The sequence below is a fragment of the Lactuca virosa genome, chromosome 6 (genome assembly GCF_052849685.1).
Source record: "Lactuca virosa cultivar CGN04683 chromosome 6, Lactuca_virosa_CGN04683_v6, whole genome shotgun sequence".
NCBI classification, from domain to species: Eukaryota; Viridiplantae; Streptophyta; class Magnoliopsida; order Asterales; family Asteraceae; genus Lactuca; species Lactuca virosa.
In genome coordinates, this window is record NC_136431.1 from 127,980,044 (window position 1) to 128,052,132 (window position 72,089).

Below are 72,089 nucleotides of genomic sequence, written 5' to 3' on the forward strand. Positions count from 1 at the left end.
TTAGACAAGTAACTTATTTCCAGGCTAAATTAGCATGTAAATGGGCCACTAAGGCCCAATGACATGTAAAAGCTAAATTAGGCCTATTTAGCATGTAATTGGGTCACTGAGGCCCAATAGACATGTGATGAATACATTGGGCCAAATAAACATGTAATTGGATCATGAAGGCCCAATAAACATGTATAACAAATACTAGGCTCAATAATCGCACCATTGTTGTATTTCGTTTGATCGAATTATTTATCTGTAGCGTTATAAAAGTCCAATGTTTTGTTATAATGATATTTTTAGTTTGATACGTCAAAATTCTATAATTTGAACCCGTATTTATTAAAAATTACACTTTAGGTCCCTTAAGAACTAATTTGAACATTTAAAGGCTTATTTTACATAAAATGTCATTTTGGTCTATTTTAAATTAAAAATAACATTTTAGTCCATAAATTTATAAAAATTTATATTTTCGCCCCAAATGTTTAGTGATTGACGGGTTTGGCCCAAAAATACATGTAATGACATTTTCAGTCCGTTTTTGCAGAAAATTACAATTTCGGCCCTTATTTGCATAAAATAACATATTCGGCCCAATTTTTATAAAATTAACATTTTTGGCCCAAATCTTGAGATAGTGTCATTTTCAACCCCTATTCTCGTTTATTCTCAATTTTGGCTCAAGTTTTGATTAAATAGCATTTTTATCCCCAAAAATTGATATTTTTGCAATTTGGGCCCAATAGGCTGTGAGGCCCACCTTAAGGCCCAAAATGCCAAATTTTACACTTTTGACCCTTAGAAAAATATGGTTGTTATAAAAACTCATTTTTAAGCTAATAATGCCCTTTCAGCCCCTATAAAACTGTAGGTGTCACTCTTGACCCAAAACTTTTGTTTATTTGCCAAAAATGATCCTTATACAAGATTTTGTTTAGTTTTTTCACAAGTTAGGCATCTATAACACTTTTAATTTTGTAGTAGGGTGTCTAGAGTGTTTTTGGTTTATGAATCTCACATATTTTTGTTGAAGTTTCATGGATCCATCGAGTTTATCGCACAATCACAATATAACCCAAGAAAATCACACATAACATGCATATATATACATAGATCTACACATGAACACTTGTATTATCCCCCAAAAACAAGTAAAAACCGAAAACAATGGGGTATGAACTCACCTTTGCTTTGATGTTTCGGTTTTGAAGAAGAAATGGAAGAAGATGATGTGATTTTTTGGCTCTAGCAAGCTCCTTGTGTGGTTTTCGAGCTTAGATGGTTTCTAGGATGTTAGATCACGAAATGAAACTTTATAAGGGATTGTACTTAGCTTAAGGATGAAAATCAAAGACTTAAGTATGACAGAAACTTACCAAAGATGATGATCTAGATGAAAACCTCTTTGAAGATACACATAAAATCTCGAAATTTGAAGGAAGATGTAGGGGTTCTTGAGAGCTTTCCTTAAGAGATTTTGTAAGTGAAATGAGTGTGGTGGTGATTTTTGGCACTATGGCCGAGATTAAGAAGGAGAGAGGGGAGGAAAGTTTTGCATGGAAGGTAATACACTTCTGATGGGTTTTGAGCATTCTAACACTTCCTAAGTGTACATGCAACCCTAATAACCTTGGATTTATGTTTGTCTAATAATCATGGAAAGTTGAATTCCAAGGTTATATTCCTATCTAGCATACATGGGGAACATTTTTAACTTGAATGAAAGATAGAATAACTTACCTTATTGTTGATTATGATCCTTGAAACCTTGTGAGCCTAGCACCCCAAGTGTGATGCCTCAAATGCTTCACACAACACCAAATGCAAAGGAGTAAACTTTGAGAGAATCTTACACTTGCAAAATCGGCTCTAGCCCTCTTGTTTCTTAGTGTCGCCTACTTTGGTGGAGAATGGGTTTCTTATATAGTGTTGACACATCTAGGGTTACACCATGTAAACCCTAATGTGTCATGACTCTTCATTTCCATGACCCATGGGTTTGTAACTCCTATGGAGCATCCATGGAGCATCCTATGGGTGGAACCCAACTTGATAATCCATGGAGCCTCTTAGCCCACTATATAAGATATGGAAGATTTACATAATCTACCCATATATTTAATTAGTTATCTTTTGATCACTTAATTAATTCTAAATTAATTCTTGATCAAACTAATTAAATAATATTATTAATATATTAGAACTTATAATATATTAATAAACCATAAGTGTTATTTCTCTCATTTTAGTTTATCCAATTGCATGGTGCCATGCAACCCAAATGGACCATGTCGGGTCGGGTCAAGTACATACCAGAAATAGTTATGGACTTAGACACCTTATCCAACAGTCTCCCACTTGGATAAGTCTAATAACTATAACTGCAATACTTCAGGAACCGATCGGCAATCGTAGCTCTTTCAAGGTCTCTCGGAACTGAGAAGATGATGATACGCCATTTAAGATAAGTGATCATATAATCCTCTGTTCTAGATATCAGCCGGACAAATACATGGAACAATGTCTTACTTATTGTCCAGCAGTTTGTTTCCCGATTTCCAATTTGTTTGACATAGAACTCAATTGAACACATCAACTTAGTTCTGACCGGGCCCGGTACATAGGTCAAAACAAAATCATCGAGGGGCCTAGATATCAGCTTCTAATCCAAGAAGTAACAGATAAACTTCGACTCATATGTTTGGTCTACTACTCATTGAATTATACACAAGAGCACGTTTTATAACATCGAGTTACCAATGCGTTTTTGTACAATCAATGCATAACAAACTTATAAGTAACAAATCATATCTCTAGGTTTGAAGACTTATATGATATTACCATCTCACGATCACTCGAGATAAATTCCATGAAGTGATTCCAGTGAGCGTGGGTTGAGTCCAATGCTCAGAACTTATGAGCACTCATGAGTGTTGTAGCCATGTCCAACAACTTAGACCTCTGCAACCAATCATGACAGTCTTGATTCATACCTACTTCCGACATATGACCGACTGTGGAGGTTCGAATAATATGATATACCAAACATAATTATTCTGGAAGTCAAAACATGCAAAAGAAATATAGTAAACGATCGACAAGAGATAGCAACACTTTACTCATAAATAAAACACCTTTTATTCATCATCTAATGTCAATTACACTTTACAAATTTCAAGGTTATTTAACTACTAAATCTAATATCATCCTTCAGCCCTATGCTCCGAGCATGCTGGAGATGCTTAACCCGAGTCAGTCCCTTCGTGAAGGGATCTGCTGGATTCTCATCCGATGATACCCTCTTTGCCACGAGGAGTCCTTCTTCTATTCGATGTCTGATGAAATGGTATTTTCTGTCGATGTGTCTGGATCTCTCGTGATCCCTTGGTTCCTTGGCTAAGGCAACTGCACTTTCACTATCACAGAAAATTTCCATTGGCTCTTTAATAGCTGGTACAACTCCAAGGTCTCCAATGAAGTTCTTCAGCCATATCGCCTCCTTTGCTGCCTCGCTAGCTGCTATATACTCTGATTCGCAAGTTGAATCAGCCACTGTCTCTTTCTTGGAACTCTTCCAAGAAATTGCTCCTCCACTTAAGGTAAAGACCCAGCCTGACTGAGAGCGGAAATTATCCCTATCAGTCTGAAAGCTAGCATCACTATACCCTACAACTCTCAAGTCTTCACTCCCACCAAGGGTAAGGACCCAGTCCTTAGTCCTCCGTAGGTACTTGAGGATATTCTTTACCGCAGTCCAGTGTGCCTTGCCAGGGTTCCCCTGATACCTGCTAACCATGCTCAAAGCAAAGGCTACATCAGGTCGAGTACACGTCATAGCATACATGATCGATCCTACAGCCGAAGCATAAGGTATTCGACTCATTTCTGCTATCTCAGCCTCAGTACTAGGTCTTTGTGTCTTACTCAATCTGGCATTACTCTGGATGGGTAACTCTCCTTTCTTGGAGTCCTGCATGCCGAATCTCTTCAACACCTTATCCAAGTAGGTACTCTGACTAAGTCCAATTAGTTTTTTACTCCGGTCTCTCAAGATCCTTATCCCTAGAATATAGGCAGCTTCTCCTAGGTCCTTCATAGAGAAACACTTCCCAAGCCAGGACTTAACATCCTGCAGAGTTGGGATGTCATTTCCTATGAGTAGTATGTCATCCACATACAATACCAAAAAGCTAACTATACTCCCACTAGCCTTGACATATACACAAGATTCATCTTCACTCCTAGAAAAGCCAAATTCCTTGACTTTCTCATCAAAGCAAAGATTCCATCTGCGAGGTGCTTGCTTTAACCCATAAATGGATTTCTCAAGCTTACACACTCTATTAGGGTACTCTGTATTGACAAAACCCTCTGGCTGACTCATGTAAACATCCTCAGCCAACTTTCCATTAAGGAAAGCGGTTTTGACATCCATTTTCCATATTTCATAGTCATGAAATGCGGCTATGGCTAACAGAACCCTAATAGACTTAATCTTGGCCACTGGAGAAAAGGTCTCATCATAATCAACTCCCGGAGTTTGTGAGAAACCCTTTGCAACCAGTCGTGCCTTATAAGTGTGTACATTACCATCCATGTCGGTCTTCTTCTTGAAGATCCATTTGCACCCTACAGTCTTACGACCTGGTACATTCTCAACCAAGTTCCAAACTTGATTGTCATACATGGACTGTATCTCGCTGTCCATTGCCTCTTTCCACTTGGCTGACTCAGGGCCTGCCATGGCTTCCGCGTAACTGTTAGGTTCATCCAGACCTATCAGTGTCTCATCATTGATAAGTGTATCACCTTCCGCAGTAATATGGAATCCATAGTAATGCTCAGGTGCATTCCTAACCCTTGTGGAACGCCTCAGAGGTACAGACTTGTCAATTGGCTCAACAGAAGTTTCCTCCTCAAGTTAAGTGCTAGGGTTTGAAGTTCCTTCACCACTTGACTCTTGAATTTCTTCAAGGTCAACTTGCCTCCCACTATCTCCTTGGCTTATGAACTCTCTCTCTCGAAAGAAAGCCCTCCTAGCTACAAAGACCACATTCTCACTAGGTCTGTAGAAGAGGTAACCAAAGGATTTCTGTGGGTAGCCGATGAAAATACACCTCTCACTTCGAGGTTCGAGCTTATCATGAGTCTCGCGTCTCACGAAAGCCTCGCAACCCCAAATCTTAATGTGGTCTAGTTTGGGTACTTTACCAGTCCACATCTCATGAGGAGTTTTGGCAACTTTCTTTGTGGGAACTAGATTAAGGATATGGGCGGCAGTCTCTAAGGCATACCCCCAAAATGAGATTGGTAGCAAAGCTCGACTCATCATGGAACGAACCATATCCAACAAGGTTCGATTACGCCTCTCAGCTACACCATTCAATTGCGGTGTCCTGGGAGGTGTCAATTATGAGACAATCCCACATTCCCTAAGATAGTCGAGGAACTCTGAACTAAGATACTCACCACCTCGATCGGATCGAAGCATCTTAATGTTCCTGCCCAATTGATTCTCGACTTCTTGTTTAAACTCTTTAAACCTCTCAAAAGTCTCTGACTTATGCTTGATTAAGTAGACATATCCATATCTACTGTAATCATCAGTAAAAGTCAAATAATAACGATTAGCATCCCTTGTGGCATGTTTGAAGGGCCCACACACATCCGTGTGTATAAGATCCAACAAACCTTCACCCCTCTCACAAGAACCTGTGAAGGGTGACTTTGTCATTTTTCCAAGTAAGCATGATTCGCAACTATCATCTGACTTTAGGTCAAATGACTCCAATACTCCATCCTTTTGGAGTTGGCCTATGCGTTTCTTGCTTATATGTCCAAGACGACAATGCCATAATGATGCTTTATCCAAGTTATTATTATTAACAGAATCAATACACAATACATTATTTCCTAAGTTATCAACCACAGATACAATTTCATACACGCCATCACAAGGTAATGCTTTAAAATAAAGAACATTATTAAAGAAAGCATTAATCGAACCAACTTCATTATCAAATGAAAAGGTGAAACCTTGTTTATACAATGCATGAAAGGAAATAATGTTTCTTGCCATTTCTGGCGAATAACAATACTTATTCAAATCTAAACTAAACCCACTACTTAGAAATAAAGTATAAACTCCAATCTTGGTGACAGGTAAAGCTTTCCTATTCCCCATGATTAATTTTATTCTTCCATGCTCCACATTCTCACTTCTTCTTAGTCCCTACAAATCAGAACAGATATGAATACCACAACCGGTATCAAGGACCCAAGAGTTAGAATGGGGTGAGTTATTAGATAAGATAGTGTAAATACCTGCATGGTTGGGTTTAATTTTCCCATCCTTCACATCTTGCTGGTATTTTGGGCAGTTCCGCTTCCAATGTGACTTTTCATGGCAATAGAAGCATTCAGCCTCTTTTGGGTCAGAAGAAGGAGTGACGAAACCTTTCTTGGTTCCACTTGAAGAAGAGCCATCAAGGGTCCTAGCCTTGGTACCCTTCGAAGAGCTCTTCCTCTTCTTCCCTCTACCTTTCCCGATTGCCAAAACCGGGACGGAGTTTGGAGTAGGAGTGTTAACAACCGACTTACCCTTAAGACCTGTTTCTGCGGTCTTGAGGAGTCCCTGAAGTTTGCTGAGTGTGACCTCTTCCTTATTCATGTGATATGTCATGCGGAATTGATCATAGCACGATGGTAAGGAGTGCAAAATGATATCTATTGCAAGCTCCTCAGGGAAGTTCACATTAAGCTTCAGCAACCGATCCACATACCTTTGCATTTTCTGCATGTGGCTCATGACGGATTCCCCGTCCTTCATCATGGTTGTTATGATAGAGCATATGATTTCATACCTCTCTTGTCGTGCACTTTGATGGTATCTTTCCATCAGATCTTGGTGCATTTCAAAAGGGTAGAAGTCCTCATAGGACTTTTGGAGTTCCGCTGTCATGGTGGCCAACATGATGCATGCCACTTTTGTAGCATCCCTTTCATGTGCCCGGAAGTCAGTGATCTCCTGGGGAGTTGCAGTGGTCTCATCAATCTCCTTAAGCTCCTTGTCAAGGACATATTCTTTGTCCTCGTAGCGGGTAATCATCCTGATGTTTCTGATCCATTCATTAAAGTTGGATCCATCAAAAGTGACTTTCCCACACAAGTTCATAAGGGTAAAGGAGCCATTAGGATTAGAGCCAGAAGCAGCATTGTTTGAAGACATCTGAAAGAAGAGAACAAGATTAGTTTAGATATTAAGAGAGTCCTTAATAAAACACCCAAATGTAATATTAAGGCTAGAATCCAATCACAATATATTATAACTTAGAAGAGGTATGCCGTAATCCAAGCTATAACATATTTGAAAGGTAGGTGAATGACGATTCACCAATTTCCACCATGAAAAACGAAATATAAATATTAGGTTTTTAATTGGTTCTTAGAAATTCCTAGATTCTTTTGAGATTCAATGAACTTTTTAAAGGCATGTTTCAATCTCGAGTGTGCCCTCCAAGTTTTATGACTGGGATACCGAGGATCACAAAACGAGGTGTGAAGTAACCATGCAAATCACTTGGTACCCTCAAGGTTTATCACTCAATCGATGTGCCGGTAAACCACACACGCTCCACCGATGCTATGGTAAACCTTAAGTCACCCTTTACCTACCTTGTTAAGTCCAAGTTAGTGTGCCGATTAACCACACACGCTCCACCAACGACTTAAACAAAGTGTAAAGTGTAATTTCATGGATTAGCACCTTATTCACATTTTCCTAAAGTAACTAAGATTGGGAATTTAATAAAAGCATTTAGTTACTTTATAATATTCATCATACTTTTAATGAGAATTTATAAGTCCTTGTCTTACCCGTTCGGCTAACGACCCTCCACCGATCAAGAAAGCGGTGGGTGAGAGTGGACACCCATTAAGTTGCCATTTTATAGGCAACAACCTTATACCCCCCTTATAGACCGGCTTCGTGAATGAGGCGTACTAGCGGTAAGACGACTTGACGTTATACATATATATATTAGTAACTTATAATATTATAAAGTATAAGGGTTGAATTTTAACTTTTAAAATTCTAAGGGTTGGAACTAAAGTTTGAATCAAGACTTTACATGTTCCAAAACTTGAGGGCAAGTTTTGTAAACTTCCAAAACTTTTCATTTCTTATAACTTATGAATTAATTGAGTAATAAAAATGAAGACTCTTCATTTTTATAACTCTTGTGTTCTTTTAATGGCTTTAATAAAAGTGAGACTTTTGCTTTCCCATAACTTGAGGACAAGTTATGGACTCCATTAAAACATATTATGATCATGAATTAAACTACCATGAAGGTTACAAACAATTCCTATGATCATCTAATCTTCATAAGTTCAAGAACATGAATATGAACACTTTCAAGAATAAAAAATTACACTTAAAAAAAACTTGTAATTTTAATAATTGCCATTGTAAATGGATTAGCATAAACATTACACCATCTAAAACAAGCTTTAAAACATCAAAACAGTTTAGGGTAATGTTTCTAGTCCATTTCCAGCAACAAATGTGCAAACTTTCATACGAGCAGAAAACAAAAAAACGATTTTTTTTCAAGCTGTTTGCACAAAAAAAAAACAACAAACAAACCTAGTCTCTGATACCACTGATGGGTTTTGAGCATTCTAACACTTCCTAAGTGTACATGCAACCCTAATAACCTTGGATCTATGTTTGTCTAATAATCATGGAAAGTTGAATTCCAAGGTTATATTCCTATCTAGCATACATGGGGAACATTTTTAACTTGAATGAAAGATAGAATAACTTACCTTGATGTTGATTATGATCCTTGAAACCTTGTGAGCCTAGCACCCCAAGTGTGATGCCTCAAATACTTCACACAACACCAAATGCAAAGGAGTAAACTTTGAGAGAATCTTACACTTGCAAAATCGGCTCTAGCCCTCTTGTTTCTTAGTGTCGCCTATTTTGGTGGAGAATGGGTTTCTTATATAGTGTTGACACATCTAGGGTTACACCATGTAAACCCTAATGTGTCATGACTCTTCATTTCCATGACCCATGGGTTTGTAACTCCTATGGAGCATCCATGGAGCATCCTATGGGTGGAACCCAACTTGATAATCCATGGAGCCTCTTAGCCCACTATATAAGATATGGAAGATTTACATAATCTACCCATATATTTAATTAGTTATCTTTTGATCACTTAATTAATTCTAAATTAATTCTTGATCAAACTAATTAAATAATATTATTAATATATTAGAACTTATAATATATTAATAAACCATAAGTGTTATTTCTCTCATTTTAGTTTATCCAATTGCATGGTGCCATGCAACCCAAATGGACCATGCCGGGTCGGGTCAAGTACATACCAGAAATAGTTATGGACTTAGACACCTTATCCAACAACTTCTTGATACATGTGCTCATCTAGATATATGCTATGTAATTATGTGTTGTCATCCTTCTAATTTATCTCCTTATTTCATCATCCATTCATTTTTTTTACATATGGGTTGAAGATTTGGGATAGAAGAAAGAAGTTGAATAGTTTTGGGCCTTTACTTGTCTTTACTCGAAATTATGGGGTCCAATAATTATCTTTTCGGCCCATTGGGCCCTCATAGATGTTCACGGCCCAATGTAGTTTAATTAAAGAGGTTTAGGGTCCATTTAGAATCCAATTAGGGTATTTAGGCCCAAAAGAGTCAAATTGAAGGCTTATTGGCCCATTAGGCCCAATAAGAAAACCCTAGTCCATAATAAACTTGAACCGGGATTTTTGGGTTTTTAACTCATTATTGACTATTTGGATACTTTGTATAGAGTTTTGAACTTCACTTGTGAATCTTGATTAAGTTTGTTGTCATAGAATGAACACAGTGCATGGCATCAAGTTAGGGTTACAAGTATTATCATAGATGATGTTTACATGATTACAGAATTTCTTGGCTAAAAAATGCCAGTTGTGACACTTTTATTTCTAACCTTCATGATTTAGTTTGTCTTTCAGCTACCGCAGACGCATTAAATGCTACCGCAGATGCATTAAACGAACCCACAGTCATCACTCCATAAAAGCCTTATATGATATTGTGTGCTACTTAATGTATTAAAAACATTCTTCAAACGTTCATTTTTTCGCACATGATACTTCAGTCTCTTTTCAAATGACTTTCCTCAGTCAGACCTATTTTTGGATAAAAAGAAAGAAAATCGATTTGCCTTCTGTAAAATCTTTTTGCAAATGCTTTCCAATCACATCACGCAACCGTTAGGGTCTAATCCTGTCCGGATCCCCATTTTTCACAACAGATAAACCATTTTTCACCCCACATTTAACCGGCGTGTCATCATGGGCCTGTCAAACATTTAATGCTCCTCATTTCCCAGAAACTATTCATTTTTGATTTATTTTAATTCGATCTGATAATGGTAAAAACCCAAAGGTTTTTAACTTTAACAGCTGTGATTAAATTAATACCAATACTTTTTGAAATCCGGAGGTATAAAACCCCCATTTTCCTCCCAAGAGAGCTTTTACGCTTTCTGAACTCACAGACGATCTTCATCTCTTTCATCTTCTTGCAAAAATACTCTCGAGCAAGTTCTTCAAAATCTTTTTCTGCAACAATGGTGAAGTCAGGCATTTCAAAGAAACAGTCCAAAGCTTCAGGATCAGCACGACCAACTGGGTCAGAATCCACGATCAAAGACCTAACTCCTTCGATCTCAGCCAGAAATTATAGAGGAATCTTTGAAGATCATTCATCCTACAATGAAGCAATCAAACTGATGATCAAGTTTCTTCCATCTCACCTTCTGTTTGGAGCTTTCGATTCCTTCACAAAAGCTATACCACAAGAAGTCCTGTTCAAGTGCGCGTTTTCTGCCTTCAGACCTCATGAAAAACTACAAGAGATTCATCTTAATCTCATTGATGATTCTTTGGTGGTGTTAACCAAAGAAAAGTTTCTTGATGCAATCAACCTAAGGGTTCTTCCTTCGACAAAGTTATACTCTCCAATCAAAACTGATGTGTTTTATACCCTTTACCAAATGGGGTATCAAGCAAAACTCAAAGGCGTAGGAGAATTCAAGAAAAGCAAATTGCCTGCTGTTTGGCAATTTGTTTGTCATTTTGTGATTAGATGTCTCTCAGGAAGAACAGGAGGGACAAATAACATGGGAAAACAACTTTTAGACATCGTATCGAGTATCTACACTGGAAACAAGTCAACTATGGGCGTTGTGAATAAGGGAGTTGTTCCCTCAAAGAAAAGAAAGGCTAAGACTGCAGAGTCTAATCCTAAATCTCAACCTTCCATTTCTAAGGCTCATGATTCCCCTGTTAATGTTATCGATGACACCCAAGATGAGCTTTCAGAATCCGCAGGCATCTTTAGAAGGAAGAAATTGAAGCTCACCCCAAGTCACAACCATATGCAAACCAAGGCCAATGTTGGAGTCTCTCAAAAGACTCCCGCGTCCATTCGAATCACCACAGACTCACCCGCAAGAAGCCCAACTCACCACTCGGATAAAAACAGTGTATCTGTTTCATCTCATATTGGAGACAGACCCCCATTTGGAGCCCAAGCTGATCCAGTTGTGATTACTTGCCCTTAGGTCTCCAGGGCTTCACGATTGCACGTTTTTATTCTGGAGGAGTTGCACTCCATTCTCTTTCATGTCACACAAATAGAACAAACACCTGTTGCACCGCAGGGCACTTATTTCACAGCCCTTGCCGGAACAGAGCCGAGGCTAAACTTGATTTTAGATCAAGGAGACCAAGGAAGCTCTGAAAATCTTGTACCGCCTTCATTACTTTCAAGCAGTTTAGGCATGGTGAGCACAAATGTGCAGGGATCCATGAACCTGAGGGACACCTCGACGAACAAAGGATTTGATGGCTATGCATCTGACGACTCATGGTCTCGATACCGACCAGCAATTGAGTATGGGATCAGTAAATTTGAAGCCTTTAAAAGGTCCCAACAGGCGAGGAAATTTCAACAGGTTCAACAACAACAAAATGAGGAATCCCTTCTCCTGGTAACAAAATATTGGGCCACCACGATCAACAGCGCCAATACAGTGCATGACATTCTCACCAATCAACAATGGATTTCAGAAATGGATCACACTGTCCAGAGTAGGCTTGTCAATCGTGTCGTGTTCGGGTTGGCGGGTCAAAATATACCAACCTGAACACGACCCATTTAACTATACAGGTCACGTGTTGGCGGGTCATGGGTTAGCGATTTTGGAACATAAACCCATATATGACATGTCAACCCACTTATTTATATAGGTTCACAAGTTGGTGGGTTTGTGGGTCATATTTGGGTTTGTGTGTTCGTAGGCTAGATCGCAGCAAATCGATTGCCTACTGTGTTGTGTGTTCGTTGTTCACGTTCAGGCGTCGACATCGTTAAATAATGATTCAATCATTCATGTCACCATTCTTCGTGAGTTCGTTCTGTAGTTCATCACAGAGGGCGGAGCGAGAGAGGGCTTATTCGATTTTGTTTGTGATGTACTGAGATTATCTAGGGCAAACTTCAAATGTCAAATGGTCAATGGTATCAGTTATCCTATCCTACTATAAAGTATAAACTATATAATATATAAAACTTAATACATTTAAAAAATATATATTTTTTTTTATTAAAATTCTAAATGGGTTGGCCGGTCAACCCATATATTTTTTGAGAAACCCATATATGGCCTGTTTAATAAACGGGTTGATGGGTTGGCAGCTTAGTGGGTTGACGGGTTGAAAAAATCAACTCAAACCTGTTTATTTCGTGTCGTGTCGCGGGTCGTGTCGAGAATTTTGTTGAGTTTTGAGCATTCTAACACTCCTATGGTGGACATGCAACCCTATAAACCTTGGATCTATGTTTTCTCTATTATACATGCAAATATTAACTATTCCAAGGTTTCATCCTAACTAGCATATTATGAAGCACCTATACTACAAAGTTCTAGTTAGATGACATACCTTTTGATGTAGCTTGATGTCTTCAAGCTTTAAGAGCTTAGCCCCAATAGTGTGGAAGCCTCAAATGGAATCACAAATCACCAAAACACCTTGGAAGAACTTGAGAGAATATGTATGCACACTAAAATCGGCCCACTCTTATTTTCACACACTTGTGCCAATTTTGTGAGCCAATGACCCCTTTATATATTATGGAGGATTAGGGTTACATCCATGTAAACCCTAATACCCATGACCTTTCATTTACATAGGATCCATTGGTTAAAAGCTCCATGGACCATCCATGAAAGCTTAGCCCAACCTAAATAAACTTGGCCCATTCCATATATATAAGAGTCCATATTTAATTAGTTCTTTTTGATCACTTAATTAATTCTAAATTAATTCTTGATCAATACTAATTAAATAATATGATTCCATATTAATATATTAGAACTTATAACATATTAATATAAATCATAAATATACTATTCTCAAAAGACTATCCATATAAATTGTGCCGGTGAAGTGCAACCCAAATGGACCATGCCGGGTCGGGTCAAGTACATACCAAATATAGTTATGGACTTAGACATTAATCCAACAAATTTCCAGGCCAAGTCCAGAAGAATCAATACATGGAGAATGTAGTTGGTACCTCCAAGCCTCCACCAAATGATGAAGCTCATGATTCAAACGATGATGGAACCGCAATCGAGATCAACTTAGCCCCAATGTTTGGTCATGATGATGACAACCTTGATGATATTCAACAACCTCCTCCTTCCGACGACTTCATTATGGTTGTTGATGATGAAGAATCAAGTAGATCTCAACATTCCACTTCAAAGCCAAAGCAATAAGATAGCAGTTTCAAGAAAAGAATTTCTCAACCTACAAGTTAAAGTAGATCAAATCTTGGCTGCAGTCTCCTCCAAGACACCGCAGAGCAATGAAACTTCAACACAATCACTCGTTGATCGTGTATAGATTTTGGAGACAAGAGAACGAATGCTTGCAGAGAGGATTGTTCTACGGGTTGAAATGGGTATCAGGGATCTTGACAATCGAAGAACCACAAATCACAAGGAATTCATGTCCAAGGCTAAAGACTTCATCAAGGAAGTAAAAGAATTGAAAAATAATCTCCAACAAACCCTGCAAACCCAAGCGAGCAACTCCAAGAAACTTGTGGATGAAACTTATACCGCATACGAAACTGGGTTTGCTGTACTCCAAGACACAATCAAAGGATTGAGAAGATCACTCACTGCCAAACAAACTGTTGATGAAATTCTCCGCCTCACAAAGGAGCTTCATCAACATCTTTTCAGTCCTGCAATCCCCAACAACCAACAAGTGTGTGCTCAAATGAAAACTCATTTTGATGCCACATTCCGAAAATTGATGAATTAAGACACTGGTTTGAGGAGAAGATGGGGCCTGCTTCCTCAAAAGGGGGAAGTGATCTGGGCAATCAAAATCAAATCAGAATTGAAACGGTTTCTGAATCTTCCAAGTCAACAACTCAATCAGATAACCACTCTGTCATTCCTCCTCTGGATCCACCCTCTCCAATGCACCGCAAAGGACAAACTCCTCCTTAAAACCAACCTCCAACGTCAGAGGTCAACAAAGAACCAACTCGACGGTCATCTCCTCAAATTCCAACTCCCCAGGGTTTATCTCAACAAGAAGAAATGTCATCTGACCATACTGATGACTCCCCTGCCACAGCCCAAAGAAAACGAGACTAGAGAGTTGCCAAGCTTGCGGATGAAATTTGGAAGGAACAAGGGTTTGACACTACGTTTGATGAAACCCTGATCATTTCATGGGTAAACCCAACCTGTAGACTTATTGATGCTGATTACACTCCTCATCTCACATACGCAGAACCACCATCCGATGGCTATTAAGACATTCCAATTTCTCCTAATTCCAAATTTTTCCCAGTCTTTCAATCTCTTGATCTCAGCCTTCCGGATGATAGAAGACTCCCCATGGAGTTCGAACGCTTGAACCTATTTCACAGTAAGCATGGTTCTAAGTTTGAGAATATCTGGTCCAATGATAGACCAGACGGGGTGAAGAATTACAAAGTTAGAAAATTCATGAAAAATGAATTTTCCAATACACGCTGACCAGAAGAGGATATGAATATATCCGAACCAAAGCTGATTTCGCGTGCATGAGCCCCGAAGAAATATTTTTGATAGCTCGATTGTTTCAGCTTAAGGCTGAAAAATATCCCAAGATGAAGGTTGCCTTTGAAAGGGCTTGTGAATTCTTAAAGGCATTGGTATGTGACTTTGGAAAGATTGATGCTAAAATACACCAAGTCCTTGCCAACAAGTTCGATTTTCCTCCCTTCGATCTTGTACTAAACTTCACTGAAGGATTCCAAGATATGTCCCTTGGAGCAACAAGCTACCGTGAGCTAGGGGTCGTGTACAAGAAAGCTGAAGATGGTCCCCAAGTACTTCATTCCTGTAACCGCAATCCATTGACTAAAAAAAAGGCAACTGGATATTACTCTGGCTTCAGTGCAAAGATCAAATCACACAACTGATGAAGTCAAGTTCGATATTTCAAGAAGAATCCAATGGCTGTTTGAAGTTACAAAGTTTTGGTGGATTATTATCAAGTTCCTGAAAAAGAACATGTGAAGAAAGTAAGTTGAGAGGTCACTTTGGGGGAAATTGTTGAAACAAAAAGTGACCCTCTTCAGCTATAAGGAACCGCAGACTTTTGCAGTTGGTGATACCACCGAGAAGCTACTACCGAAGACTGTGTTTGTACGTTGAAGAACCGTAGAGTTGAAGATGAACCACAGAGTGATGTTCTGCATGAAGATAGTTTAAGTTACTTTAACTGACATTGTTTGTATTCCATGTATTATCCGGTGAACCATTTATAGTCACCGTGTGAACCATTTATGGTCACCGTAGTCAGTTACTTTTATATTATTTTACTATTTCGATATAACTTTTGGGACTCTATAAATAGAACTTCCCACTTCATGTAATCCTTACCAATTTACCAACTATCAATTTATCGATCAAGGAATGTTTACCAATATCAGATTGTTGATCTCTTTCTCTTAAGTTATCTTAATTGATACTTAACCGAGTCCATCTTCATTTGTGTTGTTCATCTTATACTAAATTGTGTTTGCATGCAAACCTTGTTACGATTCAACCTCGTCTTTACATGTTTACTGGTTATTGATATAAACTTGCTGCTATTTATTTTCCTTACATTTCCACAATCTAACTATTATTATTGTTGAGCTAACAAGATCCATTGAGATTAACTTTAATTCCACAACTTATTATCTTGTACTAACGTGTGTTCAAGTTTTTCTCTCAACAATGCATCATGGTTATACATAACTAGGATCTTACAGCCTGAGAATGTTTGGTTTGGCCTTATTTCCTGTTCATGTTTGATGAAGGGCTTAGGGTAGGATCAGATATTCGAATGTCTATAGGGTCCAATGTTATGTATGGCTAGCATACACGAGTGCTGCAGGGTTGGTGGAAGTTTCATGGATGAGTCATGTGGGGTCAGCCAACCAGTTTTGAGATATATATATATATATATATATATATATATATATATATATATATATATATATATATATATATATATATATATAGCATTCCTCTAGGGTGTGAGGATTGAGCGTATGAGTATGCTAGCAAGTATTGTTAGGGTGTTGTGATGACTCTCTGATACAAGTATGGGTAGGCGTGGAAGGTAGTATGGACCCGTACTACTGAAAGCACAGGACCCGTAAGCATAACAGAGAAGTTGCAGCCCCTAGGGCTTCGTTGGGAGTTGGTTCCCCGTTATGATATGCATATAATCAGATATCTTCCTGGTATATTTTCAGTATGGTGGCTACGAGACGAGTTGAGACCGGATCCGGATCAGGATCAGGAGCTGATAGGAAGATTATATCAGATGAGTTGGATGTGAGGATTAGGAGGATTCTCTATGAGGAGGTTGTGGCCATTGTCAGGGATAAGATACCGGAGCTATTTGGGTCTATGAAGACCGTGATGATGGTGTTCTTTGATGGCAGATACGCATCCGTTGCTGAGACTGTAGTTGTTGAAGCCTCTGCAGCCGTGGCCGCTGCGGGTGTTGGACTGGGTTGGGTTTTTCAGTATCGGGACTTTGACAATACAAAGGCCTCGGCTTTTGATGGGATGCAGGACCCGATCATCGCCATGAGGTGGCTATCTAATGTGGATGGATGTTTCTTCACTTGCTTATGCCCTTCTAACTAGCTGTTCAGATGCGCTCTGAACCTTTTGAGGACTGGAGCGAAGGATTGGTTGACGCTTGCCACTAGTTCATTTTCTAAGGAGTAGAGAGCTACTGTGTCTTGGGAGTAGTTCTCGGAGATGTTCCTCTCCCGTTATGTACCGTTGGTGGAGCGTGAGAGGCTGGCGCATGAATTTTTGGATTTGAGGCAAGGATCAGAGACGGTGACAGAGATCACCAAGATGTTCACGGAGAGGGCTATGTTCTGCCCTGATTTTGCTACATCTGATTAGGCTCATATGAGCCGTTACTTGAGCATGCTCAAGACGGAGATCAGGCAGTTTGTTTCTACTCAGTGTTATGGTTCTTTGTTAGAGATGCATGAGGCCGCCAGGCGGCATGAGATTGAGATCGATTTGCAGACGAGGGAGTCGAGACCGGCCCCGGCGCAGTCGTAGCCTGCGTCGCAGCGGTTTTGGGCCGCTGACTCCAAGGTGGGGAGTCTAATGGGCTGCACTTGTCGGAAGTGCGGCAACGTGCATGATGGAGCTTGTCGGTCTTCTTCGGGTTGCCACAAATGTGGCAAGCAGGACCACATTGCGAGGGATTGTCGGCAGCAGACTACAGCTTTTGGCGTAAGAATTTGTTACCATTATGATCAGGTGGGTCATATGAAGGCCCAATGTCCTTTGTTTGCTGCTAGGCCGGTGCAAGCTCCAGTGTCGGCTACTTTGAGGATCACTGACGGGTGTCAGTGTAGAATGGAGCCCCCGAAGGCTCGAGGTCGTACTTTCCAACTTACTGCCGAGGAGGCCAGAGCAGCTCTAGATGTTGTGATTGCTATGTTTCTATCCTTTATTCTTCTGATTATGATTTATGTTATGCTTATCTGTGTACCTCTGTTAGGTACATTCCTAGTGAGCTCTTTTCCTACTCTAGTGTTGTTTGAATCGGGTACGAGTCGGCCTTTTGTGTCGCAATCGTTCAGTAGAGAGTTTGATATGCTCGTTGGGGAATTGGAATGTCCGTTGCGAGTTTCTATCACCAACAAACACGGGGTTTCTACGTCTTCATTGTATCAAGGTTGCGTTCTGGAGATCTTCAGGGTATCCTTTCCGATCGATTTGATCCCTATCCCTATGGGGGATGTCTGTGTGATTGTGGGTATGGATTGGTTGATCCGTTTCGGTGCTATGATCAATTGCGAGGGCCAGCGTGTGGTAGTTCGAACCCCAAGTGGGTGAGAACTGGTTATTTATGGAGAGGGGACCAGGATGGGTTCAGGGTTATGGGACGGACAGAGGTGGTCCTTCAGACTACAGAGATGATTCAGTAGATCAGGCAGATTAGCTATGGCGACCGACACCGATCCGAGTTGGAGTTTCAGGTCGGTGACACGGTGTTACTGAAGGTCTCACCTTGGAAGGGTGTGATTCGCTTCAGGAATAGGGGAAAATTAGGTCCCCGATATATTGGGCCATTCCGGGTTATTGCTATGGTTAGCAAGGTTGCTTACAGATTGGATCTTCCTGAGGAGCTCAGTCAGATTCACATCACTTTCCATGTTTTGCAGCTGCGAAAGTGTGTATTGGACGAGGATGCAGTGTTGTCCCTGGATGATATTCAGGTCGATGAGCTCCTGGACTATGTTGAGAGGCCCGTAGCCATTCTGAAGAGGAAGGTAAAGGTTTTGCGTAGCAAGGAAGTAACTTTGGTAAAGTTACGATGGGAGCATCAGAGGGGCTCTGAGTGGACCTGGGAGCCGGAGGGTGAGATGCGGGAGCATTATCCGGATTTGTTCGCCGTAGCAAACTTCAAGGACGAAGTCTAGTTTAAGTGGGGGAGAACTATAACATCCCGATGTTCAGGTACTTCTAACTCTTTCATGCCATGATAATTGGTCTGGTGGTTGCAATCTTGGGGTTTAGACACGGTGTCTTGGAGGCACCAACACGACGTGTCTAGACATTAAAAGACGTGTGTTTTGGCTGAGCAACACGACATGTTTTCCCTCTGGGAACGGCGTGTTGACCGCTGTGTGTGAAACCCTAATATTCTGGGGTTTAGTCCCATATTTAAGGATTATGGGGGCTAGGGTTTGTCCACCCTCAACCGCCATCTACCCTCTCATACTCATAAAGAAATCCTAATCTTTTCCTCTCCCATTTGTGAAGATATTAGGTGTTTGGAAGGAAAAAGGTGAAAGAAGGAAGCAAGGATTCAGCTAGCTAGCATCATACTTCAGTGTAGCACTTGATGAGTTTTCAGAGCATTCTAACACTCCTATGGTGTACATGCAACCCTAGAAACCTTGGATCTATGTTTGACTAAGATACATGCAAATAATTATTTTTCCAAGGTTCTTATCCTAACTAGCATGGCATGGGGTACATGAATCAAATAAAACTAGTAGAATTACTTACCTTGTAGTAGAAGTTGATTGCTTGGAGTTTGAGAGCCTAGCACCAATAATGTGGATTCCTCAAATGGAAGTCACAAATCACCACAAACTTGGAAACTTGAGAGAATAGTCACAAACTTCTTTAAATCGGCCTTCTTAGTTTACACACATCAACTAGTGCAATTTCAAGAACCAAAGCCTCCTTTATATAGTGTGGTGGATTAGGGTTACACCCATGTAAACCCTAATACCCATGTCTTTTCATTTCCATAAGATCCATGGGTTAAAGCTCCATGGAGTATCCATGGACTTTCCATGCAAGCCTAGCCCATTCCAAATAAGCATTAGCCCACACTATATAAATACAAGAGCCCATATTTAATTAGTCATACTTTTGATCTCTAAATTAATTCTAAATTAATTATAGATCAACACTAATTAAATAATATGATTTTATATTAATATATTAGAACTTATAATATATTAATAAATCATAACTTATACTATTCTCAAAAGATTATCCGTAAATTGTTCGGGTGAAGTGCAACCCAAATGGACCATGCCGGGTCGGGTCAAGTACATACCAAATATAGTTATGGACTTAGACACTATCTCCAACAGTCTCCCACTTGGATAAGTCTAATAGCTATAGTTGCAAGTATGACTTCAGGAACCGATCAGCAATCGTAGCTCTTAAAACTCTGTTGAACTATGAAGCGCCATTTTAGATAAGTGATCATATAATCCTCTGTTCTAGATATCAGCCGGACAAATACATGGAACATGGTCTTGCTTATTGTAGTTCTGACCGGGCCCGGTACATAGGTCAAAACAAAATCATCGAAGGGCCCAGATATCGCTTCTAATCCTAGAAGGAACAGATAAACTTCGACTCATATGTTTGCTCTACTACTTGTTGAACTACACACAAAGGCACGGTTTATAACATCGAGTTACCAATGCGTTTTCGTGCAATCAATGCATAACCAACTCATAGGCAACAAATCATATCTCTAGGGTTGAAGACTTATATGATATTACCGTCTCACGATCACTCGAGATAAATTCAATGAAGTGATACAAGTGAGCGTGGGTTGAATCCAATACTCAGAACTTATGAGCACTCATGAGTGCTGTAGCCCCACTTTGTCTAACATCTTAGACCTCTACAAGCCAACCCATGACAGTCTTGATTCATATCTACTTCCAACATATGACCGACTGTGGAGAGTTTGAATAATATGATATAAACCATAACATAATTATTCTGGAAGTCAAAACATGCAAAAAGAAATAATAGTAAACGATTGACAAGAGATAGCAACACTTTACTCATAAATAACAGCTTTTATTTATCATCAAATGTCAATTACATTTTAAAAATTTCAAGATTATCTAACTACTAAAACTAATATCATCCTTCAGCCCTATGCTCCGAGCATGCTGGAGATGCTTAGCCCGAGTCAGTCCCTTCGTGAGGGGATCTGCTGGGTTCTCATCCGATGATACCCTCTTTGCCACGATGATTCCTTCTTCTATTTGATGTCTAATGAAGTGATATTTTCTGTCAATGTGTCTGGATCTCCCATGATCTCTTGGTTCCTTGGCTAAGGCAACCGCACTATTGCTGTCACATAAAATCTCCATTGGCTCCTTTATAGCTGGTACAACTCCAAGGTCTCCGATGAAGTTCTTTAGCCATATAGCCTCCTTTGCTGCCTCGCTTGCTGCTATATACTCTGATTCACAAGTGGAATCAGCCACTTTCTCCTGCTTGGAACTTTTCCAAGTAATTGCCCCTCCGTTTAGAGTAAAGACCCAGCCCGACTGAGAGCGGAAATTATCCCTGTCAGTCTGAAAGCTAGCATCACTGTACCCTACAACTCTCAAGTCCTCACTGCCACCGAGGGCAAGGACCCAGTCCTTAGTCCTCCGTAGGTACTTGAGGATATTCTTTACCGCAGTCCAGTGTGCCTTGCCAGGGTCCCCTGATACCTGCTAACCATGCTCAAAGCAAAGGCTACATCAGGTCGAGTACACGTCATAGCATACATGATCGATCCTACAGCTGAAGCATAAGGTATTCGACTCATTTCTGCTATCTCAGCCTCAGTACTAGGGCTTTGTGTCTTACTCAATCTGGCGTTACTCTGGATGGGTAACTCTCCTTTCTTGGAGTTATGCATGTTGAACCTTTTCAACACTTTGTCCACATAGGTTCTTTGACTAAGTCCAATTAGTCTTTTACTCCTGTTTCTCAAAATCCTTATCCCTAGGATATAGGCAGCTTCTCCAAGGTCCTTCATAGCGAAACACTTCCCAAGCCAGGACTTTACTTCCTGCAGGGTTGGGATGTCATTTCCTATGAGTAGTATGTCATCCACATACAGTACCAAAAAGCTGACTATACTCCCACTAGCCTTGATATAGACACAAGATTCATCTTCACTCCTTGAAAAGCCAAATTCTTTGATTTTCTCATCAAAGCAAAGATTCCATCTGCGAGGTGCCTGTTTTAATCCATAAATGGATTTCTCGAGCTTAGACACTCTACTGGGGTACTCTGTACTGACAAAACCCTCTGGCTGAACCATGTAAACATCTTCAGCCAACTTTCCATTAAGGAAAGAGGTTTTGACATCCATTTGCCATATTTCATAATCATGAAATGCAGCAATGGCTAACAGAACCCTAATAGACTTAATCTTGGCCACTGGTGAAAAGGTCTCATCATAATCAACTCCCGAAGTTTGAGAATAACCCTTTGCAACCAGTCATGCCTTATAAGTGTGTACATTACCATCCATGTCGGTCTTCTTCTTGAAGATCCATTTGCACCCAACTATCTTACGATCAGGTACATTGTCAACCAAGTTCCAAACTTGATTGTCATACATGGACTGTATCTCGCTATCCATAGCCTCTTTCCATTTAGCAGCCTCAGGGCCTGTCATAGCTTGCGTGTAGCTGTTAGGCTCATCCAGATTTACCAGTGTGTTATCACTGATAAGTGTCTCACCTTCTGCAGTAATATGAAAACCATAATAATGCTCAGGTGCATTCCTAACTCTGGTGGAACGCCTCAAAGGTATAGATTCTTCAGTCGGCTCAACAGGAGTTTCCTCCTCAGGTTGAGGGCTAGGGTTTGAGGTTCCTTCACCACTTGACTCTTGAATTTCCTCAAGGTCAATTTGCCTCCCACTGTCTCCTTGGCTCATGAATTCTCTCTCTCGAAAGAATCCTCTTCTTGCTACAAAGACCACATTATCACTGGATCTGTAGAAGATGTAACCAAAGGATTTCTGTGGGTAGCCGATGAAAATACACCTTTTGCTTCGGGGTTCGAGCTTATCGTGAGTCTCGCGTCTCACGAAAGCCTCGCAACCCCAAATCTTGATGTGGTCTAGATTGGGAACTTTTCCAGTCCACACCTCGTGAGGTGTTTTGGCAACCTTCTTTGTAGGGACTAGATTAAGGATATGGGCGGTAGTCTCTATGGCATACCCCCAAAATGAGATTGGTAGCGAAGCTCGAATTATCATGGAACGAACCATGTCCAACAAGGTCCGATTGCGCCTCTCAGCTACACCATTCAACTGTGGTGTCCTAGGAGGTGTCAATTGTGAGACAATCCCACATTCCTTAAGATAGTCAAGGAACTCAGTACTAAGATACTCACCACCATGATCGGATCGAAGCATCTTAATGTTCCTGCCCAACTGATTCTCCACTTTTTGCTTAAACTCTTTGAATTTCTCAAAGGTTTCTGACTTATGCTTGATTAGGTAGACATATCCATATCTACTAAAATCATCAGTAAAAGTCAAATAGAACCGATTAGCATCTCTTGTGGCGGTTCTGAAGGGTCCACACACATCCGTGTGTATGAGGTCCAACAAACCTTCACCCCTAGCACAAGTGCCAGTAAAAGGTGACTTTGTCATTTTACCAAGCAAACAAGATTCACAACTATCATCTGACTTTAGGTCAAACGACTCCAAGACTCCATCCTTTTGGAGTTGGCCTATGCGTTTCTTGCTTACATGTCCAAGACGACAATGCCATAAGGATGCTTTATCTAAGCTAGTGGAAGAGTTAATACACAATACATTATTTCCTAGACTATCTACAACAGATACAGTTTCATACATGCAATCACAAGGTAATGCTTTAAAATAAAGAACATTATTAAAGAAAGCATCAATACTACCATTATTATTATCAAAATAAAAGGTAAAACCTTGTTTATACAATGCATGAAAGGAAATAACATTTCTTGCCATTTCTGGCGAATAATAACATTTATTCAAATCTAATGTAAACCCACTATTTAGCACTAAGTAATAAACTCCTATCTTGGTGACAGGTGAAGCTTTCCTGTTTCCCATGATCAAGTTTATCTTTCCCTGCTCCACATTCTCACTTCTTTTTATTCCCTGCAAATCACAACATATGTCAATACCACAACCTGTATCAAGGACCCAAAACTTAGAATGAGGTGAGTTATTAGACAATATAGTGTATATACCTGCATGGTTGGGTTTTACTTTCCCATCCTTCAAATCTTGCTGGTACTTTGGGCAGTTTCGCTTCCAGTGCGACTTTTCATGGCAATAGAAGCATTCAGCCTCATTAGGGTTAGCAGAAGGAGTGACAAAACCTTTCGTGGTTTTGCTTGAAGAGGAGCCTTCAAGGGTCTTACCCTTGGTACCCTTAGAAGGGTTCTTTCTCTTCTTCCCTTTGCCATGCCTGATTGCCAAGACATTGGCTGCAGTTGGAGTAGGAGTAGGAGTAGTAACAACCGACTTACCCTTTAGACCACTTTCGGCGGTCTTCAAGAGTCCTTGAAATTTGCTGAGGGTGACTTCTCCTTGTTCATGTGATATGTCATGCGGAATTGATCATAACACGATGGCAAGGAGTGCAAAATGATGTCTATTGCTAACTCCTCAGGGAAGTTCACATTCAGCTTCAGTAAACGATCCACATACCTTTGCATTTTCTGCATGTGGCCCGTGATGGGTTCACCATCCTTCATTCGGGTTGTTATCATGGAGGAGATTATTTCATATCGCTCTTGACGAGCACTTTGATGGTAGCGGTCCATCAAGTCCTGGTGCATCTCAAAAGGATAATAGTCCTCATAGGACTTTTGGAGCTTGGCTGTCATGGTGGCCATCATGATGCATGCCACTTTTGTAGCATCTCTTTCATGTACCTCATATTCAGCAAGCTCTTCAGGAGTAGCAGTTGGCTCGGGTACCTTCAGCTCCTTGTCGAGAACATATTCTTTGTTCTCATACCGAGTGACCATCCTGATGTTTCTGATCCAATCTGTAAAGTTGGACCCATCAAAGATGACTCTCCCACAAAGATTCATGAGATAGAAGGAGCTAGTAAGGTTTGAGCCAGAAGCATTGTTATTGGAAGACATCTGAAAAGAAGAGGGAATAGATTAGATTAGATATAGAGATAGTCCTTAACAAAACACCCAAATGTAATATTAAGGCTAGGACGCAACACAATATTTTATAACTTAGAAGAGGGATGCCGTAATCTAAGCTATAAGATATTTGAAGGTAGGTGAATGACGATTCACCAATTTCCACCATCAAAAACGAAATATTTAATTAGGTTTTAATTGGTTTAGAAACTCGTAGATTCTTTGAGATTCATTGAACTTTCTTCAATGGCATGTTTCAATCTCGAGTGTGCCCTTCAAGTTTTGTGACTGGGATGCCGAGGATCACAAAACAAGGTGTGAAGTAACCATGCAAATTACTTGGTACCCTTAATGTATTACCCCTCAATCGATGTGCCGGTTAACCACACACGCTCCATCGATACTATGATAAACATTAAGTCACCCTTTACCTACCTTGTTAAGTTCAAGTTAGTGTGCCGGTTAACCACACACGCTCCACTAACGACTTAAACAAAGTGTAAAGTGTAATTTCATGGATTAGCACCTTATTCACATTTTCCTAAAATAACTAAGATTGGGAATTCAATAAAGTTTAGTTACTTTAGCATTATCATTATACTTTTAATGAGAATTTATAAGTCCTTGTCCTACCCGTTCGGCTAACAACCCTCCACCGATCAAGGAAGCGGTGGGTGAGAGTGGACACCCATTAACTTGCCATTTTATAGGCAACAACCTTATACCCCCTTATAGACCGGCTTCGTGAATGAAGCGTACTAGCGGTAAGACGACTTGATCTTATACATATATAAATATTATTAAACTTATAATATTATAAAGTATAAGGGTTGAATTTTAACTTTTAAAATTCTAGGGGTTGGAACTAAAGTTTTTAATATGACTTTACATGTTCCAAAACTTGAGGGCAAGTTTTGTAAACTTTCAAAACTTTTCCTTTCTCATAACTTATGAGTTAATGGTTATTAAAAATGAAGACTCTTCATTTTTTGTAACCTATGTGTTCATTTAATGGTTATTTATAAATGTGACTTTTGGTTATCCATAACTTAAGAACTAGTTATGGACTCCATTAAAACACATAAAGATCAAGAATTAATCTAATCAATTATTAGCACATAATTTCTATGATCTTCTAAACTCATATGTTTATGAATGTTCATATAAAAAATCTCAAGAATCGTAAGCACATATACAAAACTTGAAATTTTGATACGAGCTTTTGAACACAACTTCGATTTTCAAGTTTTTTTTTTTTGCATCAAGTATCAAATAAACAAACCAGGCTCTGATACCACTGATGAGTTTTCAGAGCATTCTAACACTCCTATGGTGTACATGCAACCCTAGAAACCTTGGATCTATGTTTGACTAAGATACATGCAAATAATTATTCCAAGGTTCTTATCCTAACTAGCACGGCATGGGGTACATGAATCAAATAAAACTAGTAGAATTACTTACCTTGTAGTAGAAGTTGATTGCTTGGAGTTTGAGAGCCTAGCACCAATAATGTGGATGCCTCAAATGGAAGTCACAAATCACCACAAACTTGGAAACTTGAGAGAATAGTCACAAACTTCTTGAAATCGGCCCTCTTAGTTTACACACATCAACTAGTGCAATTTCAAGAACCAAAGCCTCCTTTATATAGTGTGGTGGATTAGGGTTACACCCATGTAAACCCTAATACCCATGTCTTTTCATTTCCATGAGATCCATGGGTTAAAGCTCCATGGAGTATCCATGGACTTTCCATGCAAGCCTAGCCCATTCCAAATAAGCATTAGCCCACACTATATAAATACAAGAGCCCATATTTAATTAGTCATACTTTTGATCACTAAATTAATTCTAAATTAATTATAGATCAACACTAATTAAATAATATGATTTTATATTAATATATTAGAACTTATAATATATTAATAAATCATAACTTATACTATTCTCAAAAGATTATCCGTAAATTGTTCGGGTGAAGTGCAACCCAAATGGACCATGCCGGGTCGGGTCAAGTACATACCAAATATAGTTATGGACTTAGACACTATCTCCAACAACACTCTCCTGGACCATTGTAAGTGTCCGAGTCCCGATTTTTATCATTCATAGTCACTAGATCTTGAGTATGTCCCCTTTTTCTCTTTATTATGGGTTGATGCATGGAGGGATCCGATAAAGTTTGCAACTTTATGAATCTCCAGGTCAAGGAGACCTTATAGTGGCTTGAATCTGGTTTCAACCAAAGTTTTGATGCCATGCATGGAAAGTAGGTCATGAATCCCCTTTTTTACCTAATACGGGTTCAAGACATGCATTGTACATGCATGTCTTAAAAAGCACCAATATTTGGAAGGGTTTAGGTGGTTGAACCACTTCTGGAAGGAAGGGACTTTGGATGTTGAGGATTAAGGACTTTATGGTTAAGCCCTTGAATATTCAAGCCATGTGGATGGGTTTTTGAACCCTTGGAGTGATCCAAATGGATAAAGTTGGAAACTTTATCCTTTTTTATAGCATTGGAGTCTAGATCTGGGCCTTGGAGTCCCTGGTATCGAAGGAACAGCTGAATGTATTAACTTCGAAAAAACATGGCGTGTTTGCAAGCCAACACGGCGTGTTGGCTGGGGTTTTCCCAACCGTCTGATTGCTAACAAAACAGGGCTTGTTTGCTAGTACACACGACGTGTTGGGTCAACACGGACTGTTGACCTTGACTATTGACTTTGACCATTTGACCGAGTTTGACCTTGAGGGTTGGGTATTCTGGGTTTTCATAGAACTGGTCATTTGATCGTTGTAGGCATTTGAGTTGAGAGATGAGATTCGGAGTCAGGCCTTTTCAGTTATGTGCTACTTGTAAGGTGAGTCTTCCTCACTGTACTTGCGAGTCGAAGGCACCAAGGTTGTCCCTTTGAATTTGATATCCTCTTATGTATGCTATAGTGTTGTAGTGATCTGTTAGATCGGTATCTTAGTATTTAGGATGTTGCTATGTTTAGTGATATGTAAGATTTGTCTTTCTGTTTTCTAGCTAGTTAATAGTATGTTTATCTGTATTATGTGCACATGATTGGTTGGTGGGTGAGGCTTCACTGCTTTGTGCGTAAGCCAACAAGCCGGGGCATTCCAACCCGATGGTTGAGGGCCTAGGGTATTCCATCCTGAGGATGATTGGACCCATAGTATGTTGGCATTCCAACCCGATGGTTGAGGTTCCTGGGGTATTCCAACCTGATGGTGGATTGGACCCATAGTATGTTGGCATTCCAACCCGACGGTTAAGGGGCCTGGGGTATTGCAACCCGATGGTTGATTGGGCCCATAGTATGCTAATTTGTATTTGTGTTATTTGTTATGTATTGGTATTTTGGGGGAAACTCACTAAGTTTTGGGCTTATAGTTTTGGATTATGTTTCAGGTACCTCAGAGGATCGCGGGAAGGCAAATGCGTAGTCCTGCACCTCCTCATGTTTTACTTTATGATTTTGGGATTTCTCTGATATTGAAATTATTTTTGAAAACAATATTTAAACAATGATGGTTTTTGGGTTGTTTAAAAGGTTAAATTTTTCATGAATTTTATGGATATTACAGATAATTTAGGCAATAATATTTTTTGCATATTGATTCGTCTAATGGTATAGACTATGCGTGCTTGTGGCATTGTTTTCTTTGACACATTAACAAGAAATGCATTGCCCAAATCGAAAAGGATGGATTGTTGGAATCATTTGACCTAAGGTTAGATGATACATGTGAATATTGTCATTGGGAAATATGACAAAATCACCTTTCACTGGATCTTGTGAAAGAGGTGAAGGTTTGTTGGATCTCATTCATACAAATGTATATGGATCCTTCAGATCATCCATAATGGATGCTAATCGATTTTATGTGACTTTTACAGATGATTATAGTAGATATGGTTATATATACTTAATCAAGCATAATTCAGAAACCTTTGAAAAGTTCAAAGAGTTTAAACATTAAGTCGAGAATTAGTTGGGCAAGAAGATAAAGATGCTTTGATATGATAGAGGAGGAGAGTATCTTTGTATCGAGTTCAACGACTATCTGAAGGAATGTGGAATAGTTTCAAAATTGACTCCTCTTAGGACACCACAATTGAATAGTGTGGCTGAGAGGCATAATTGGACCTTGTTAGACATGGTTCGTTCCATGATGAGTCATTCTTATCTTCCTATTCACTTCTTGGGGTATGCCTTAGAGAAAGTCGCCCACTTCCTCAATCTTGTCCCTACAAAGAAGGTTGCCAAAACACCTTAGGAGATGTGGATGGGGAAATTTCCCTCGTTGGTGCATATCAAAGTCTAGGGTTGTGAAGCTTTCGTGAGACGAGAGACTCATGACAAGTTAGCAGCTAGAAGTGAGAAGTGTATTTTCATTGGTTACCCAATGTAGTCATTTAGATATTTGTTCTATAGACCTAGTGAAAACTTGGTCTTTGTAGCACGAAGAGGAGTCTTCCGAGAGAGAGAGAGAGAGAGAGAAAGAGAGAGAGAGAGAGAAAGAGAGCTTATATTCAAAGAGGACAGTAGGAGTACCATTGACCTCGAAGAAATTCAAGAGTCAACCAATGAAGGAACCTTAGATGATACTAGCACTCAACCAGAGGAAGAAGTTCATGTTAAACTAATACACCAGTCATTATCTCTTAGGTGTTCCAGTAGAGTTAGCATGTCACCTGAGTTCTGGCTTCTATATTACTACAGATGGTGACATGTTTGTCAGTGATAGGACACTAATAAATTTGGATGAGCCGGCTATCTACAAGGAAGCAATGGCAGGCCCTAAGGCTGCCAAATGGAAAGAGGCAATGGACAGCAAGATCAAGCCCATGTATGACCACCAAGTTTGGAATTTGGTTGATAATGTACCAGGTCGAAAGATAGTTGGATGAAAATGGATTTTCAAGAAGAATACCAACATGGATGGAAAGGTACAGACCTTCAAGGCTCGACTAGTTATGAAGGGGTTCACTCAAACAGCGGGGGTTGACTATGATGAGACCTTCTCACTAGTAGCCAAGATAAAATCTATTAGGATAATGTTTGCCATAGCTTCCTTTCATGACTATGAAATATGGCAGATGGATGTTAAAACCGTTTTCCTTAATGGGAAGTTGGCTGAAGATGTTTACATGAGTTAGACACAGGGTTTTATAGATGCAAAGTTTCCAAATAGAGTGTGCAAGCTTAAGAAATCCATCTATGGATTGAAACAGGCATCTCGCAGGTGGAATCTTTGCTTCCATGAGAAATTCAAAGAGTTTGCTTTCTCTAGGAGTGAATATGAGTCATGTGTGTATATCAAGGCTGGTGGGAGTATAGTGACTTTTCTGGTGTTGTATGTCGATGACATACTACTCATGGGAAATGATATTCCAAACTTACAAGAAATTAAGTCTTGGCTTGGAAAGTGTTTTTCCATGAAAGACCATGGAGAAGCGGCCTATATTCTCCGGATAAGAATCTTGAGAAATAGAAAGAGGAGACTAATTGGACTTAGTCAAAGTACATACTTGGATAAAGTACTAAATAGGTTTAGTATGGAAAATTCCAAGAAAGTAGAGCTACCTATCCAGAGCAATACTAAATTGAGTAAAACTTAAAGCCCTAGTACAGATCAACAAATTGCTGATATGAGCCAGGTACCTTACGCTTCGGATGTGGGGTCAATCATGTATGCTATGACATGTACTCTCCCTGATGTGTCCCATGCCTTGAGCATGGCCAGTCGCTATCAGGGAGATCACGGTAAAGCTCATTGGACAGCGGTTAAGAACATTCTCAAGTATTAGCGGAGGACAAAGGACATGCTTCTAGTCCGTGGTGGCAGTGATACGTTGAGAGTGAGTGGGTACAGTGACACCAACTTTCAAACAGATAGAGACAACTTTTTTTCTCAGTTAGGCTCGTTGTTCACTCTAAATTGTGGAGCATTAACTTGGAAGAACTCCAAACAGGATATGTGGCTAATTCGACCTGCGAATCAAAGTACATAACTGCTAGTGAAGCATCTAAGGAAGCAACTTGGTTGAAGAACTTCATCGGAGATCTAGGAGTTGTCCTAACCATTCAGTACCCAATGGAACTTTTTTGCGATAATGAAGGAGCGGTTTCCTTGACTAAGGAACCTAGAGATCATGGAAAGTCTAGACATATCGACAGAAAGTACCATTACATCAAACATGGGCTAGAAGAAGGTCACCCCATCGTGAAAATGGTATCATCACAAGAGAATCATGCAGATCTGTTGATGAAGGCTCTGAGTAGGGTCAAGCACTGTCAACATGCCATGAGGATTGGTCTGAGAGATGATATTAGTTTTAGTAGTTAGATAGTTAGTTTGAAACTTGTAACAAAATAAATGTAATTGATTTTTGGTGATTAAATAGTGGGGAGTTATTTATGAGTTTGTTTACTGCCTTTTGTCAATTGTTTATTCTTGTGTTTCGTTTTGCATATTTTACTTCCCGAATAATCTAATTATTCAAACGCCACATTCGCTCATGCTTTTGGAAGTGAGTAGTGAATTAAAATTGTTATGATTTGAATTGTAGATTGTCTAAGGGAGTTAGACATAACAATAGTATTGCTACAATGTTTGTGAGTACTTAGAAATGGAGATTTAAGTATTGGATAAACCCACGCTCAAAGAATTAATTCATGGAATCCATCACGAGTAATTCTGAGATGATAATACTTTATGATCTTAAAACGGAGATATATGAGTTGTAATTTACAAGTCAGTTGTACATTGGTAATACGTAAACACATCAGTAACTTGATGTTATAAAATGTATTGTCATGCATGATTTGATGAGTAAAGGATACAATCATATGAGTCAAATTGTATTCATTCCTTTTGCCTTAATGGGAAAAAGCGATATCTTTGCTCTCCTCGGTGATTTGGTGTTGACTAATAGTGTCGGGCCCGGCCAGGACTAAATTGATGTGTTCAATTAGAAGTTCTGTGCCATAACAAATCAGAAATCCGGAAACAAAGTATTGGACAATGAGATTGCTTCTATTCCATGTCTCGTGATTGAATGATATCTAGCAGAACTGAGGATTATATGATCACTTATCTTAGGACGCGTAACTGACTAGGTCAGAGTTTGACAACGGCTTTTGGAAGCTACAATTTGCTAATCGATTTTGAAGTTGTACTAGCAGTTATAGTTACGGACTTATCCAAGTGGGAGACTGTTGAATTAGGAATCTAAACCCATAACTATCATTGGTATATACTTGAATTGATGGTAAAACAGTCCTTCTTGGGTGCCCTCAAACCTAGCAACTGGACAATATGACTTTTAGAGAGAGAGAGAGAGGTTAGTTTATTATTTTATTAATAAATTGAAATAAGAAGTTTATTAATATATTAATTAGAAAAGTTATTATTTAATTAATAATTGATCATAAATTAATTAGAATTAATTTTGGGATTAATTAGATTAATTTAAGGTACAAGGACTGTTTGGTTATTTATTGAAAGTTTAAGAAGGAAGGATCTAGAACCTCATGGGATGAGGTGGACGAAAATCCTTTAGGGTAAGCCTAGTAGATTTCATCCAAGGCTCCTTGGATAAGGAGATTGGGTTGCTTGGTCACCAAGTAAATAAATCTAGGGCTTATCCCTTAAACCCTAGCTTTGGCTCCAAGATTCCTCAACTATATAAGGCTATCCCTAGCCCCATATTTCGTCCACTCCTCTCTTCCCTAAGGCTTAGAAAAAAATTGTTACTCTCCCTTCTCCTCTCTCTTGAGTTATCCTATTGCTAGCTTGGGTGTGAACCATTAGAGGCACGACACTTGTGGTGCTTGCTTCCAAGAGATCTACAAGAAGGAATCATCGTTATTTACTACGATAACAATTAAGGTATGTAATCCTAAACCCTAATTTGTGTTTTTTCAAAAATTACCTAGGGTTCTTAGGGTTTCTTTTTGATGTTCTTAGTTATAGATTCAATAGAGAAAACATAGATTATTAGGTTGCATGCAAACTTAAGGGTTTTAAGTTTATTTGTTTTACCTAAATCCTATCAGTGGTATCAGAGAGTTTGGTTTGTTTTCAATTGAATAGCTATAGTTGTTGAATTATATCAATTAGGGTTTATAGAAATTAAACCCTAAAAGCCAAGAATTTAGACTAGGGCTAGGGTTTTTTGAAACCCTAGCCTCCTCCCATTGATTTCGAAATTTAGGGCTAGGGTTTTGAAACCCTAGCCTTCCTCCCCAAGTTTTCGAAAATGGCTAGGATATTTGGTTTCCAAATTTTGGTAATTATTATTTTACTTGCCTAAAAAGAAATAATTAAAACTGAAATAAATCTTATACCCTAATTTTCTAAATTTAAGAGGGTAAGGATTAGCATTAAATTACTTGATTAATTTAATTAGTTAATTCTTATTTGATTTAATATATTTAATTAAATGTTAATTAATAGATTATAATTAAATCTTTTTGTTTATTTTTAAATTTAAATTAATTATTAATTTTTGAAATTTAAATTATAAACCTAGTATTTTGAAAAGTTTTAAAATATACCTTATACTATATGTAAAATTAAAAGATTAATAATTACTATATATATATAAGACTAAGTTAGTCAAATCGCTAGTACGCCTCATTTCCGAAGCCATACGATAATGGGAGTTTAAGGAAGTTGTCTATAAAATGAACGTCATTGGGTATCCATTCTTACCCACCGCTCCCTTGTATGGTGGAGGGTCGTTAGCCGAACGTATTTGATAGGACATAATTGTTTATGATTATAATTAGCCCGCCGCGCTGGTACTCCAAAGGGTTAGAGCGGCAAATGTGAATTATGTAGCTGAGGTAGAATCCCAAGATCTCTATTTTATTTGTAATCTCAACTTAACCTACCTCTCTCTCTCTATCTCTCTCTCTCTCTATATATATATATATATATATATATATATATATATATATATATATATATATATATATAGGTTCATGTGTTTCCCACATCTATTGTGTGCTACAATTAACCAATAAGAATTTAGTAAAAATTAAATTATTATTTAATAAAATGTAGATAGATATTATAATTGATATCCATAATTGTATATATATTAAATGATATCCATAATTATAATTATTTTTATATGGAAACTAATTAAATTCAGTATTAATGTCAGCAATAATATTTTTTCAGAATGAATTCACATCTACGTTTTTTTGTATGAGTTTGTATTTTATTTCAAGACTCACTCACTCAAAATAGAACAAAGTTGCCTGAAACATGGGGAACGATAGTGTATTCTAGCAGCATGAGAGTTTATTCTAACAGAATGAGAGTGTATTCTATCAAAATAAGAGTATATTTCAGTAGAATAGACTCTCGTTTCCATGTTCTAGGCGAGTATGTTGTATTTTCAGTGACTGATTAATGAAACAAAACATGAACGCAATAATGAAAACCTAGATGTCAATTCATTCCGAAAGAATATTATTGTTGAAATTAATGAAGAATTTAATTAGTTTCCACAAAAACGAATTATAATTACGGATACCATTTAATATAAATACAATTATGGAAATAATTTAATATCTATCTTTATTTGATTATATAATAATTTAATATTTACTAAATTCTTAATGGTCCATTCTAACACACAATAGATGTAGGGAACACAAGAACCTAAGCATATATATATATATATATATATATATATATATATATATATATATATATATATATATATATATATATATATGGCTAGGTTCATTTCTATATGCCATATATTGTGTCAATGTATAAGAAAATCTTGGTCTGTGAAGTTTGGAAATCTAAAGTTATATTCAACGGGAATTATAATTATCTTTCATATTAGTACATATTTATATTAAAAATAGTATTAAAATGGAAAAATAGACAACTTTGATGAGTGAAAAAAAGGAAAAATGGAACTTATATGTACTATAAATCTATAATATATATATATATATATATATATATATATATATATATATATATATATATATATATATATGTTAAGGCTAGGATCCCAGAGCTACTTTGAGATCCTCATGTCTAAGGATCCTCAAAGGCGCAGGAGCCTCGAACCTTAGGATCTCGAATATAATCCATGATCCTGACTAATATTTTTTATTATTTATAACGTCTATATGTTATGTTGTCTTTCTCACATGTGCAGAAATAACAAGTCAAAGTCACACTCTCAACGTATAGTCGTCACAACCATGCAAGAGACCCGGATGACCAAGTCAAGCAAACGATTATAAGGAATCTCGGAGGATCCCGGAATTTTCGGAGTTCTAGTTATTAGGTTTTGACTATATAAAACACTTGTATCCATCACACTACCCACGAGACTTAGCAGAATACTATCACTTGTACTCATACTCGTTCCATTTTCTCTATAATTATTCATTTCAATCAATAAAAACATCAAGGCAGGTGATCATTATCACCTCCCAAGGTTTTTTGTCAGAGACCCTAGCAAAGATCAAGGGCTTTCCTTGTAAACGATTTGTATTGCTTTGATCTACATTACATATTTGATTTATATTTAACATCACGGCCTCTCATACACTTGGTGTATTTTAGTTCAATTATTTTTTGACCAAAACAATTTGGTGCCTACCATGGGGCCGTGATGTTCAAAATCCCTAAGAAAATCATGTCTACTCTATCGACCCTCTCCTCCTCCTCCTCGATTCCTCCTATTTCCTCTAAAAGACTTCCACCACCACCGGCTGGAGCTCCCAAGAAAGTCCCTAAAACTCCGAAGAAGAACACCTTTCCGGTAACTCTGGGACTTCAGGATCATCCTATGTTGATTTTCAACAGTGAGATATTTGCTATGATGAAGAGGATGGAGCGACAGGTCGCCCAACTGTAGGAGGATAACAGGACGATTCTCAAGGAAGTGGAGAAAATAAGGACGAAATTCCACAAGCCTCAGGAGGCAGCGCCCTCGGTCTTGCAGCCCAATATCCTGAACTTTTACAACCCAGGATCCTCAGCGATCCGTCGCGAGATTCAGGATCCTAACGAAACCTTTGTTACTCCCAATAACAGAGATCCTAATAACTCTATCAATAATAATAATTTAATAACTAACTCAATGGATCTTGACACAGGTTTAAGCCTGATCATGGCTAAGGAAATACATCAACTACGACTGATGATCTCAAGTGTACCCGGAGTAGTTTAACCGGTACCAGAAGTATCCCCCACAAGTCACAGGATCTCTAGATTCATTCCAGCGATAGCTGATACTGTAGTTCCAAAACGCTTCCAGACCCCCAGCATCAAGCCCTACGATGGAACTACAGATCTTTAGTAGCATGTGGCACAATATAGGGAGAGGATGGAGATTATTCTCATCCCCACTCACTTGAAAGAAGCCTGCCTGTCCAAGGGCTTTGGCTCCACCCTCACAGAATCCACTCTAAAATGTCTCCTTAACGTTCCTCCTTATTCGATCACATCATTTGCCCATTTGATTAATTTATTTAACAATCAATTTTCTTGTAGCAGAACATTTGAGAAGATCACTAGCGATCTCTATCGAGTGATTAACAATCCTAAGGAATCCCTTAGGACTTTTGTGAACAGCTTTGGCAGGGAAGCTCTGAGTATCACCAACATCGACATGGCAACTGCAGTCGAAGCCTTCAAAATGGGCTTAAAGAAAGATTACCCCTTCTATGAAGAACTCGTAATGACCCCATGCAGGATAATGGACGAAGTTAGGAGTAGGGCGTTGAGATTCATCAGGCTCGAGAAGACAAGGAGATCCAAAAAAGGATCAACCCACCAAGCCTTATGATCACCCCAATAAGAAGGCCGACTCCTCAGCCTAACGATCCTATAAGTCGAAGCCTTACTCCAAAACCGACCATCACATGGTTAATGCCCTTGAAGATGAGGGGGAGGAAGAGGATTTGCCTAAAATTACTGACCATTGTTTTTTGTGGACATTTCAGGTGTGATCTTTGCCATGCAGGATCTTGGAGACGAAGCCAGATGGCCGAGGAAAAGAGAAAAATCCACTGTGTGGAAGGACAATTCCAAATGGTGTGCATATCTTGAGGACTTTGGTCACGTCACGGAGGATTGCGTAGCCCTTTAAAAAGGAAATCGGCTACCTCCTAGTCAAGGGATACCTTAAAGAAATCCTAGGGAGAAGAAAGGAAAAATCCAAAGAAAAAGACCATGATCCTCAGAAGACCCTCGAAAGACCAGGATCCCCCCTTCCCCCCCCCCCCCCCCCGGCTGATACCAAGGTGATCAATATGATCTATGGAGGATCTGACATTTGTGGTACCTCCTACTCTGCGGCAAAAAGGCACGCCAAAGTATCCAAAATGGAGAAGGAAAATGGACCACGAAAGAACACGACGATCACTAACCAAAATGAGACCACCTTCGACGAAGCGGATAGACAGGATGTCCAGGATCCTCACCACGGCAGGCTGGTGATTACTCTCTACATTGCCAACCACTTCGTCAGAAGGATCCTCATCGATGGAGGATCCTCAGTTAACATCATACTCCTGGATGCATTAAAGAGAATGAACATCCCAGAATCTGAGATAGTTGCAAGATCCTCAGTACTAATTGGCTTCAGCGGAGAAACTAAACACACCATCAGCGAGAAAAAACTGCCAATATACATAGAGGGGGTAAATTATGTACAACGTTTTTGTGTGATTGACACATTATCTTCTTATAATGTCATATTAGGTAGACCGTGGATCCATGAAATGAAGGTCGTTCCATCGACGTATCATCAATATGTAAAGATACCCACCCCATGGGGAATGGTGAAGATCATGGGAGATCAACAGGAATCCAAGGAATGCTACAAGACTTCGATGAAGTCCTCAACAATACCACGACAAGCATAGTAATCAAGGCAGGGGGCACGAGGCGTACTGGAAACAAGAGAGCACAAAATAAAAGAAGTTCCCCTGAACCTTAAGGATCCTAAAGCCAAAGTTCTCATAGGATCCTCAATGCATGAACAAATCGAACAGGATCTCATAATGTTCCTCAAGGCCATAAGCAAAAAAGTTTTCATGGAGACATGAGGACATGACAGGTATTGAAAAAAACATAATAACCCATAAACTTAACATTGACCCATCTTTGAGGCCAATACACCAAAAGAGAAGGAAATTTGCACCCAAAAGAAACCAAGTTATACAAGAAGAAGTAGAAAAAATTCTCAAAATTGGCATGAACAAGGAAGTGAAGTTCCCAAGATGGATAGATAATATGGTTGTGGTACAAAAGAAGATTGGTAAATGGAGAGTGTGTGTGGACTACACAGATCTTAACAAGGACTGTCCCATGGATCCTTTCCCTTTACCACACATCGACTCCATGATAGAAGCAATAGCGGGTCACGAATTACTGACGTTCATGGACACATCAGCAGGATTCCAACAGATCGAAATGGAACCCTCTGACCAAGAGGACACAATGTTCATAACCCCAACATGTATCTATTGTTACATTGCCATGCCCTTTGGTCTTAAAAATGCAGGAGCAGCATACTAAAGTTTGGTGAATAAGATGTTCGAGGAGAAACTGGGGGACACGATGGAGGTCTACATCGATGACATGGTGGTTAAATCCAAAAAAGCTGAGGATCACCTCAAGGATCTCGAAGAAGCCTTCGACATCCTAGACTAATATAACATGAAGCTGAATCCCTCCAAGTGCCACTTTGGGATGAGAGCGAGAAAGTTCTTGTGATACATGGTTAAGACGAATCGAAGCAAGCCCGAAACAAATCAAGGCCATCCTTGATCTAAAATCACCAGCCTCGACAAAGGATATTCAAAGATTAACAGGAAGAGTGGCAGCCCTAAACTGGTTCATCTCAAGATCCTCAAAAAGATGCAAGCCTTTCTACGACATCTTGAAGAAGAACAAAAGATTCGAGTGGACCCAGGAAGATGAAGATGCTTTTCAAGAGCTTAAAAGATATTTAAGCTCGCAACCTCTATTGGTAAAACCACTAGATGGGGAACCACTCCTTCTTTACCTCTCATTATCCTCAAACGCAGTAAGCGCTATATTAGCCAAGGATCTCGATGGGAACCAACATCCCATATACTACGTAAGTAAAAGTCTCCTGGATCCTGAGACCAGGTACTCTCATCTTAAAAAGATTATACTTGCATTGGTAACAGCTTCTACTAAGTTAAGACATTATTTTGAAACATACCCTATAATTGTAAGAACTAACTATCAAATTAAGAATGTTATGAGAAAACCAGAAATGTCAGGAACCAAGATCCTCCATAAAGTCCCAAACATTAGCAGATTTTGTGGCTGACTTTAGTGATGATCTAAGAGCTGAAGTTGAAATAGAAGCCAAACAGCTTCTAGAAGAGAAAAAATGGGAATGTGGACGTTATTCACAGATGGAGCATCGAACCAAAGAGGAACTAGCTTGGGGATCATACTAAAATCGCCACAGGGGGACACCGTACCCCAGGCAATCAGTTGTGAATTCAACGCAACCAACAACGAAGTAGAATACGAGGCGCTGATCATGGGACTGCAGTTAGCCAAGGATCTTCAAATCAAGGATCTTCAGGTATTCGTCGATTCTTTACTACTAACTAACCATTTCAATGGATCCTATGAAGTGAAAGGAGAAAAGCTATCTCTATATCTACAATTTCTCAAAAACCTGGCCTTAAAATTCGAAACATTCAGCCTAAACCAGGTTTTTAGAGAAGACAATGTTGAAGCAGATGCTCTAGCCAATCTAGGATCTTCCTTAAGGATCCCACCAGAAACCAGGATCCCTATAATCCATATATTAATCCCGGCAATCGAGCATCCCACCAAGAAACTTAAAAACTCCCACGACCTTGGGAAGACTACCGACGTTGCCGTAATCGAAGATCCCGACTCAACGGTCCAACGTCAGGATCCCAACATCCAGGATCCTTCCTTAACTTCAGGATCCTGGATCCAACCCATCATGGAATACCTCAAAAATGGCACGATCGCTAAGGAAGAGAAAAGCGAGAGAGCATTCAGAACAAGGATCTCAAGGTTTGTTATAATCCAAGGTAAGTTGTATAAAAAATCTATGACAGGACCATACCTCAGGTGTTTAGAAGACCACGAAGCTGCAAAGGTCTTGAAGGACATCCACGAAGGGGACTGCGACAACCACACTGGGGGCAGATCCTTATGTTCAAAAGCATTAAGGACAGGATACTACTAGCCAACAATGAAGAAAGACTCATTCCTCCATGCATAAAAATGCAACGCTTGTCAAAGACATAGCAACATCTTGCACCAACCTGCAGAACCTCTACATCCTATCATTTCCCTTTGGCCATTCATGAAATGGGGAATGAATATAGTAGGAAAACTTCCAGTAGCCCATGGAGGAAAAGTCTTCATGCTAGTGATGACTGACTATTTCTCAAAGTGGATAGAAGCTGAAGCATACGTACAAGTAAGAGACAAAGAGGTAGTCTCAAACGTAACATCTTGACCATGTTCGGGATCCCTGCTAAAATTATATGCGACAATGGATCCCAATTCATAAGCAAATGTACGAGGGATTTTTGCACAAGTTGGGCAATCAAGATGGTGATGTCTACTGCTATCCACCCTCAAGCCAATATCCAAGCAGAGTCCAGTAACAAAATTATAGTAAACAACTTGAAGAAGAGGTTGAATGAGAAGAAAAGAAGATGTGAAGAAGAGCTTCCTTTCGTATGATGGGCAGATATAACCACTTCCAAGATAGCTACAGGCCAAACCCCTTACTCATTAGTGTTTGGAACGGAAGCAATGATCCCCACTAAAGTGGTGATCCCCACAAAAGAATATTTATCCAAAACCAAGAGGACAACAGCAGGATCATGGCCCAGGATCTCGACACCGTCGATGAACTTAAGGATATTGCCAAGATCTGTATTGCTACTCATCAATAAAGGATCACCAGAGCATATAATAAAAACATAAGGATCAGGAGATTCCAAGTAGGAGATTTGGTACTAAGAAAACTTTCCAAAATACCAAGGATCCTAGTGCAGGTAAACTAGCTCCTAAATGGGAGGGGCCATACCTCATAGATGCTGAAGCAGGTAAGGGGGCATCTTACCAAGATCCTGGAATGCGATACATCTCAAAGCTTATTTTATGTAGTTAAGGTACACATGCTATTTATCCTTTATCCTCCATTTTTCATTATTTATTTTCTACAAATATCACTACTAACTTAAGCATTGGAGGGGCGTTAGCCAAGCTAACGCCCACCCCTAGCTTACGTTTGCTGCAGACAGAGGTCGAAGGATCCTAACACTTAAGGATCCTCACTCTTAAGGATCCTGACGCTTAAGGATCCTGACGCTTGAGGATCCTAATCTATAAGGATCCTGACTTACAAGGATCTTAAACAGGCGAGCTTTTAAGGATCCTGGTACCCAAGGGACCACTGAGAGTCCCACGACTGAAGACATCCAACGAACCACAATATGAATCTCCCAAGAATAAAGACTGATCATTTCTCCTAAGATTAGGGGTACTTAATCCCCTCTAAGTTTTAAAGAGTTAATAACCTCTTTCACACGAGTTACGTTTATACACCTTGCTTGGGAGCACGATATCCAACTATGGGATGTGGATTAGGGGATCATTTCACGCCTTAGTGACTTGGAAACCCTCTCATTTCTGAACATAAGTTGAGATCCTAATGTTTGAACCTAAGGTCTATAACATTTACATGTTATCTTAAGTCGGGATCATCCCCAGAAAACTCCTAAGGTCTATAACATTTACATGTTATCTTGAGTTGGGATCATCCCCAGGAAACTCCTAAGGTTTATAACATTCACATGTTGGTATTGATGATATTTTGATGGGTTTTGAGCACTACAACAATCCTATGGTGTACATGCAAACCCTAAAGCTTCTGGATATAGTTTGTCAAATGAACATGCAATAATCATCCAAAACTTATAAACCCTACATCTAGCATACAATAATCGAATTAACATATGAATTAGGGTTTAGATCTTACCTTTCAATGGTTACAAGAGTTCTTTGATCTTCAAGAAGCTTAGTGTCACAAGTGTCAGACCTCTAATGGCTCACAAACACCAAGAGCAAGATAATGATGAAGAGGAGAGAGGATGAGAGGCACCAAAACGTCCAAGAACCCTTAGGGATTACTTCCACACGTTTTTAGGAGCCTTAGGGGTCTATATATACTTGTGTGGGCTCCTAGGGTTTCAGGAGAAACCCTAATTCTCTGCTTAGGCCTTAAGCAACCCATGGAGTTCCCTTGGAAAGACCTTGGACGAAAATCGTATGGGCTTCCCATAGATTTCGTCCAATCCCCTTTCGATTAGGAATCCATAGCCCAATTTAGAACTATCATATAATTGCAATATCAGTCCCCTTTATCTAATTAATCTCTTTTAGCCAAAGAATTCATTCTTAATTAATTTTTTTCTAATATTAATTAAAAAATATGATTTCTCCTTTAATATATTATTCTTATAACATATTAATAAATCATAATAACCTTTCTCTTCATAAATCATCCTATCAAGTTGCTTTGGTGAAGGCAACCCAAAAGGACCATGCACAACCGGGTAAAGTACATACCAAAATAGTTACGGGCTTAGACACTAATCCAACAGTCTCCCACTTGGATAAGTCTAGTAACTATATTGCAAGTACAATCCAATTAGCAATCATAGCTTCTCAAAGCCGCTGTCAAACTATGATCTTATCAGTAACTTGTCCTTTAGATAAGGGATCATATATTCCTCCATTGTAGATATCATATGAACTGAGACATGAATTTAAATCATACTCTCTGTTCATGTATTGTTTCCCGATTTCCGATTTATGACGACTGACAACAGACTACAATTGAATACATCAACTCAGTCCCGGCTTGGCCAAGCGCTTAGGGTGTCATCACAAAATCATCGAGGGGCCCACATATATCGCTTTTATCCCACATTGGGTAAAAGGAATGGATAAACTTCGACTCAATGCTCTCTTGTACCTACTCATCAAATCACACACAACAATATGTTTTATAACACCAAGTTACTGGTGCGTTTACATATTATCAATGTGCAACCAACTTGCAGAATACAACTCACACGTCTCGGTTTCAAGAATATAAGATATTATCGTCTCACCAATCACTCGAGATAAAATCCATGAAGCGATCCAAGTGAGCGTGGGTTTAATCCAATGCTCAAATATTATTCATAAGCACTCATGAACGTTGCATCAAACTTTTGCTATGTCTAATACACTTTAGACAATCTACAAACCAATTCATGACAGTCTTCTTTCATACCTACTCCCAAAGTATGAGCGACTGTGGAACGTTCGAATAATCTTATTATTCGGGAAGTCAAAACATGCAAAGTGAAACACAAGAATAATCGAATCCAATATGGCCCCAAACTTTTGAGTATAAATGAAACTCCTTTTATTTAGTCACCATATTGATTACACATTATTCGTTGTTTCGGGTAATCAACTTATTACTTGAATTATAACAACAATTGTCCCATGCTCCAAGCATGCACACTATGTTTACCTATGGTCCATACTTTGTGAAATAGATCATTTGAACACATTTCCAATGATACTCATTTCACAACTCCTAATCCTTATCATTAGTACAAGATTCTTGTCACTATTAGAATATGTTAGATTCTAACATTTTATGCAATGATCCTTTTGTAATCTTATTGCACAAAAGTCACCAAGACTTTGCCAACGAAATTACAAAGTGTTCTATTGGAGATTGTTACAAGACAATTCCATAGATGTGAAGTCTCACATTAAAAGTACATTCCTTTGAACATCCTTCTTGCATAAAGGTTTCTAATCTAGACATAAGTTCTTAACGTCCAACTCCTAATATGGAAATATTTCCATATTTGCCATATGACAACTCATTATTAATAGAATCATATCTAATCATAATAATGTCATTATGGTCCATTCATTACAATACTTCCAATTGCTCACAAGCGACCAATCCTTAGCGAACCTTAGATTGTCCTTGACAGTTATTTAATTATTTTAGTCAAATCCGGTTCTAGTCCTTTTCCCTCTTGATGGCCTATGCATTTGGAAAATTTTAGAACAGTCAAATATTACAACATATGCAATCGAACCTATACCCGAAGCGTATGGGGCACGATTCATAACGAAAAACGTGATACTTTACCAGTTCCTTGCTATAATATTGCCATATATAGAATCCTTTTAAGTTGAATCTTTTCAACATAACATCCATATATGTCCTTTGACTAAATTTGATTAAAATTTCTTGATCTAAGCCTTTAGATTTGAAATGAAGTATAATATTATCTCCCTTAATTATAACAAAACAACTTTTCAACCCCTACAACTTTGCAAAGTGAACCATTTGTTTTCTATAATTAACATTGCTAACTTGCAATACTTAAAATAATAATCATGCTCCCACTAACATGATGATTATATCCATACCCTCATAACATTTATGCTCCCACTAGCTTTCACACGTATTCATAAAACAATTGGACTTTTAGAAATCAATACTTATTGACTTCCAAAGTTCATATTTCTAATACGATATGCTTCGATAAGCCTTTATCTAAGCTTCTCAACCTCATACACCTTTCCTTAGATAGCTTATATGTGTGTCTAAACAATTTCAGCACTTATAGCAATAAGTCTTAGATGTTTAAACTAATTGCCAAATCTCACAATTCGAACTATGAAGAGGGATGCCGTAATCATAATCGAATCTGAGAATGCAATTTACAAAATCGCTATCTCCTTAAAATCTTCTCTTAGTGAAAGCGTTTCCTCACAATCATTTTCATGAAGGAGAGAAACCTTATGACACTTAGATTTTATGGTGTATGTGCTCTTATCCATGTGAATTTGTCATAACCATAATCATAAGACAATGTTTGTGACAAATCCAAACTCATATGGACTGAACTTGTTCATTCTTAATTTCTTGCCATCAAGGGTCCCACCATTGCTTCCAAGTTATTTAGCAGCTCACCTATACTAGTCAATGTACTTTCATTGAATAGGGTGCACGCCTTTATGTAGTCAATTGAGAACTCGTAGAACTCATATGCATAAGTAACTTTAAATGAAATAGGCACAGAAACAAGAATATGTCAACACGATTGGTTACAAACCTCAAGTCGTATGCTAGTGTCTAATAGGTTTACTCTTGATTAGTTCTTGAAATTTTTCAAGATCATTTAGACTCCCACTGACCTCTTGACATATAAGATTCTCTTGTCAAGAAACATTTCTTGACAAACAGATATTCAAGAGTTAGTGCGGATTCTTATCAAGACAAACACTACACACAATTGGTATAAGTTGGTCTTTGTCTTACCCAAGACATCACAACTTACCAATTTCAAACGTGCAAGAGTAAGAAAAACAATTTTTCTACTCTACATTTGATGAGTGTGTTAAAACTTCTTAAGATGATGTCACTCAAATCACAATTTTGGAGTACGACTCTAAGACTTGATTTTGAAACGAAGTATGATTCACCTATTGATTTAACCATTTCAACAATTTCCGATTCCTCTTCTTAGCCATACTAGTGTACTAAGGTATCCTCAGAGGATCAATTGTGATACGGTTTCAAAATCACTAAGTTAATCATAAAATAGATACTTAAGTACTCTCCCATCTTTTCAGATTGGAAAAACTTTTATCTTTCTGCCTAATTGATTCTTCTTATTCGTTCAGCTATTCATTGAAACTTTTTCCAATGATTCAGAATCATACTTAATCTTTTAAGTATAATCACATTTACTAATCGTTTAGCAAATCATGAAGAACATTTTATCGTTCTTTGTGGTGGACTTAACCAGTGCACAACATTGTGTACCAGATCTCCTAGTCCTTCTCTTGAATCACATACTTATGTGAACAAGGAATTAGTCCTAATTTCCCAAATACGAAGTTTCTCATTCATCATACAATACCAGTTGCATGATTCCAAGTTTCTGTCCAATTGAAACTTGGGCGATGAGAATCTTTCCTTATTTGGTAAATTTATGACATTACCACAAATAATATAACTAAGAATCAAATTCATTCACAATATTGCTAACAATAGAAACATTCAAACACCAATTTTCATAAAAGCCATCGCAAGGAAACATAAATAAGACAAAATCAAAATTTATTTTATTGCGGAAAAATCTTGTCCTTACAATGCGATTACAAATGAAAACTATGTAGATATTATTTAGCAATCGATCCTAACTCTAAAGTAGCAGCTCAAAAAATCCGATCTTTGAATCATGCGATCGAAATCCATTTCTTCATGACCAGATTCAGCTCACTTCTTTCTTTTTAAGCTTTTTTTTTCTTTGATCCTGCAAAACACCAAATGTAATGTTATCACATTATGTATTAAGAATCCAAAAAGGAACTCAATAGAGTTAGATAGTGGATTTTACCTAAAGTAGAGTCATACATCTTGACTCTCCCATCTCTTAGATCTCTCAGGTAGTTAGGGCAGCTTCGTGACCAATGCCCCTTCTCATGGTAGTAGAAACACACAAATTCTTTGGGAATGGCACAAGGGACTATCTCAGACTTAGCCTTTCTCTTGCGTAGAGAAAACTTTCCTGGACTTCCAATGTTTCCATTGTCCATAGAAGGTTCAGAAATTGATTTACAAGACAAATTTGCTTGACCAGTCCGCCAGATCATTTCTGATTCAGCAGCAACAAGCAAATAAGTCAAATCAATGAGGGTCACGTCTCAGTCCATCATATAGTACTCTCTAATGAACTCACTATATGATTCGGGAAGTGACTGAAGAAGCAAGTCAACAGCCAGCTTCCTAGAGACATCGACACCCAACATTCCCAATCTATCAATATGCAACTTCATATCCAAGACATGAGCGCATACTGACTTTCCATCTTCGTGTCTTTTCGCCAATAGGGATTGAGTGACCTTGAATTTTTCAAGTATTCGAACACATGGGTCAGGGAGAATTATAGGAGGAGGTGGAGGAAGTGAAGCACGATTTCCATTTCCACAATCCAATCGTGGAACATCATCTTCATGTGGAAAACTCTTTCCAACGGATTCAGGAAGACCATAGTTGTCAGACTTTGACATCTACAAAATTGGAGAAATTCAAGTTAGTTGATTGAGTCCTTAATAAAACACCCAAATGAAATATTAAGGCTAGGACCCAACACAATATTCTACAACTTGGAAGAGGGATGTCGTAATCCAAATTGCAGAACATTTTAAGGTAGGTAAATGATGATTTACCAATTTCCACCATGAAAAATGAAAATTGGAGGTTTAAGTTTTAAATGAATTGAAACTCCTAGATCCTTTTGAGATTCATTGAACTTTTCAATGGCATGTTTAATCTCGATTATGCCCTTCATTTGTGACTGGGATGCCGAGAATCACAAATAAGGTGTGAATAACCATGCGAATGTACGTGGTGCCCTCAATGTTACAGTCACCTAATTGACGTGCCGGTTAACCACACGCGCTCCATCGATCTATGACAAACATAGAGTCACCCTTTGCCACCAATGCCAATCCCAACTTAGTGTGCCGGTTAACCACACACGCTCCACTAATTGTCTCGGCAAGGGTACAAAGTGTAATTCCATGGAATTGCATCAAATTCACTTTTTCCTAAAGTAACTAAGATTTGGGAATTTATAAAAGCATTTAGTTACTTGGTACTTCATTATACTTATAATGGAAGGTTGCGTCCTATCCTACCTGTTCGGCTAACGACCTTCCACTAGTCAAGAGTGCGGTGGGTAAGAGTGGATACCCAATGGCGGTCATTTTACAGGCCGCTTCCTTAAACACCCCTTAGAGACCAGCTTCGTGAATGACGCCTACTAACGGTAAGACTGACGCTTTACTCATACATATATAATATGTTAACCCTTTTAAATGTTATATAGTATAAGGATGTATTTTACACTTTTAAAATACTTTGTGGTCTAATTTAATAAATTATACCTTTTAATTCAATTAAATATAAACCATATCTTTATGGATTTATTAACTCTCTTTTAATTATACACTTAATTAACTTAATAAAACCATAACGGTGTAATTTGAATTTTTCAAAAACTAGGGTTTTAGAATTTAATATTTCAAAATTAAACTTTTAATCAAAATTTTAAATTCCAAAACTTGAGGGAAAGTTTTGAACTTTTCAAAACATTAGAGTTTAGAATTTAAATATTTCTAAATTAAACTTTTTAATAAAAAATTTAAATTCCAAAACTCGAGGGCAAGTTTTGAAACTTTTCAAAACATTATCAAGAACATTCTATATCAAATTGCAAATAATAACAATTAAACTATTAATTGGTGGTTATCTAAATTTGACCTAATCCAATTTCTTGCAAGACAATTCATCAAATAATTCAAATAATCAAATTTTATCATATAAGGAAATAATAATTCAATTAAATGACAGTTATCTTCTATTTTGGCAAGGATAATCACATAATATTAATAAAAGTCGGATTTTATCAATACAAAACGTTTATGGTAATTATCTATCATCAAAATCAGCCAAAATCCGAAAAAAAATTCTGAAATATACTCTGTTTGACCCCTGGACTCGCCGAGTTCATCCACTGACTCGCCAAGTCAGTCATGCAGAGGACAAAAAAATCGATTTTCATGCCAAGAATGATCATACAAGCATCAAATACATCAAACAAACAGCCTAGGCTCTGATACCACTGATGGGTTTTGAGCACTATAACAATCCTATGGTGTACATGCAAACCCTAAAGCTTTTGGATCTAGTTTGTCTAATGAACATGCAATAATCATCCAAAGCTTATAAACCCTAGATCTAGCACACAATAACTGAATTAACATATGAATTAGGGTTTAGATCTTACCTTTCAATGGTTACAAGAGTTCTTTGATCTTCAAGAAGCTTAGTGTCACAAGTGTCACACCTCTAATGGCTCACAAACACCAAGAGTAAGAGAATGATAAAGAGGAGAGAGGATGAGAGGCACCAAAACATCTAAGAACCCTTAGGGATGACTTCCACACGTTTTTGGGAGCCTTAGGGGTTTATATATACTTGTGTGGGCTGCTAGGGTTTCAGGAGAAACCCTAATTCTCTGCTTAGGCCTTAAGCAACCCATGGAGTTCCCTTGGAAAGCCCTTGGACGAAAATCATATGGGCTTCCCATAGATTACATCCAATCCCATTTCCATTAGGAATCCATAGCCCAATTTACAACTATCATCTAATTGCAATATCAGTCCCCTTTATTTAATTAATCTCTTTTAGCCACAAAATTAATTATTAATTAATTATTGTCTAATATTAATTAAACAATATGATTTCTCCTTTAATATATTATTCTTATAATATATTAATAAATCATAATAACCTTTCTCTTCATAAATCATCCTATTAAGTTGCTTTGGTGAAGGCAACCCAAAATGATCATGCACAACGGGTCAAGTACATACCAAAATAGTTACGGGCTTAGACACTAATCCAACAATTTTCATGTTATCATACGGTTTGGGATTTTTCCCAGTAATTCACTAAAATATTGTAACATTAACATGTTACCTTAATTGAAAACTTGCCATGACATTAGCTGAAGATAGGATACTCCCCAGAAAATAAACAAGATTCATAGAGAAGACTTTCCTTAAGCTAAGGTTAAGGATCCTTCCTAAAATTCGACAGGATCCTTCCCAGCAAGGTTTTAAGGCAAAGATCCTTTCACATGATAGAATCAGAATCATACGAAGACTGGGAACTCATGGCTTCAAATTTTTCCTAAGATCACCAGGTTTCATCTATCCTTATTTTTTTAAAACTCTAAGTAAAGTTTGAGGATCATAAACTTTTTAGGATCCAAAACAAAGATTATTTGGTTACCAGAACTTAAGTCTTTGAGTTTAAAAGGGTTACTTATAATTTACTAAGAGATTTTTTAGGATTGTTTGCAGGAACTAAGTTCTTCAGGATCCTGATGATCTGAGGATCCCAGTATCACAAACTATTATGCAGGGTGATCAAAAGAAAGATGTGAAAAGAAAATACAACCATTGTATTCAAAAAAGGGGTTGTGCACCAACCCACCAAAAGATTAATTGTTCTACATCCAAAATACACAAAACATTATTTAAACTAATCTATGCAGGCCTAGACCTTAGCCTGATCATCATCGGTTGCGTCTTTCTTCTCCCCTCCTTCGGTCAGCTACAGTACAGGATCCTGATTGACGGAAGCAAGCTTGCCAGTCAACTTGATCAATGCCTCGGGCTAACTGTTGGATTAATGTCTAAGTCCATAACTATAATTGGTAAGACTTGACCCGACCCGGTATGGTCCATTTGGGTTGCATGGCATCATGCATTTGGATAGACTATAATGAGAGAAATAACACTTAAGGTTGGTTAATATATTATAAGTTCTAATATATTAATAAGGTTATTTAATTAGTATTGATCAAGAATTAATTTGGAATTAATTAAGTGATCAAAAGGAGACTAATTAAATATATGGGTTGATTGTGTAAATCATTCATTCTTATATATGTGGGCTTGTGATCCAAGATTTCTTATGTTGGACTAAGTCCATGGGGTGACCCATGGATACTCCATGGAGGTTAAAATCCTTGGAGCATAAGGAATGGGTAAAGTTATGAGTTACATGGTGTAACCCTAATAGCCACCATATAAAAGAATCCCATGGCTCAAGAAATCGTGCACTAATGTGTAAATATGAGGGCTAGACGATTTCAAGGAGTGTTCCATTTCTCTCAAGTCATTCCATGTGCATTTGGTGTTGTGTGAACCATTTGAGGTGTCACACTTGGGGCACTAGGCACTCAAGCTTCATGGAGACAAGCTACATCAAACAAAGGTATGTATTCTATCCATTTGATTACCCAAGTATCAAGTATTGTATGCTAGATAGGGTAATACCTTGGAAAGTTCATAATTGCATGTATAATAGAGAAAACATAGATCCAAGGTATATAGGGTTGCATGTACACTTAGGAGTGTTAGAATGCGCAAAACCCATCAGTGGTATCAAAGCCAAGGCTTGTTTTCTTGTTATACTTGCAAAATTAGCTGAAAAATCGAATTGTATTAGTTTAAAAGTTATGCTAATTACTTGAAAAAAATTTGATGTGAATTATCTTTGTTCATATGAGTTTATTAGATTAATAGAAAAGTTAATTGATTATGTGTTTTCAATCCATTTTAATCTAAGAGTTGATTCTAAAATGTGTTTTTGTAACTTGTCCTCAAGTTATATGAAAAGTCACATTTAAGTTTCATAAAACTCATAAAAAGTTGGCAATGGTTACAAAAATGAAGAGTCTTGTCCTCATTAAATGGTTTTATGACTCCATAACTTGTCCTCAAGTTATGGAGATTCAAGAGTCACTTCATTAAATGATAAAATGTGTAACCTTAATTAGTTCCATAAGTTACAAAAATAAAGAAAAGTTACATTCTTTTATTAGTTTAAAGTCTTCCATAACTTGTCCTCAAGTTATGGAACTTGAAGAGTTTTTTTTTTAATTAAAACTACTTTAAACACATAAGTTATGGAATTAATTAGTTTTGAATATTTTCAAAACTTGCCCTCAAGTTTTGGAATTTGTAAAGTTTTCCCCATGAATACTTTAATTCCAAGTTAGCCCTTAGAATTTTAAAAGTTAAAATTCAACCCTTATACTTTATAGTATTATAAGTTAATAATAAATATATGTATAAGAGCAAGTCAGTCTTACCGTTAGTAGGCCTCATTCACGAAGCCGGTCTATAAGGGGGGTATAAGGTTACTGCCTATAAAATGGCAGTTTAATGGGTGTCCACTCTCACCCACCGCTTCCTTGACTGGTGGAGGGTCGTTAGCCGAACGGGTAGGACAAGGACTATAATTCTCCCTTCATTAAAAGTATTAATGATAAATACTAAGTAACTAAACTTTTTATAAATTCCCAATCTTAGTTACTTAGGAAAATGTGAATAAGGTGCTAATCCATGAAATTACACTTTGCACTTTGTTTAAACCGTTAGTGGAGCATGTGTGGTTAACCGGCACACTAACCTGGATTTAACAAAGTAGGCAAAGGGTAACTTAATATTTATCATAGTATCGGTGGAGCTCGTGTGGTTAACCGGCACATCGATTGAGGGGTAAATATTAAGGGTACCAAGTATATTTGCATGGTTACTTCACACCTTGTTTTGTGATCCTCGGCATCCCAGTCACAAAACCTGAAGGGCACACTCGAGATTGAAACATGCAATTGAAAAGTTCAATGAATCTCAAAAGATCTAGGAGTTTCAAATCCAATTAAAAACCTAATTACATTATTTCGTTTTTCATGGTGGAAATTGGTAAATAGTCATTTACCTACATTCAACTATTTTATAACTCGGATTACGGCATCCCTCTTCCAGTTATAAATAGGTTGTTGGATCATAGCCTTAATATTTCATATTGGGTGTTATATTAAGGACTTTAGATCAACTATCTTGAATATCTCCCAAAAGATGTCTAGTTCAGACATCTATGATCTTCCCAAATCTCTTGGAACTTTACTTCCTCCACCTCCTCCAATTATTCTCCCTAACCCACAAGTTCAAAGGTCACTCAATCCCTATTGGCAAGCAAGGTCTATGTGTGATCACATCTTGGAGATGAAGTCACATATTGACAAGCCGGGAGAGTTGGGTGTCAAAGTCTTGAGAAAGTTGGATGTTCAATCACTTTCTAAGTCACATAGTGAGTTCCTTTGGGACTACTATGAAACAGACTATGACATGAACCTTAATGATCATATCTATTTGCTTGGTCCTACTGAATCAGCAATGATTTGGAGGACCAGTAAAGCAAATTTGATTAGAAGATCAACTTCCCAAACTTCTATGGACTTTGAAAATGGTAACATTGGATATCCAGAAAATCTTTCGCTTCCCAATGGAAAGGGATTGGCCATAGTCAACTCGGTTGACCAAATGGTAAAGAGAAAGGCAAGTCTGTGATAGTCCAGTACACCATTCCTAAAGAGTCCATATGTTTCTCTTTCCAAAGGAAGGGGCATTGATTGCGAAGCTGCCTATTTACCTGAAAGATCATAAGGTTGATCAATTCAAGAAGTTTGACTCTTCTTCAGGTAAAAGTCCATTATCTAACTCTGTTAAGTTTCTATTATGAGATTCTCATTACATGATGTGACATGGTCACATGTTGATGCTTTAAGAATCAAAGAAAAGTGAAGAAACTTAAAGGAAGTATATGCTGATTCTAATCACGAAGATGGATTTCGATTGCATAGTTTGGTGATCAGAATTTTTGAAGCTGTTACTTAGGAGTTATGATATATTGCTTAGGAATAGATAACAACAAGTTTTTCATATGCATTTGCATTGTAAGGATAAGTTTTTCCGGAAGTTTTAAAATAAAAAACAGTTTTGAGTTATTTATTTTAAGTATCCTTACAATGGCATTTGTGAAAAATTGTTGTTTACATGTTTCCATTGATAGCAATATTGGAAAATGGATTTGATTCTTTCATTTGTGGTATTGTCATAATTTACCAAATAAGGAAAGATTCTCATTCCCAAGGCTTCAGTTGGATAGAAACTTGGAATCATGCAAGTTGAATAGTATGATGAATGAGAACTTTCAAGCATTGGAAAATTAAGACTTGTTCACATGGATATGTGAGTCAAGTTAAGGACTAAAGGGATCGAGTACACATTCTTGTGCACTGGTCAAGTCCACCACAAAGCTCGTTAAGACTATTAGTCATGATTTACTAAATTTTAGTAAATATGGTTATACTTACAAGTTTAAGTATAATTCTGAAACATTGGAAAAGTCTCAATGTATGGCAGAACGAATGGGAAGAATCAAATTAGGCAGACAGATAAAAGTTTCTCAAATCTGAAAAGATGGGAGATTACTTTAGTATCATGTTTTGTGATCATCTTAATCATTAAAGAACCACATCACAATTGGTCTTTTAAGGACATCTTAGTGCATTCTTATGACTAAGAAGAGGAGTCATGAATTGTTGAAATGGTTAAATCAAGAAGATGAGTCATACTTCGTTTCAAAACAAGTCTTAGAGTCATACTCCAAGACTATAAGTTGAGTGACATATCTTAAAGAAAGGTTTATAATGTGACAACCCGAAATTTCTATTCTGTACAACATGTCAAGTCAATAGAAGTCAAAACAGTTACTGTTAAATTTTCAGACTTTTTGGAATAAGTTTGAGTATTTTAGGATTAATACTTTAAGAGATATCAGGAGAGAGGATGCCCTAGGGTTTATTGTGCAACAATAAATTCCTGACACATCAAAAGTCTAGAGTTTACGGCCTAAACTTGGTGTTTACGGCCGTAAACCCTAAGGGAAAGGGGTATATAAGTGGCACTTAGCCATTTTTAACACTTTTCCACTTTTTCAAGAACAAATATCAAACTCTCTCAAGTATCATCCAAGTTTTATTCAAGATCTTTAATCTAGTAAGTGTTTCTAGCCCTTTTAAGTTAGTATATCACTTAATCTAGTGTTTTAACACACTTCTATCCGAAAAATTAGTCCAAAAGGCTTGATCTTCAAGTTTCACCAAGAACACCAAGAACACACACTAGTGTTCTTGGACTTTTGGCTCATTTCAAGCTTCTATATTGTAAGTACTTCTATCCTAGAGTATGTTTAAGCTTGCTACACATCTTTACATCAAGAAAACACAAGGAAACACCAAGATCAAAGGTGTTTACGGTCCAAGAACGCCTTGGACCGTAAACCCTTCTTAAGGGGCCAAAGTGACCCTAGTCCCTTCCTTAGCCTTGGAAACTAGTCTAGACTTATACCTTAATGTGTTTAGGACTTGAAAACATCAAAATACCATCATCCATAGGGGTTTACGGCCGTAAACCCAAAGGGAAATGGTCCTAGGGCCGTAAACTCCAAATAGGAGTGAAATGGTGCCCTAACTTCTTCCATAGACTTATACTTCAAGTGGAAACACTTCTAAGGACTTAGAAACCTTCAAAACAACAAATGATCAAAGGGGTGTGAGTTTACGGCCGTAAACTCATGGGTTTACGACCGTAAACTCATGTGGTTATGGTCAAGAAACCGTAAACTCATGAAAGGGGTTCCCTTGAACCCTAAACCCCATAGCTTCGTCCTACAACACTTAGATGCAATCCTTGGGACTTATAACACTTATATAAAGTGTTTAACTTGTCTTAGGATCTCTTAACTTTATAAATTAGTTGTTTAAACTGAATACATATGTGTGTATTTATATGTTAAATAGGATCATTGTGTGTGTACAAGTCTTCACTTGACACCTAGCAATCCTATCTCTTCAGTTCATCCAAACCACTCACTACAGGTGAGTTCATACCCCCTTAATTAACCTTTTAAATGTTTTTAAATGCTTTTATGGGGGGGGATACAAGTTGAACAACTATAGTTATTATATCAATCACCTATGATTAATAACTACCAAACAAATGTTTTTCTTACTTTTCAAACTGTTGATCAAACTGTTTTACCTCAAACTACTTTACAAACGCTTTTACTTATCAAATAATTTTACTTAAACTCTTTTTAACTTATATTCTGTGTATCTATATAGATATAGTTATATAAGTAGGATTGAAAAGACTTAGGACTGCTAGCCTACCTTACTTCCTGTTCCTTGTTTGGTTGTGGACTTAGGGTATCAAGGTTAGTTGTCCGAAGGTCGTTTGAATCTTAGTTATATATTATGTATATGTATATGGATATGAAAGGTTATTTCTTTCATTCAGTTACATGCCCTTGGGTAGCAAGGGTATACAAACATGTTCATACATTGCTAGTAAGCTACCATAGGGGTAGTTTAGGAAGATACTATTACTAGAACAATGAAACATACAATGAGTCAGTTCATACATGAGTCAGTACATACTATGATGAGAAACAAACATAAAACAGAGTGATGAGAAACAAACATAAAACAGAGTGATGAGAAACAAACAATAGACACTATGATGAGAAACAAACATACAGGCTAGACAGAGAAAGAACACACAATACAGCTAGCACACAAATCACATAACATTTACAATAATACATTTATGTGAGCCATTAAACAGGGCATGGCACTACCTGCCATGACTGTTTTTGTATCAGAATCTCCTTAATTAGGGAGCGTATGAGTTTGTGTATAGATCTATACTGGATTGACTATCCCTACACCTTGCTGCTCGCTACAGTGGGACTTGCAAGTCTACGGGTGCCAAACGTCATTTTTACGGCATCTTACATTGTCGTTTTACTATTGAGTCGGTAGCAAGATACAGGCCGATCACATGTTACCTTAAAATTTTATGTTTGGCTTAAGGTAGTTAGTACAGCAGTAGTTACTTAATACAGCACTACAGTACTATAACATTTTCCCTTATATTTTACTTTGTGTTATTCACACAATAAACAATGATGTAAAAACTATATTTTTGGTTAATGATAGTCGGATTTGGGAAAATACACACTTTTACAAGAGATACACACACAGACACTAGATGCCTTGGTAGAAGGCTACTTTTAGTAGGAAACATAGGGTTTTCTAGGAGAGTTCAAACAAATACAAAGTTTTTACAAACATATACAGTACATTTTACAAAACATCTTACAACTGCTTTCATACAAACACAGACACTAACATACTTATGATCTCACCAGCTTTAAAGCTGATAAACTCTTTCAAAATAACTTGTATTCTCAGGTCACCAGTAGACAGGTACCGGAGCCAGGTTTTGAGAAGATGAAGCTCGTTCCAGACTCATCTTATATTTTTGATGTATATTGTTTTGGTGTCTTTAAAACTTGACAGAACACACTTGTATGAAATTATATTATTAATGCAATGGATGATGTTGTTGCTTGTTTACTACTTGCATTGTTGTGATACTGTACATGACGTCCTCCACCCCAGAACGTTTCCGCCGTTCATAGGTTTTGGGGGTGTGACAGATTAGTATCAGAGCATTGTTTATTATGAATCGAGTGTATCAACCCATTAAAGATATACGAACTATAAACACAAGCGGGATTTAAAATACTCTGATGAAGAGTTTATACTTTAAATAATAAAATGTTTAATAAAGTATACATACCTGCATTCATACTAAAATCAGTGTCTCTAGTACAGAACGAAAGTATTACGATTGTTGGACAGCACAAGTAGACTTAGAGACATATGGTCAACCCTAGGAAGATGTAGCCTGATCAACTACGTTATCCGAGGAGTGATTAGCATGTGCCTAAGTGTGGTTGTGAGGTTGCAACAAGTCTAAAAACTTACCAACACTACTACAATGAGAACAGTAGAACAGAACATTAAACTTAAAAATGCTATAGGAGTATTTTGTGTTACAATAATTACTTATTTGAGAACTAAAGGTCTTTATTAGTATATCAATGGTTGTTTAGTGGATACACTAAGGTTATAGGTGCTAGGATGTCATAGACTTAGAATCTGTGATCTTTGCCTTACTTCCTGTTCCTTGTTTGGTTGTGAGCTTAGGGTTAGGGTCACTTATTCGAAGGTCTATCCCGTCTGCGTTACATGTAACTAGTATGCTTTAAACAAGTATTGAAGCAACTAATAAATATCATCTTATAATTATCTACTTAGTTAGTCTAATTTAGTTATTTCTTATATCCCTTTTCTCGCGTAGATATCATGGTTGGATTCCATCCCCACGGAGACCCGTACTATCCCAATCACGACAACGCAAGATGGCTGCAGAGTCCAAGCGGAAATTTTGGGATGACAAGAAAAAGAAGAAGGCTGCCAAGAAACAGCAGATCGTGGCAGTTCATAGTGCGACAACACCTGCCACTGCTGCTGCTCCATTAAAGCAGTATTCTGGAAGTTTGCCGCTATGCAACAACTGCAACTACCACCATGTGGGAGCCTGCCGGGAAATGCAGTGTGTAAACTGCAACAGGAAGGGGCACACAGCCCGTTTCTGCAAATCTCCGGTGAGGCCAATCACCCAAGTCCCCGGCGTTGGAGTGGGCCAAGCTTGCTACAATTGTGGCGATGTGGGCCACTACAAAAGGAACTGCCCCAAGGCAGGGACTGCCGGTGGAGTAGGAAGAGTTCTGGCTATAGGCCATGAGGAGGCGGTTGCCGACCCCACAGTGGTCACTGGTACGTTTCTCCTCGACAACTCTTATGCTTGTATACTATTTGATAGTGGAGCGGAGAGGAGCTTCGTGAACCAAAAATTTGCTCATTTACTTAAGCAAAAATCACGAGCACTCAAAGAACCGTTCACAGTAGAAATGGCTAATGGGAAGACAGAGAGCACTAGCTGCATATTCATAGGGTGTACCTTAACCTTAGATAGCCATTCATTCTCGATCGATCTCATGCCGGTCTCAATTAAAAGTTTCGACGTCATCATCGGCATGGATTGGTTGAGTTTTCTTCATGCCGACATCATGTGTTACGAAAAGGCTGTCCGCCTTAATCTTTCATCTGGCGAAACCCTAGTAGTATATATGGCGACAAACCCGGCACAAACCTTCGTATTATCTCGAGCATTCAAGCTCAGAAATCCTTGCGAAAGGAATGTCACGCATTCCTTGCTCATGTGGTCGATGTGAACCAAGAAGCGAAACCTATTCAGAACATTCCAGTAGTACGCGACTTTCCCGACATCTTTCCAGAAGAGCTACCAGGATTACCTCCGCAACGACAAGTCGAGTTCAGAATCGACTTAGTCCCAGGGGCTACTCCCGTAGCCAAATCGCCTTATCGTCTAGCACCTGCAGAGATGCAAGAACTATCCTGTCAACTTAACGAGCTGCTCAGCAAAGGCTTTATAAGACCGAGCTTCTCACCCTGGGGAGCTCTAGTCTTGTTCGTCAAGAAGATAGACGGATCATTTCGTATGTGCATCGACTACAGGGAGCTCAACAAACTGACCGTCAAAAATCGTTATCCTTTGCCTCGGATCGACGATTTATTCGATCAACTACAAGGGGCCAATTTCTTTTCCAAAATCAACTTAAGATCCGGATATCACCAACTACGAGTGCTAGAGGAGGATGTTCCGAAGACGGCCTTCCGAACTCATTATGGGCACTACGAATTCGTAGTGATGCCATTCGGATTAACAAACGCACCCGCAATATTCATGGATTTAATGAATAGGGTGTGTCGTCCTTACTTGGATCAGTTCGTCATCGTCTTCATCGATGACATACTTATCTACTCTCGAAGTAAGGAGGAGTATACCCAACATCTGCGATTAGTCTTAGAAACCCTGCGCGCGGAGAAGCTTTATGCGAAGTTCTCGAAATGCGAATTTTGAATCCGACGAGTCGAATTCTTAGGACACGTGGTTAGCGAAGAGGGAATCCGAGTGGACCCATCCAAAATCAAAGCCATTGAGAGCTGGTCAGCACCGAAGACGCCTATAGAAATTCGTCAATTTCTAGGCCTCGCTGGATACTATCGCCGGTTCATTCAGAACTTCTCCCGCATTGCAAAGCCTCTTACAACGCTTACCCAGAAGGGCGTACCCTTTGACTGGGAAGAAAAGTAGGAGAGAGCGTTCCAAACGCTGAAACGAGCCTTGTGCACCGCACCAATACTATCCCTCCCCGAAGGGATAGAAGACTTCGTTGTCTATTGTGATGCATCGAACCAAGGTCTCGGATGTGTTCTGATGCAGCGAGGTAAGGTCATCGACTATGCCTCGAGACAGCTGAAGACACATGAGGTCAACTACACGACCCACGATCTTGAACTAGGAGCAGTTGTTTTTGCTTTGAAGATCTGGAGACACTACCTGTACGGTACGAAGAGCACAATCTTTACAGACCACAGGAGCCTGCAGCATATATTCGACCAGAAGGAGCTCAACATGAGACAACGACGTTGGGTCAAACTACCCAGTGACTACGAATGCGAAATTCGTTATCATCCCGGCAAGGCCAATGTAGTAGCTGACGCCCTAAGTCGGAAAGAATATTCTGGCCGTAGAGTCAAATCATTGACCATGACTATCCATTCACACTTATCCACACAAATACAGGCAGCTCAGCTCGACGCTTTGAAACCTGAAAATGTGAACAGTGAATCCCTTCGTGGGATGAATAAGAACTTGGAAGTCAAAGGTGGCGGATCCTATTATCTCATGGATCGGATCTGGACCCCGAAACTTGGTGGTTTCAGAGACTTGGTCATGAACGAGGCGCACAACACTTGTTATTCCGTCCACCCAGGTTCAGATAAGATGTATCTGGATCTTAAAAAGTTATACTGGTGGCCTAACATGAAAGCAGAGATTGCTACCTTCGTAAGTAAATGCCTTACTTGCGCAAAGGTCAAGGTCGAGTACCAGAAACCCTCAGGTCTTCTTCAACAGCCTGAGATCCCCGAATGGAAGTGGGAGCGGATCACTACGGATTTCATAACCAAGTTTCCCAAGACAACGGGTGGACTTGATACCATATGGGTCATCGTCGACAGATTGACCAAGTCCGCGCACTTCCTGCCTATCAAAGAGACAGACAAGATGGAGAAGCTTACAAGAACTTACATTAGAGAGATTGTACGACTGCACGGTGTTCCTATATCCATTATCTCGGATAGAGATAGTAGGTTCACTTCTAGGTTCTGGAAGTCGCTACAAAATTCCCTAGGAACTAGGTTGGATATGAGTACAGCCTACCATCCGCAGACAGACGGGCAAAGTGAGAGGACTATCCAAACCTTGGAGGACATGTTACGAGCCTGTGTGATTGACTTTGGGAAAGCATGGGATACTCATTTACCCCTTGTCGAATTTTCCTACAACAACAGTTAACACACAAGCATAAAGGCTGCTCCATTCGAGGCCCTCTACGGCCGCAAGTGCAGATCTCCTCTGTGTTGGGCTGAGGTGGGTGATGCCCAGTTAGCTAAGGGACGAGTTCCTGAAAGCACTCTCACAGGTCCGGAAATCATTCGGGAAACGACGGAGAAGATCGTTCAGATTCATGAACGATTGAAAGCCTCCAGAGACCGACAGAAAAGCTACGCTGATAAACGAAGGAAACCGTTGGAATTCCAGGTGGGCGACCGTGTTCTATTAAAGGTCTCACCCTGGAAGGGCTTAATACGCTTCGGAAAGCGTGGAAAGCTAAATCCAAGGTACATTGGGCCTTTCGAGATTCTTGCCAGAATCGGCCCTATAGCTTACAAACTTAACTTACCGAGCGAACTCAGTAACGTACATTCTACCTTCCATGTCTCGAACTTGAAAAAGTGTCTGTCCGACGAGACTCTTGTAATCCCACTCGACGAGATCGAGATCAACGAGAGCCTCAACTTCGTGGAAGAACCAGTAGAGATCATGGACCGGGAGGTCAAGCAAACGAAACAAAGCCGCATCCCGATAGTGAAGGTTCGCTGGAACGCCAAGCGAGGACCTGAATTCACTTGGGAGCGAGAGGATCAGATGAAACTAAAATATCCTCGTCATTTTACTTAGTTATCTGTAACTACTTATTTGCTTAAATTCTAATTTCGGGACGAAATTCCTTCTAAGGAGGGGATGATGTGACAACCCGAAATTTCTATTCTGTACAACATGTCAAGTCAATAGAAGTCAAAACATTTACTTCTAAATTTTCAGACTTTTTGGAATAAGTTTGAGTATTTTAGGATTAATACTTTAGGAGATATTAGGAGAGAGGATGCCCTAGGGTTTATTGTGCAACAATAAAGTCCCGACACATCAAAAGTCTAGAGTTTACGGCCTAAACTTGGTGTTTACGGCCGTAAACCCTAAGGGAAAGGGGTATATAAGTGGCACTTAGCCATTTTTAACACTTTTCCACTTTTTCAAGAACAAATATCAAACTCTCTCAAGTATCATCCAAGTTTTATTCAAGATCTTTAATCTAGTAAGTGTTTCTAGCCCTTTTGAGTTAGTATATCACTTAATCTAGTGTTTTAACACACTTCTATCCGAAAAATTAGTCCAAAAGGCTTGATCTTCAAGTTTCACCAAGAACACCAAGAACACCAAGAACACACACTAGTGTTCTTGGACTTTTGGCTCATTTCAAGCTTCTATATTGTAAGTACTTCTATCCTAGAGTATGTTTAAGCTTGCTACACATCTTTACATCAAGAAAACACAAGGAAACACCAAGATCAAAGGTGTTTACGGTCCAAGAACGCCTTGGACCGTAAACCCTTCTTAAGGGGCCAAAGTGACCCTAGTCCCTTCCTTAGCCTTGGAAACTAGTCTAGAATTATACCTTAATGTGTTTAGGACTTGAAAACATCAAAGTACCATCATCCATAGGGGTTTACGGCCGTAAACCCATAGGGAAATGGTCCTAGGGCCGTAAACTCCAAATAGGAGTGAAATGGTGCCCTAACTTCTTCCATAGACTTATACTTCAAGTGGAAACACTTCTAAGGACTTAGAAACCTTCAAAACAACAAATGATCAAAGGGGTGTGAGTTTACAGCCGTAAACTCATGGGTTTACGACCGTAAACTCATGTGGTTATGGTCAAGAAACCGTAAACTCATGAAAGGGGTTCCCTTGAACCCTAAACCCCATAGCTTGGTCCTACAATACTTAGATGCAATCCTTGGGACTTATAACACTTATATAAAGTGTTTAACTTGTCTTAGGATGTCTTAAATTTATAAATTAGTTGTTTAAAGACTAATTGAATACATATATGTGTATTTATATGTTAAATAGGATCATTGTGTGTGTACAAGTCTTCACTTGACACCTAGCAATCCTATCTCTTCAGTTCATCCAAACCACTCACTACAGGTGAGTTCATACCCCCTTAATTAACCTTTTAAATGTTTTTAAATGCTTTTATGGGGGGGATACAAGTTGAACAACTATAGTTATTATATCAATCACCTATGATTAATAACTACCAAACAAATGTTTTTCTTACTTTTCAAACTGTTGATCAAACTGTTTTACCTCAAACTACTTTACAAACGCTTTTACTTATCAAATAATTTTACTTAAACTCTTTTTAACTTATATTCTGTGTATCTATATAGATATAGTTATATAAGTAGGATTGAAAAGACTTAGGACTGCTAGCCTACCTTACTTCCTGTTCCTTGTTTGGTTGTGGACTTAGGGTATCAAGGTTAGTTGTCCGAAGGTCGTTTGAATCTTAGTTATATATTATGTATATGTATATGGATATGAAAGGTTATTTCTTTCATTCAGTTACATGCCCTTGGGTAGCAAGGGTATACAAACATGTTCATACATTGCTAGTAAGCTACCATAGGGGTAGTTTAGGAAGATACTATTACTAGAACAATGAAACATACAATGAGTCAGTTCATACATGAGTCAGTACATACTATGATGAGAAACAAACATAAAACAGAGTGATGAGAAACAAACATAAAACAGAGTGGTGAGAAACAAACAATAGACACTATGATGAGAAACAAACATACAGGCTAGACAGAGAAAGAACACACAATACAGCTAGCACACAAATCACATAACATTTACAATAATACATTTATGTGAGCCATTAAACAGGGCATGGCACTACCTGCCATGACTGTTTTTGTATCAGAATCTCCTTAATTGGGGAGCGTATGAGTTTGTGTATAGATCTATACTGGATTGACTATCCTACACCTTGCTGCTCGCTACAGTGGGACTTGCAAGTCTACGGGTGCCAAACGTCATTTTTACGGCATCTTACATTGTCGTTTTACTATTGAGTCGGTAGCAAGATACAGGCCGATCACATGTTACCTTAAAATTTTACGTTTGGCTAAAGGTAGTTAGTACAACAGTAGTTACTTAATACAGCACTACAGTACTATAACATTTTCCCTTACATTTTACTTTGTGTTATTCACACAATAAACAATGATGTAAAAACTATATTTTTGGTTAATGATAGTCGGATTTGCGAAAATACACACTTTTACAAGAGATACACACACAGACACTAGATGCCTTGGTAGAAGGCTACTTTTAGTAGGAAACATAGGGTTTTCGAGGAGAGTTCAAACAAATACAAAGTTTTTACAAACATATACAGTACATTTTACAAAACATCTTACAAATGCTTTCATACAAACACATACACTAACATACTTATGATCTCACCAGCTTTAAAGCTGATAAACTCTTTCAAAATAACTTGTATTCTCAGGTCACCAGTAGACAGGTACCGGAGCCAGGTTTTGAGAAGATGAAGCTCGTTCCAGACTCATCTTATATTTTTGATGTATATTGTTTTGGTGTCTTTAAAACTTGACAGAACACACTTGTATGAAATTATATTATTAATGCAATGGATGATGTTGTTGCTTGTTTACTACTTGCATTGTTGTGATACTGTACATGACGTCCTCCACCCCAGAACGTTTCCGCCGTTCATAGGTTTTGGGGGTGTGACAGATTGGTATCAGAGCATTGTTTATAGTGAATCGAGTGTATCAACCCATTAAAGATATACGAACTATAAACACAAGCGGGATTTAAAATACTCTGATGAAGAGTTTATACTTTAAATAATAAAATGTTTAATAAAGTATACATACCTGCATTCATACTAAAATCAGTGTCTCTAGGACAGAACGAAAGTATTACGATTGTTGGACAGCACAAGTAGACTTAGAGACATATGGTCAACCCTAGGAAGATGTAGCCTGATCAACTACGTTATCCGAGGAGTGATTAGCATGTGCCTAAGTGTGGTTGTGACGTTGCAACAAGTCTAAAAACTTACCAACACTACTACAATGAGAACAGTAGAACAGAACATTAAACTTAAAAATGCTATAGGAGTATTTTGTGTTACAATAATTACTTATTTGAGAACTAAAGGTCTTTATTAGTATATCAATGGTTGTTTAGTGGATACACTAAGGTTATAGGTGCTAGGATGTCATAGACTTAGAATCTGTGATCTTTGCCTTACTTCCTGTTCCTTGTTTGGTTGTGGGCTTAGGGTTAGGGTCACTTATTCGAAGGTCTATCCCGTCTGCGTTACATGTAACTAGTATGCTTTAAACAAGTATTGAAGCAACTAATAAATATCATCTTATAATTATCTACTTAGTTAGTCTAATTTAGTTATTTCTTATATCCCTTTTCTCGCGTAGATATCATGGCTGGATTCCATCCCCACGGAGACCCATACTATCCCAACCACGACAACGCAGGATGGCTGGAAGAAGAACCAGAAGATAATCACCCAATCCCTTTAGATGATTATGAAGCTGAAGGTTTTTCTGATGGTTCCGAATCGGAGCCAGAAGTCAACAACCAACCCCCAGCTGTTCAAAACCCTAACCCTCGTCCTGCATTCCAAGGACCCACACCCTTGTTGGCCACAAACTTGAATAGGTGGAGTCAGGAACAAGGTCAACCTTTTCCCTACAATGGAGACAGAAGTTTCTACAACCTTACGGAGGGAGGTACAGCTGATAGGGTCCTACCTATCATGGTTCGTAGGATTGCTCGGAACACCGAGCAGGGTCGAGCAGCTATCGACCGGGTAGTAGAAGTGGATGCCAATTTTGGTGTTAACACTGTCCGCATTCGCCAGCTGGAGTCCGCTCATGAAAGGGCTCAGGTTAGTAATGCAATGCTTCAGAGGGAACTTGCTGAAACCCGAGCCGAAGTCAGGGAACTTCGAACTCAGCAAGCAAGATCTGATAGGCGTGTGAGGGACATAGAGTGTCTCCTATCGGATTCAAGAACTCACTCTAGCAGTTCTCGTCGCCGTTAGAGTCTTATCGACTTCTCTTTTGGATATAACCTAGTTTATGTAAAAACTTTAGGCTAATTTCCTATCTTGTTCAACCTTAGACCGTTAGGTCAATTATTAGGTCGTAGTTCTGTCAAAATTTTCCAATCTTGGTTGATATAAGACCTACTTCTAGGTCATTTTTCCCGAACTTGTTACATCTGTAATCCCAGTGTCTTTGACAGATATCTAATCTAATGGAAATTATTATCCAAATGCTTTCATCTTCATTCAAGTATTCATTTAATTACGCTGTTGGGCTATGAAGAGTTAGTCCATGAGTCATTCTCATCATATTTCTATCAAATTCTTATCAATGTTTTCATCTTTCTAAACTTTCAGTTCAAAGATGCCTCCACGTAAATCAACAAGACGCAATCCTCCCGCACCAACTCCACCTACTCCTCAATTTGATACAGCAGCTCTAAATGCTGCTATAGCTGCGGCTGTGGCTACAGCCATGGCTGAATATCATTCCTCAAGTTCCACTGGAGGAGGTACTCCTGTTCCGACTATTCAGGTTGAAACCCCTATGCGCTCGAGAGAGTGCTCCTACAAAGACTTCACAAACTGCAAGCCATTGTCCTTTAGGGGAACTGGCGGAGTCATTGTACTCTCACAATGGTTCGAGAAGACAGAATCGGTCTTTGAAATCTGCTCGTGCCCGGAGAGAAGCAAGGTCAAGTTTGCCGCTTGCACCTTCAAATCAAAAGCCCTAACATGGTGGAATAGCCATGTTAAGTCACTATCTCTAGTGGTGGCAAATGATATGGGCTGGGGCACCATGAAAGACCTCATGATTGAGGAGTACTGCCCGAGAGGAGAGATCCAAAAGCTGGAGGAAGAACTTTGGCGACTAACCATGAAGGGCTCCGACATCGTCGCATATACCGCCAGGTTCTGTGAACTGGTGGCCCTCTGTCCCAACATGATTCATACAGAGGGAAAGAAGATCGAGAGATATATATGGGGGCTGGTGCCACCATACCAGCTAAATGTATTGTCATCACGCCCCACTACATTTGATAGTGCCAAGCGATTGGCACAGCAGCTAATTGACCACGGGGTCCGTACCCCGGCTGCAACAACCACCCTGGCCATCTCAGAAACCGCCAGAACTGCAGAGTCCAAGCGGAAATTCTGGGATGACAAGAAAAAGAAGAAGGCTGCCAAGAAACAACAGATCGTGGCAGTTCATAGTGCGACAACACCTGCCACTGCTGCTGCTCCATTAAAGCAGTATTCTGGAAGTTTGCCGCTATGCAACAAGTGCAACTACTACCATGTGGGAGCCTGCCGGGAAATGCAGTGTGTAAACTGCAACAGGAAGGGGCACACAGCCCGTTTCTGCAAATCTCCGGTGAGGCCAATCACCCAAGTCCCCGGCGCTGGAGTGGGCCAAGCTTGCTACAATTGTGGCGATGTGGGCCACTACAAAAGGAACTGCCCCAAGGCAGGGACTGCCGGTGGAGTAGGAAGAGTTCTGGCTATAGGCCATGAGGAGGCGGTTGCCGACCCCACAGTGGTCACTGGTACGTTTCTCCTCGACAACTCTTATGCTTGTATACTATTTGATAGTGGAGCGGAGAGGAGCTTCGTGAACCAAAAATTTGCTCATTTACTTAAGCAAAAATCACGAGCACTCAAAGAACCGTTCACAGTAGAAATGGCTAATGGGAAGACAGAGAGCACCAGCTGCATATTCATAGGGTGTACCTTAACCTCAGATAGCCATTCATTCTCGATCGATCTCATGCCGGTCTCAATTAAAAGTTTCGACGTCATCATCCGCATGGATTGGTTGAGTTTTCTTCATGCCGACATCATGTGTTACGAAAAGGCTGTCCGCCTTAATCTTTCGTCTGGCGAAACCCTAGTAGTATATGGCGACAAACCCGGCACAAACCTTCGTATTATCTCGAGCATTCAAGTTCAGAAATCCTTGCGAAAGGAATGTCGCGCATTCCTTGCTCATGTGGTCGATGTGAACCAAGAAGCGAAACCTATTCAGAACATTCCAGTAGTACGCGACTTTTTCTGACATCTTTCCAGAAGAGCTACCAGGATTACCTCCGCAACGACAAGTCGAGTTCAGAATCGACTTAGTCCCAGGGGCTACTCCCGTAGCCAAATCGCCTTATCGTCTAGCACCTGCAGAGATGCAAGAACTATCCTGTCAACTTAACGAGCTACTCAGCAAAGGCTTTATAAGACCGAGCTTCTCACCCTGGGGAGCTCTAGTCTTGTTCGTCAAGAAGAAAGACGGATCATTTCGTATGTGCATCGACTACAGGGAGCTCAACAAACTGACCGTCAAAAATCGTTATCCTTTGCCTCGGATCGACGATTTATTCGATCAACTACAAGGGGCGAATTTCTTTTCCAAAATCAACTTAAGATCCGGATATCACCAACTACGAGTGCTAGAGGAGGATGTTCCGAAGACGGCCTTCCGAACTCGTTATGGGCACTACGAATTCGTAGTGATGCCATTCGAATTAACAAACGCACCCGCAGTATTCATGGATTTAATGAATAGGGTGTGTCGTCCTTACTTGGATCAGTTCGTCATCGTCTTCATCGATGACATACTTATCTACTCTCGAAGTAAGGAGGAGCATACCCAACATCTGCGATTAGTCTTAGAAACCCTGCACGCGGAGAAGCTTTATGCGAAGTTCTCGAAATGCGAATTTTGGATCCGACGAGTCGAATTCTTAGGACACGTGGTTAGCGAAGAGGGAATCCACGTGGACCAATCCAAAATCAAAGCCATTGAGAGCTGGTCAGCACCGAAGACGCCTACAGAAATTCGTCAATTTCTAGGCCTCGCTGGCTACTATCGTCGGTTCATTCAGAACTTCTCCCGCATTGCAAAGCCTCTTACAACGCTTACCCAGAAGGGCGTACCCTTTGACTGGGAAGAAAAGCAGGAGAGAGCGTTCCAAACGCTGAAACGAGCCTTGTGCACCGCACCAATACTATCCCTCCCCGAAGGGATAGAAGACTTCGTTGTCTATTGCGATGCATCGAACCAAGGTCTCGGATATGTTCTGATGCAGCGAGGTAAGGTCATCGCCTATGCCTCGAGACAGCTGAAGACACATGAGGTCAACTACACGACCCACAATCTTGAACTAGGAGCAGTTGTTTTTGCTTTGAAGATCTGGAGACACTACCTGTACGGTACGAAGAGCACAATCTTTACAGACCACAAGAGTCTGCAGCATATATTCGACCAGAAGGAGCTCAACATGAGACAACGACGGTGGGTCGAACTACTCAGTGACTATGAATGCGAAATTCGTTATCATCCCGACAAGGCCAATGTAGTAGCTGACGCCCTATGTCGGAAAGAATATTATGGTCGTAGAGTCAAATCATTGACTACGACTATCCATTCACACTTATCCACACAAATACAGGCAGCTCAGCTCGACGCTTTGAAACCTGAAAATGTGAACAGTGAATCCCTTCGTGGGATGGATAAGAACTTGGAAGTCAAAGGTGGCGGATCCTATTATCTCATGGATCGGATCTGGACCCCGAAACTTGGTGGTTTCAGAGACTTGGTCATGAACGAGGCGCATAACACTCGTTATTCCGTCCACCCAGGTTCAGATAAGATGTATCTGGATCTTAAAAAGTTATACTGGTGGCCTAACATGAAAGCAGAGATTGCTACCTTCGTAAGTAAATGCCTTACTTGCACAAAGGTCAAGGTCGAGTACCAGAAACCCTCAGGTCTTCTTCAACAGCCTAAGATCCCCGAATGGAAGTGGGAGCGGATCACTATGGATTTCATAACCAAGTTGCCCAAGACAACGGGTGGACTTGATACCATATGGGTCATCGTCGATAGATTGACCAAGTCCGCGCACTTCCTGCCTATCAAAGAGACAGACAAGATGGAGAAGCTTACAAGAACTTACATTAGAGAGATTGTACGACTGCACGGTGTTCCTATATCCATTATCTCGGACAGAGATAGTAGGTTCACTTCTAGGTTCTGGAAGTCGCTACAAAATTCCCTAGGAACTAGGCTGGATATGAGTACAGCCTACCATCCGCAGACAGACGGGCAAAGTGAGAGGACTATCCAAACCTTGGAGGACATGTTACGAGCATGTGTGATTGACTTTGGGAAAGCATGGGATACTCATTTACCCCTTGTCGAATTTTCCTACAACAACAGTTATCACACAAGCATAAAGGCTGCTCCATTCGAGGCCCTCTACGGCCGCAAGTGCAGATCTCCTCTATGTTGGGCTGAGGTGGGTGATGCCCAGTTCGCTAAGGGACGAGTTCCTAAAAGCACTCTCACAGGTCCGGAAATCATTCGGGAAACGACGGAGAAGATCGTTCAGATTCGTGAACGATTGAAAGCCTCCAGAGACCGACAGAAAAGCTACGCTGATAAACAAAGGAAACCGTTGGAATTCCAGGTGGGCGACCGTGTTCTATTAAAGGTCTCACCCTGGAAGGGCTTAATACGCTTCGGAAAGCGTGGAAAGCTAAATCCAAGGTACATTGGGCCTTTCGAGATTCTTGCCAGAATCGGCCCTGTAGCTTACAAACTTAACTTACCGAGCGAACTCAGTAACGTACATTCTACCTTCCACGTCTTGAACTTGAAAAAGTGTCTGTCCGACGAGACTCTTGTAATCCCACTCGACGAGATCGAGATCAACGAGAGCCTCAACTTCGTGGAAGAACCAGTAGAGATCATGGACCGGGAGGTCAAGCAAACGAAACAAAGCCGCATCCCGATAGTGAAGGTTCGCTGGAACGCCAAGCGAGGACCTGAATTCACTTGGGAGCGAGAGGATCAGATGAAACTGAAATATCCTCGTCTTTTTACTTAGTTATCTGTAACTACTTATTTGCTTAAATTCTAATTTCGGGACGAAATTCCTTCTAAGGAGGGGATGATGTGACAACCTGAAATTTCTATTCTGTACAACATGTCAAGTCAATAGAAGTCAAAACAGTTACTGTTAAATTTTCAGACTTTTTGGAATAAGTTTGAGTTAGTATATCACTTAATCTAGTGTTTTAACACACTTCTATTCGAAAAATTAGTCCAAAAGGCTTGATCTTCAAGTTTCACCAAGAACACCAAGAACACACACTAGTGTTCTTGGACTTTTGGCTCATTTCAAGCTTCTATATTGTAAGTACTTCTATCCTAGAGTATGTTTAAGCTTGCTACACATCTTTACATCAAGAAAACACAAGGAAACACCAAGATCAAAGGTGTTTACGGTCCAAGAACGCCTTGGACCGTAAACCCTTCTTAAGGGGCCAAAGTGACCCTAGTCCCTTCCTTAGCCTTGGAAACTAGTCTAGAATTATACCTTAATGTGTTTAGGACTTGAAAACATCAAAATACCATCATCCATAGGGGTTTACGGCCGTAAACCCAAAGGGAAATGGTCCTAGGGCCGTAAACTCCAAATAGGAGTGAAATGGTGCCCTAACTTCTTCCATAGACTTATACTTCAAGTGGAAACACTTCTAAGGACTTAGAAACCTTCAAAACAACAAATGATCAAAGGGGTGTGAGTTTACGGCCGTAAACTCATGGGTTTACGACCGTAAACTCATGTGGTTATGGTCAAGAAACCGTAAACTCATGAAAGGGGTTCCCTTGAACCCTAAACCCCATAGCTTGGTCCTACAATACTTAGATGCAATCCTTGGGACTTATAACACTTATATAAAGTGTTTAACTTGTCTTAGGATGTCTTAAATTTATAAATTAGTTGTTTAAAGACTAATTGAATACATATATGTGTATTTATATGTTAAATAGGATCATTGTGTGTGTACAAGTCTTCACTTGACACCTAGCAATCCTATCTCTTCAGTTCATCCAAACCACTCACTACAGGTGAGTTCATACCCCCTTAATTAACCTTTTAAATGTTTTTAAATGCTTTTATGGGGGGGATACAAGTTGAACAACTATAGTTATTATATCAATCACCTATGATTAATAACTACCAAACAAATGTT

General features: G+C 39.0%; 2 protein-coding genes across 2 annotated transcripts; both read left to right on the top strand.

Moving 5' to 3' along the window:
• Window positions 1-37,524: 37,524 nt before the first annotated feature.
• LOC145121933 (uncharacterized) lies at window positions 37,525-38,067 on the top strand. The gene has a single exon (XM_079057613.1). The coding sequence runs from the start codon at window positions 37,525-37,527 to the stop codon at window positions 38,065-38,067; it is 543 nt and encodes a 180-aa protein (XP_078913739.1).
• A 1,502-nt stretch (window positions 38,068-39,569) lies between these two features.
• LOC145121934 (uncharacterized) lies at window positions 39,570-40,412 on the top strand. Its single transcript, XM_079057614.1, has one exon. The coding sequence runs from the start codon at window positions 39,570-39,572 to the stop codon at window positions 40,410-40,412; it is 843 nt and encodes a 280-aa protein (XP_078913740.1).
• The last annotated feature ends 31,677 nt before the right edge of the window (window positions 40,413-72,089 follow it).

Bases quoted from the DNA above. Each gene is read 5' to 3' on its own strand.
- LOC145121933 (XM_079057613.1), top strand. From the start codon at position 37,525: ATGGAGAAGGAAAATGGACCACGAAAGAACACGACGATCACTAACCAA.
- LOC145121934 (XM_079057614.1), top strand. From the start codon at position 39,570: ATGGGAATGTGGACGTTATTCACAGATGGAGCATCGAACCAAAGAGGA.